Source organism: Triticum aestivum, chromosome 5D (assembly GCF_018294505.1).
Source record: "Triticum aestivum cultivar Chinese Spring chromosome 5D, IWGSC CS RefSeq v2.1, whole genome shotgun sequence".
Classification (NCBI taxonomy): domain Eukaryota; kingdom Viridiplantae; phylum Streptophyta; class Magnoliopsida; order Poales; family Poaceae; genus Triticum; species Triticum aestivum.
In genome coordinates, this window is record NC_057808.1 from 390,046,469 (window position 1) to 390,118,557 (window position 72,089).

At 47.1% G+C, this 72,089-nt stretch overlaps 2 protein-coding genes across 2 annotated transcripts; both read left to right on the forward strand.

The window, feature by feature from the left end:
* The first annotated feature begins 19,120 nt into the window (after nt 1–19,120).
* On the forward strand, nt 19,121–21,016 carry LOC123122034 (chloroplast envelope quinone oxidoreductase homolog). The gene is made up of 4 exons (XM_044542157.1): nt 19,121–19,290; nt 19,399–19,540; nt 19,951–20,039; nt 20,164–21,016. The coding sequence occupies exons 1-4, from the start codon at nt 19,222–19,224 to the stop codon at nt 20,872–20,874; spliced, it is 1,011 nt and encodes a 336-aa protein (XP_044398092.1). The 5' UTR covers nt 19,121–19,221; the 3' UTR covers nt 20,875–21,016.
* Nucleotides 21,017–65,252: 44,236 nt separating this feature from the next.
* On the forward strand, nt 65,253–68,776 carry LOC100037566 (fasciclin-like arabinogalactan protein 2). Its single transcript, XM_044542158.1, has 2 exons — nt 65,253–65,820; nt 67,599–68,776. Exons 1-2 carry the CDS (start codon nt 65,479–65,481, stop codon nt 68,505–68,507), a joined length of 1,251 nt encoding a protein of 416 aa, XP_044398093.1. The 5' UTR covers nt 65,253–65,478; the 3' UTR covers nt 68,508–68,776.
* Nucleotides 68,777–72,089: the final 3,313 nt, after the last annotated feature.

The window sequence follows — 72,089 nt, forward strand, 5'->3', positions numbered from 1 at the left end:
TGCAAATTCACATTGGTGATATATATGAGAGAGACATATTGATGACTTTCAAATAAACTAAGTTGTAGAACATCAGTGCAAATTCACAAATTCACAGTGGTGATAAATATGTTCTAAAGAGCATCCTAACTAATTTGAATTAAGGAGTTCTAGAACTATTTTTTCGGATGACAGTTTATTCTATGCACACTATAATTTGTACTCACGTAAGGTAATCTCCAAAGCTGGCCTGCAAATGTCTCTGGTATGTCCATTTTTATGTCCGGAAGTGGTCCGAGACATCATGCGGGAGGGGGCCGTCCAATAAGAATCACAAAGTATCTCGTTGGGAGGAGAAAAAGTAGGTGTGGGCCATGCATGTGGCAGGATATTTATGATTTAGTGTCCGGTTGAGAGGAGATAGAGGAGAGGGAGGCCACGCATGTGCGGTTGGGAGGAGAGACATAAGAGAGAGACCATGCATGTGATTAGTCAAGTGCATGTCCCGACTCCGGCAAAGCACCCACGTTTGTCTCTTGGATACCGTAATCCGTACGTACGAACTGCTAAGCGGACACATACATGTTCCCATTGGATGACAAAAGTGTTACTGACACTGTGGTCCGGACATATACTAGAGGTTTGAGGGGCCGCTTTGGAGATACCCTAATGGAGCATTTTATCCACCTCATAATGAGCGGGCGACTCCACCTAGTTCGTACAAAAATTTCCTCGCAAAAAAAGAAAAGACGAAGAAGAGTAAGAGCTGAGCATGATGTTGATATGAAGAGCAGAGTATGATGTTGATCTGGACTTTATTTGATGCATTCTAGAATCTGGACTTTATTTGATGCATGCTGGAATGATGAAATACTTGGTTGTTAGGAACAATTCTTCTTCCACCTACTGTACATGAACAACCGATTGCAGCTGACAAATGCGTTTGAGCGACTGGAAATCAATGCAAAATTGATGATAGCTGATGCAGGTGCGGGAGGCTCTCAGGGCTCACGCATATCGACGGATTACGCATGTCTACGATGCGTCAGAGGTCATCCTTGACGGCTTGCAGGCGTCGGCGATGAGCTGGCAAAGAGGGCCGATGACGAGGATGTGGGCATCGGCGCGGTCGGCGAGGCAGGTGGGGAGTGTGTTGGAGTGGCCTTAACCCTGCCGCCGACGAGGATGGAGAGGGTGCGAACACGATGGGCGAGCCGTCGCATGCTCTAGATCAGCGCCTGGTGGAACGACACGCCATGGAGGCGGGGGAGGTCGCATCATCGTAGTTTGTAACAGATGTCAGCGATGGTGCCGAGGTTGCATATGCGGTGGGGCCCTTTCACCACCTACCGATGATGCGGGGGGAATAGGCTGTAGCAAGCGTGTTGCAGTAGGTCGCCAGCGTGATGATGTGCGAGAGGGACTTGGCCCGGTGTAGGGAGAGGACACAGTGGCAACAGTCCGCCATGAGCAGGTCACGTGCGTGCCGCAGCGAGTGGATGACAACCAGCATCGTGTCGTGTGTGTTGTACTCTCGGTGAAGGAAGGTGCTCTATCTCTCTGCTCGCGTTGCTACTGGTGGCGGTAGGGTGGAGAAGAAGATCGCGGTTGGGAATGTTGGTGCTATCCAATGGGTTTTTATAGGAGAGAGATGGGGATGCTATTCGGCGCCGAGAAAGAACCAAAAAGCGTGTGCGGCGTGGCCCATAGTTGAGTTCAACTCATTTAGTGGCCCCACATGTCAGCATCACATATCTTTTTATACTAAGCTTTTACATTTGTTTAAAGTTATTTTTGTCATATTATAGCTTTAGTGAGCACACTTTTCTTATTTAGTTGGCATAATTATCCAACAATATTATTGCTATATAATAATTGTAGAGTTTCTAGTTGGATTATAGTGTTATCTGTTATAATGTTGTAATGTATATATTACTCATTTTTTTGTTTCCGCTAAATTTATTCTATTGTTGAAAGATCGTGGATGTCGCCTAGAGGGGGGGGTGAATAGGCGCTTTAAAATAATTACGGTTTAGGCTTGAACAAATGCGGAATAAACCTAGCGGTTAATTTGTCAAGCACAAAACCTACAACAACTAGGCTCACCTATGTGCACCAACAACTTATGCTAAGCAAGATAAACAACTAGGTGATAGCAAGATATATGACAGAAACAATATGGCTATCACAAAGTAAAGTGCATAAGTAAAGGGCTCGGGTAAGAGATAACCGAGGCACGCGGAGACGACGATGTATCCCGAAGTTCACACCCTTGCGGATGCTAATCTCCGTTTGGATCGGTGTGGAGGCACAATGCTCCCCAAGAAGCCACTAGGGCCACCGTAATCTCCTCACGCCCTCGCACAATGCAAGATGCCGTGATTCCACTAAGGGACCCTTGAGGGCAGTCACCGAACCCGTACAAATGGCAACTCTTGGGGGCGGTCACCGAACCCGCACACTTTGGCAACACTTGGGAGCGGTCACCGGAACCCGTCAAATTGCTCGGGGCGATCTCCACAACCTAATTGAAGACCCCGACGCTTGCCCGGAGCTTTACACCACAATGATTGAGCTCCGAACACCACCAACCGTCTAGGGCGCCCAAGCACCCAAGAGGAACAAGCTCAAGGGCACCAAGCACCCAAGAATAATAAGCTTCTCAACTTGTAACTTCCACGTATCACCGTGGAGAACTCAAACTGATGCACCAAATGCAATGGCAAGGGCACACGGAGTGCCCAAGTCCTTCTCTCTCAAATCCCACCGAAGCAACTAATGCTAGGGAGGAAAAAGAGAGGAAGAACAAGAAGGAGAACACCAAGAACTCCAAGATCTAGATCCAAGGGGTTCCCCTCACAAAGAGGAGAAAGTGATTGGTGGAAATGTGGATCTAGATCTCCTCTCTCTTTTCCCTCAAAAACTAGCAAGAATCCATGGAGGGATTGAGAGTTAGCAAGCTCGAAGAAGGTCAACAATGGGGGAAGAACACGAGCTCAAAAGATAAGGTTCATTGGGGAAGAAGACCTCCTTATATAGTGGGGGGAACAATCCAACCGTTACTTCCCACACCAGCCCCGCAGAGAGCGGTACTACCGCTTGGCCAGCGGTACTACCGCTCCCCCCCGCGGTACTGCCGCTGGGGCCAGAGCGGTACTACCGCCTACGAGCGGTACTACGGCCCCCACTGCCGCGGCTAGTACCGTAAAACCTGACACGAAAAAGACCCCTCGAATCGAGGCGGTACTAGCACGAGACCGCAACGGTACTACGGTTGGGGCCTACCAGCGGTACTACCGCTTGTAGCACCCAAGCGGTACTACCGCTCCGGCCCGCGGTACTACCGCTGGGACCAAAACTGCCATAACTTCTGCATATGAGCTCTGAATTGAGCAAACTCAAGCTTGTTGGATACAAGACGACGAGTAGCATCCAACCGAGAAGAACCGGCATAACCTTCCAACATCGAAAACATCATAGAAGATGCGAATGAACTCCGTTTTCGATGAACTCGAGCTTGTCATCAAGATGACCATAAGCTCCAAAACTCACAAAGAGAAGAACCAAACAAGAACCAATAAAGATGATGCAAGGATGCAATGGTTTGAGCTCTCTATGAACGATACGATCAAGCTACTCATCGAGAGCCCCCCTTGATAGTACGGCAATCGATCCTATAACCCGGTCTCCCAACTACCATCATGAGACCGGTAAAATAGAAAACCTATCAAGAGCAAACCTTTGCCTTGCACATGGTCCACTTGAGCTAGATGATGACGATCTTGACTCCCTCAAGTTGGACCACCTTTCTTGGTTGCGTTGGCTCGATGAAGACTAGTTGATTGCTCCCCCATGCTCCACTATGGGTGAGCCACTCTTCCGCACATCTTCACAAGTCCATTGTCACCACAATGGACGGAAAGCTTCAAGCATTTGATCTCTTCATGATGCTTCACTTGAACTTGCACACCGCAACATCTTCACAAGTCCATTGTCACCACAATGGACGGCAAGCTTCAAGCATTTGATCTCTTCATGATGCTTCACTTGAACTTGCACACCGCAACCTAACCCCACAAAGAACTCTCACGAAGATCATGGGTTAGTACACAAAGCGTAATTGACAATGCTTACCACACCATGGGATCGCTTGATCCCTCTCGGTACATGTTCTACGCTTTGTGAGTTGATCAAGTTGATTCACTCTTGACTTAGTCTTGATCAACCATGAATCTTTTCAACTCTCTTCATTTGGATGATGTCTTGAAGATATACATGAATGATCACACAATCTTCTTCTCCAAGACATGCTTGCAATAAGCTCAACTCTCACATGACCAATCTTTGGATAATTCCTTAATAACACCTTGGTCACCACTTAAACTCCTTGAAACCAACACATGGACTTCAAGAAATGCCTATGGACAAATCCTTCAAATATAACTCAAGGCAACCATTAGTCCATAGAGATTGTAATCAATTACCAAAACCAAACATGGGGGCACCGCATGTTCTTTCAATTGTGATATCTTTTTGTTTAGGTTGAATGTTGGCAATTGCATAAATTAGATAGTGTTCACAACATATTTGTGTTTATATACATGTGTCTCATATATTTGATTAAGATTAACTGCCATGGTGAAGATCTCTAAAGCGTAGCATTTTTTCAATATCTTAATAGTGGTTTCTATTGTATTATTTGGTATAATGTATCTAAAGAAAATTTTAGGGTACAAATTTCATCGTTGATAAATAGATCTTGCAAGTTGGGTTTAGTGATAAGTTCACAACATGTGCATCTCTTACTTGGAATTGAAAAGGCGTCTTGTAATAATCAACGACTAACATAAAATTAGTGCTAATTAACTTTTGCGTAGACACAATTTGATTATTGATATGCTCTATACAAGTGGTAAGTTCTCAGTTGCACCATGTGCCATATACTCTTTGCATACGTCTTGATATGATCAGTGCATAAATTGAGGCCGCGATCACATCACACCCATTGTTTTGGCGGTTCGAATGGGACGAAGGCTCTGTCTATTTGAGTTTTTGGACTAGATTCAACTTTGCCAAAGAAGCTAAATCTAGAATCTAGAACAAATATCTAATTCGTTTGAGACTTAGGTCCAAATTTAGCTTTGCTAATGAAGCCAAATCTATAAGCTGAAATAAACAACTGTATCAAATCAGTTTTGCTAGTGAAGTAGAATCTGAATTTGTGCCATTTTCAGGCCAAGTTTGTTTTAGCTATGAACTCAAAGTGTATGGCAAAGCACAATCTGCAAACCAGTTTTGCCAGCGAAGCGAATCCACATGTGTTTCGAATATAATCAAAGCTGAAATAAACAAGGCCACAGAATGAACTTTACTAGTAAATTGAATCCGCATGTGATTTCATTGCCAATAAGTTCATTGATCGTTCCTTATGGCATGTGAATAATACTTTAGTAATTTCTCTTTTAGAAAAAGTTGTAAGTGTTAGATGATTATTTAGTCAAATTACTTCAAAATCCTTCATCATGGAATTTCTCCATGCGGGTTTCTTCAATGCGACCAAATGTAGTGTCACACATATGTGGTATTCTTTTAGTCTTGCGATATGTAGTATCAGTGTTATGGATGTCAAATACTATCATCAAGATCCATAACATACATCTCATTCACAATGATGTATGGCCTTTACATCATTCATAACATCAAACAACAATTGTTCTTTTATGAGCAACCCCTTTACAAAAAACATGATGCAATAGGCTAGACTAGACTGTAGTATCAATTTACTAAATTTTCAAATAAATTATGAAGATAAATAAAGAGGTAATATGTTGATGGTTAGCATAGTAACTTTTACTTTGTTCCCAGCGCGTATCTATACCTCATTACTAGCTAGTCTTTTAGGCCGTAGTAGTTCTTGCATCAAGTTGCAAAAGTATGCAATCGAACTGGTGTCCTTGTGATCAACTTTTAGTCACAATATCAAAAAATAATAAAATACTATCAATTTAATCACATTTCCTAAGAATTACACATTTGACCAGCCGTCTATACATGTGTAACTTGTATGAACTTCATACCTGAAGTGGACCTACCGGTCTTCTTTCTTTTTGCCTTCATACTTCTTACAATTTTACTTTCAATATTTCTCATAATCATAGAAGAAGTACCCAATTTTATGAGTGGCGTTAGTCCCAAACTTCCTAGGTGTGTAAGTCTCACTAACACCCTCCGGATCCCGTTCTTCTCTAGGTTTTCGTTTTATTCACCATCATCATATGACTAGTGTTCTTGTGGATCCCACTCATATCAGTCTTAAGAATCGTGAACACTTTGGTTAAACTTGTAAGCAAACATTCCTTTGGATATCTCATATCTTTCAGCCTTTGTTTGTTCTTGAAAAAAAATCAGTTTCAAGAATATCACATAACTATCCAAATGTTTTGAAGTTCAGTTCTTATGAAAGAAAGCATATTGCACTTTGGCCATGACGGAATTCTAGCTTTTAGATCGAAGGATGTGGGTTTCATCATCCATAGCATCAGCGGGATAATATTGAAAGCATGCAGTAGGATGTAGTCCTTCTCGGTGCTCTTGAGGACAATCCTCACATTACAGTACCAATCGTAATGTTTTAAGCATATAATTTTAAATAGCTAATCAATTTCAATAGGGAAGGGAAGCCTTGGCGCAGTGGTAAAGCTGCTGCCTTGTGACCATGAGGTCACGGGTTCAAGTCCTGGAAACGACCTCTTGCAGAAATGTAGGGAAAGGCTGCGTACAATAGATCCAAAGTGGTCGGACCCTTCCCCGGACCCTGCGCAAGCGGGAGCTACATGCACCGGGCTGCCCTTAATCAATTTCAACAGGGAAGGTGAAAACACGATGAGAACGGGGTTGCAACGACCGAGTCCATGGAACGGGGTTGCAACGAACGGGATCCTGGCGGCTGCAACCCTAGCCACCGCCAGAAGGCCAATCTTCTAATGCCGCCCTCCGGCAGCTCCACTCCGCCGGCGACCTCGATCGTAGGTGGTGAGGGGGGTCGCCGGATCCATGCGTGTGGATCGTTTTACTCTCTCGTAGTCTAGGTTTTTAGGTTGTTCATCGTCTTGGCTTCGGCGGCGAGGATGACGGCGCTGAATTAAGATTCTTCGGATCCATCCCTGACGAGGCCTTCGGTCCTATGGTTGGGGTTGAATTTGGAAACCAGTCTGTTCAAGCAAGGATGGCATGGCGGCGGCGGCATCCTCATGGTGGACCAGTGTCCTCGGGCTCTGCCATTGCGACGGCATTTGCTCCAGCGCCGACGCGGAGCTTGGGAGGTAGTCCAGGAGCGGATGCAGATTGTGGTCTGCATCGATGACAAGACGAAACGTGTGCTGGGTTCGTGGTTCGTGGATGGCAGGTATGGTTTCCTCATTCGGCATCTTAGTCGTGGTGGGGTGCCAGATCTGGAGTTCGACGGCGTGTCCAGGGTGTTGCCCCGGTCTGATTCATTCAACGGCAATGGCTTCACTTTTGGTGAGCCACCTTGGAGGTCCGCAAAGCTGCATATCAGCGATGGAGCCGCGTCGAGCTCGGGTGAGGAGGTGATTCGTCATTCTTTTCTTCAGTGGCTGCTATGGTGGTGTCAGAGGCAGGTGACGGGCGTTGGTTTGAAGCTCAGAGATGTTCTGCTATCTTTTCAGTTTTGTCATGTCAGTTCTTACGTGACTTGTACTTTGATCTTTATAATATGAATGAGACATGTATTACCATGAAAAAAAGATGGTGAAGTGTTAAGCATGCACACAGGCAGGGGAAAACAACGAAAGAAAGGAAAAACACTGGCAAAACATGGGCAGCGTCACCACTAGGCCAAATTCACTGTTTTGACCATTTTCCGCACGTTTAGCTGCATCTGACCCCTCTTTGGAAAGTTTTTCGGATCTGACCCTTTTCCTACCGCCACCCGAGCTGGCGGTAGGCTAGAACACCCTACCACCACAGGCGCTGGCGGTAGGGACCGGGTCAACGTCGACGGCGCCGTCTGCCTGCTGACGTGGATAAGTGGCTACCGCCACTGACCATGGCGGTAGGGCTAGGCGGCCTACCGCCAGAGACAGTGGCGGTAGGGTGATGAATGCACAAAACCAATGGCTGGGGGTTTGGTGGGCCCCACAAGCCACCCATTCGCCCCCAAATCCTTTCTTCACCGAGCTGAGTCCCTCTCCCCCTCTCTCCCCCATCCTAGGGCTCCATCAAATTCATCTCCATTGCTTGAGTTTTCTCCGGTGGATTGAGGCCATTTTCATCACTCAAGGTACCTCACCCACTCTCTTCTTTTTGGTTGGTTGGAATCAACTTACTTGATGGCATTGATTCCTTTTATGCAAACCCTAGTTGTGCTACTTTTTGTGTGAAATCAATGGATATGATGGATGGTAGATCTAGATCTAGGGTTTTATATGTGTGATTGACCATGTGTAGTGTGCTAACTTTGTTGTTTGTAGCTAGATCTATGGTTATTGTTTTGGTTATTTCTAGGGTTAGGGTTAGTGTTAAGCAAAGTCATTTTTTAGTTGTTAGGGTTAAGCCATGATATTTTGTTCTTTAGTTGTTATTTGTTTTGTTGCTTAAATATATTGCATAGAACTTTTATCGATCCATGGGTTGCACAATGGATATTGTCCCATATTATGTTGCCGCCTATCGTTGACATTTTCTAAAATTTATTTAGATGGGTAGTCTCGTGAATCTCCATTATTTGGATAAGGAGACATTTATGAATGGCAATGACGATGAAGGGGAAGAACACATGGTATTTGAGTATACCCAACCTATGATGATGTAGTTGTGAAAGTTAGAAGTGTGTTACATTGGATGGACCCAAGTGATGAGGTTAAACTTATTGGAAGGTATGATGTTGGAGTGGGGGTGAAGTCTCGGTTGAAGAGTAGGCCTATCACCTCAGAATTGCATTGGAAGGTGTACAAGGGTAAAGTAGAGCAATCACAAGACAACTCACTTGAATTATTTGCCACCAAGGTTGATGCTTCTCTGCTACAAATTGACTTGAACCGGCATGCCTCCTCCCCAATACATGATGCTAGGGTCGAGGTGTATGTCCCCAATTCTTGTAGCCAACCACCAAGTAGTCAATCAAATGAAGCGGAGATGAATGATAGATCCATAGTAATTCAAGACCCGGAGATTCATGATATGGCTCATGTTGATGATGATGATGCTTATGCGGAAGAAGAAGAGATTCATTACAATCCAATAGGTAACTTGGATGTCATTGTCCATCAACAAGACATGAATCATAGCCTCCCTCATAACCGTATGTGTGGTTATGGCTCTAATGATGAGGGTCCTGAGGAAGATTTGGACGAAGATGGATTCACGGTGCAAGAAAATCAATTCTTCAAGGAGGTGCACGGCAAGGAAAGAGGACCCCCATTGTTTTGTGATCTTAGCCTTGCCGACCATGCCATTGTTGATGGTGGCATGAGACTGGTGTTGGTTGAACCAACACCGTGCCCGAGAGTCGGCGATCCAAGGCCGAAGGATGAGGACGAGAATGCTCATTTGAAAAAAGGCATCAAGTTTGGGTGCTTCCAAGATTTTAAGATGTGGTTGAGTGACTACGCCATTCGGAACCATAGGTCATTTGTTGTTGGTCATTCTAACCAAGAGGTGAGGTACACCGTGAAGTGTGACAAAGAAGGATGTAAATGGAAGGTTCGTGGAAGAAAAATTCATGAAACGGGGCAATGGGAGTTGAAAAGTTGTGTAGCTACTCACGAGTGCATACCTCCAGACAAAGCTGGCCGAAGCAAGGGCCACCGTCAACTCACGTCAGAGTTTCTCGGCTACAAATTATTGAATGAGATATCCCATGACCCAACCGTGAAGGTGAAGTTTCTGATGAGAATTGTTGAAAAAAATGTACGGATACAAGGTCAACTATGGGAAGGTATGGAAGGCCAAGTCAAATGCTATTAGGATGTTGCATGGTGATTATGCGGCCGCATACAGTATTCTTCCGAGGATGTTGGGAGCCATTGCACATAAGAACCCAGGCATGCGGCATGGGGTTAAGGACATTGACGGTGTGTTTCATCGTGCCTTCTGGAGTTTTGGGCAATGCATCGAGGCATTTAAGCATTATCGTCCGGTGTTGTCTATAGATGGCACTTTCTTGACCGGCAAATACAAGGGCACACTAATGGTGGCAATGGCTCATTCGTCCAATGATAACGTGTTGCCGGTGGCTTTTGCTTTAGTTCCTTCCGAGCATGACGACAATTGGGAGTGGTTCATGGGGAATGTGAGGACCAAGGTGATTGGGAAGAGGCAGGTATGCATTATATCGGACCGGCACCATGGCATTCTCAAAGCCATAGAAGTTGTCATTCCTGGGCTTCCAAAGCTTCATCACCGATGGTGCATGAGGCATTTCGTGGCGAACTTTTACCGGGCATGCAAGAGCAAGGAGTTTTGCAAAGACCTTACCCATGTTTGTGTGGCAATCACCATCAGTTCATTCAAAATCCGGTATGATAAACTCTTCAAGGCTTTGGCAAAGAACAAAGGTGGAAGAGCATTCTTGGAAAGGAATTATGGGGAGAAGCATAAGTGGTCACACGCTTACGATGACGGAGGTTGGAGATATGGTGACATGACGAGCAACATGGTTGAATGCTTCAACAATGTGCTTAAGGGCGTCCGTTCTTTGCCGGTGACTGCAATACTGAAATACACCTTCTTCAAGCTGAACGAGTATTTTCTTAGGCATTCCGAAACCACCGCCAAATGGATAGGTGAGAAAAAATAGTATCCCGACAAGGTTGATGATTGGTTGAGGTTTCAAGCAGGGAAGCCCTTGCATCAACAAATCATTAGATTCAACGAGAAAGAAATGATCTACCAAGTGGACGAGCCAGGTGGCACAACACGAGACGGTGTGGCTTACGGCGGTGTTGGGTATAAGGTGGACCTCAAGAACCGGTGGTGTTAGTGTGAGAGGCCTCATAAGTACCACTGGCCGTGCTTGCATTTGATGACGGCGGCCAAGGCGAGAAACTTGCATGTTTCTGATGGGAGGACCGTGTGGTTGTAGGAGTTCACATTGGAAGCCATGAGGTTGACATGGGCGCCTCGATTTCATCCTTTCCTTGACCAGTCACAGTGGCCTGAGTATGATGGCCCACATATCGTGCCTGACCCTGAACTCATGGTTCCTACAAAGGGAAGAAGAAGGAAGAAGAGGTCTAGGAGTGACATGGATGATCTAGCTGGTTACACCGGAATGAAACAGTTTGGTAGCGATCATTTCATGGAGCCACCGGACATCAACAACCGTGGACAATGTGACGATCCGGGACACAATGTTAGGACATGCACCAAAAAACCAAGGACCGATGCCAACACGAGCTCTAGCCAAATGGGTGTTCGTAGTGGAGGTTCCGGTGGCACACGAGGAGGTTGGACTGGTGGCCGTGGAGGACGGACTAGTCTTAGAGGTAGTGCACGAGGAGGGACTGCTATTGGTGGGTGTGGAGGACTGGCGAGTCTTAGAGGCGCCGGTGGAGGTGGTCGTGCTTCCGGTCCTACTAGGACGAGGAGGATCGATAGAGGAAGGCCTATTGACGTTTTGCTTAATCCGGATGGTTGAAATAATATGAATGGTACTTGTTGTTTTGTGTAATCACTCTTATTTCATTTTCCTCTATTCATTATGTTGATATCTTTTACTAACAACCACTCTTATTTTGTAGGCATGGCTTCATCCGGTTCCATGACGAGGCCGTCGTGTGCTGATCGTGAAGACATGCCGAACAAGTGGCAAAAGGCCAAGCTGGACGAGGTGAAGGAAAAAGATATGAAAACTCCATCATGTTGGTGTGGGGATGTTTGCAAGGTGAAGGTGTCCACCGACCGCAAGAAGTCATGGACGGAAGGGAGAAGATTCTTTGTGTGTCCCAACTATGCACATGATCGGGCGCTGCCAACAAACGCCTATGACGTACCACCGGTATGGTCAAAGAGTAATCTCAAATTTTGTCCAACTTCAACTCATAATCCTAACAACAAATTTGTTTATCCTATGCAGTCACCACCTCCTCTTTGCAAGTACTTCACATGGATAGATCAACATGTTCCAGAGGATGTCAAAAAGGACCAATATCGAGATTGTCTTAGGAGGCAACGGCTGTTCCAAGAAGCTTTTCAGAGAGGCTTGGATGAAGAGCGTCGTCAGAAGGAGAAGATGGAACAAAAGAAACGCGAGGAGGAGAGGGCACGCAAAGAGAAGGCTGCTCGTGAAGAAGAGAGGGCAGCTTGCAAGAGCTCGTGATGTTACAAGAGGAGGATGAGTCGCGTTACAAGAAGGGAAAAGGGCCCATGTTTCCGTAGTGATCTTTAGATGCATGTATTGAAGTTGTATGTCTATGACTGTTCGATGGTATTTCGTATGCCGGATATTTGATGATATTGCGATGCTTGAGACTATTTGTTCCACTATGTATGAACTATCTGTGATCTTTAGTGTTGAACTATTTGTTACTGAAATATTGTCAGCTATATATGATTGTTGTTTGTTTAGTTATCTACTTTGTCTAACATGTTGCCTATTTTTCATTTTGTAGAGAATTCAACCCTACCGACATAGTCTAAGGCGGTAGGGTGTGGAAGCCTACCACCGGGGGCAGTGGCGGTAGCCCCCCCAACTCACGCGCTGAGCCAGACACTTGTCTGGTGGGGGTGCAATAGAAAGGGACCCTACCGCCATAGCCTGTGGCGGTAGGTTGTGGTGTCCTACCGCCAGAGCATGTGGCGGTAGGCCAAGGTACTCGCACCCAGGTACTCGCGCGCAGAGCCAGACACTTGGTCTAGTCGGGGGCGCAGGACCCTACCGCAACAGGCTCTGGCGGTAGGGTGTGGTGGCCTACCGCCTGGGGCAGTGGCGGTAGGTATTGATCCCTGCAAAACAGCTACTAGTTAGAGATGGGAGTCGAAAAACAATGTGTACAATTCCGATATATAGTGAGATGCAAGACCCGATACATAGTTCAAATGACACATGTCATGTCCGATAATTCAAATAAGAAGCAACATCCGGTACATAGTTCAAATGACACATGTCATGTCCGATAATTCAAATAAGAAGCAACATCCGGTACATAGTTCAAATGACACATGTCATGTTCGATAGTTCAAATGACACACATCATGCCCGGTAGCATCCTAAGTACCCGTAAAGGAGCCCCTAATAAGTCGGAAGAGAGGCCCTAACCTGCTTAATACGTTCGATTAGTGCAGCACGCTTTGGATTAGGCTTTGGTTCATACTGTGCAGAACCCGCCCAATGGATCATGGAACCCTTTTCCTCGCGGGACCAGGCCCATCGTGCACGTCGGGTTGGTTTCTCCGACACTCCTTGTTTGATTGCCCATCCAATGATCAGTCCGGGCTTTGCCATGTCCACCTCCTCAAATTCGTCAATGCTTACGGAGAACGCTATCTCCATTGCCAAAGTCCATCTACACTCATCTTCCTTCTCCTGCAACTCATTAACTATCTTCCATTTTTCTCTCTCAAGCTCTTCAAGGAACTCACAGAACACATACTTGTTGAAATCACTCATAGCCGCGTTTTCCTCTTCACAACTGTTAATCCATTTTCGAAGCTCCCTCAGCATCCTACGGCATCGTTCTACTTCACACTTCTCATATGCTATCTGCACCTCCGGGGTCCTTTTTTCCATGCTACATTGAATTGAAAAAAACCAAAACTAGGGTCAAATGATACAAGACAAACACAAAGCATAACTTATTTATAATGACCTAAGACACAAAGTTCTTAGTGGTTCAAATGACATAAGGTACATAACATAAGATCGAATTCAAATGTATTGGCTTACATAACATAAGTAAAAATTCAAATGACATGGGTTACATAAATGATAAGGGTACATGTCATTATAGTCCAAATGACACTAGAAGATCATGTGTTTCAACCCACTCTATTCGTCCATCAATACGACATCTTTGTCGTACGGCCCCGGGTTGCAGCAAATGACATCATTTCTTTCACGGACCCAAGCCCAACGAGAAGCCCGACTAGCTATCAGGAAAGATGGTTGCCTGACTAGCCAATCAATGATCTGGCCGGGGTTTTTCAAGTCCATCTCATGCACTTCATCCCTTTTACCGCACAATGCGATTTGCCTTGCAAGAGCACGTCTATGAAATTTCGCTTCCTTCTTGAGCTTGCTTATGTTTTTCTGTTTAGCTTCATAGAACGCAACTTTGTCATCGTCACACTCGCTCACATAGTATTTTGAAAAGTCACTACAAGCCGCATTCAACGCATCAACGGCTTCGACCCACAGCTTCATCTTTTCCTCAATGACTTCGCGTTCACGCTTTGCCGCCGCCTCCGTGGAAGTCTCAAAGAAGATGATCGGTGCCATCCTACAAGTCGAGGGGTAACTATAACGGTCATCGTAAGCATAACCTTAAGCACTAACCCCCACCCCACATTTGGTCTTCTCACACCCTAAAACCAAATGCATCATAAGCATAACCCTAAGCACTAACCCTAACCACAACCCTAGTTGTACTATGAAGTGTCAGATCCACTAACTTGGCACCATAGTAAGCACATATATAACCTTACAAATCAACTTGATAGTTGATTTAACACAAGATGACACAAACTTAAGTCATTAGCATAACCCTAAGCACTAACCCTAACCACAACCCTAGTTTCTACTATGAAGTGTCAGATCCACTAACTTGGCACTATAGTAAGCACATATATAACCTTAGAAATGAACTTGATAGTTCATTTAACACAAAATGACTAAAACTAGGGTTTGCAACAAAGGTAACAATGCAACCAAATGATATGATTCCAACCAACAAAAGTGAGAGGGGTGATAGAGATACCTTCAAAGATGAAAATAGTCCGGATCCACCGGACAAATCTCAAAGAATGAAGATGGATTTGGGAGGGCTTTAATGGGGAGAGAGGTGAAAAATAGAAGACCAGCTCGGGGAGGAAAGATGCTGAATGGGTGGGTGTGTGTGTGGGGGGTGTACCTTATCCTTTTCTAGTGGCTGGTGTGAGGGCAGGACCCTACCGCCATAGTCTCCGGCGGTAGGACTGCGTACCCTACCGCCAGGGACTATGGTGGTAGGGTCCTGCCCTCACACCAGCAACAGAACATACATGCAAACATCAGTTTTTTCAGATCATATAACATCATATATGCACAGTTTTCACAGCAGTTCATCATATGTAATAGATATAGCACAAATAGTAGAAAACAAGACCAACAGAACACTAGAAATATAAGTCCTCAAGTCCAACATAATACTTGAAATAAAAGTCCTCAAGTCCAAAGCAAACTAAAAGCTCATGATAGTTCTACATGGCCAAACACTAGTTTAACATGCCCAAACACTAGTTCATCATCCCATTCTTCCTCTCTTAGAGCACCCCTCACTCACGGTCTTGTTGCGGCGAAGAGGAACCGGCTTTTGGAAAGGTGACGGGCTGAATGGATCATCATGAGGGTGAGAAACCCTTTTTGCTTGGGAGGCCGGTGGTGCATCCATCATTTGTGACATGTTCATCTCTTCCGGGGCTTCGTCGTCCTGCAAGTCCACCTCCTCTTCCTCCTCAGATTCACCGAAGTCGCTGCCACCACCGGCGTGGCTAGAAGAAGCACCGGCGTGGCTAGTATTAGCACCGTCGTGGCTAGAAGAAGCGGCGGCTCCACTAGCCTGCACCATCGATGTGCTCGGAGCATGCACATCTACGGCACCGGGGCTTGCGCATCCAAGAATGGTGACTAGCTTCCGGCAGCGTTTCATGAAACGCTGCAGCAACAACAACAACAAAGAGATAAAGATTTTTAATGCAACAGAGTAAGGACTTATGAAGTAAAAAGACTTGTGAAGTAAAACATTTTTAATGCAACAGAGTAAGGACCTCGAGTGCTTACTTTCACCGTTTCCCTCAAGGTAGCATCCGACTCGGAGTCCCGGGGTTATGGATTAGTGCATTCGAGCCTTCGATGATACTTCTATTGAGCTCAAAAGTCTGAAAATTGAACGTAAGGTCAAAAGTTTGCACAATCAAGATAATATGAATCCACTCTCCAAATAGGTTCGCAAGACTTACCACTCTATCAGTCAGGGGCGCATACTCTCTATGAGAACCTTGTGTACTTCTCACTATGGCGTCATACTCATCGTCTGATTCATTGTTTGGATCATGATCTGCGAGATCTGCGTCGGTCCACCTTGGCCTGAAACGCACCCGAAATCGCCTCCCATTGTCATACCATTTTAGATGAGCTTCTTTGTAATTCCTCATGTCCGCCAAAGTCATATCTGTCTCTCTAGAACCGAGCCTCTGCTCCCACATCTCGACATACCTAGCATGGTGTTGTCCCCACTCAGGCACATTCTGATTATTCTTTCGGTTCTGACTGCAAACAATGACAACAACAAAGCATGCATAAGAAACAATTTGAAACATTGTATTGTTGGTTAACATAGCCTCGGTTAGGTAACTCACTTGTGAAGCTCAAGTCCACCCGTGCTTGCTGGCTCCGGTGGGGTGCGTTGCCTCATACCAAATTGCATGGCCACTCGATGTGGTAGATGCCACTCGACAGCATAAATGCGTATGAGAGGGCACCTGATCCGCCAAAGATGGGAGTCCCTAGTGCACATCTGGTTCAATGTGAAACCCCTATTTTCCTCGTAAGGCCTCCAGTTAACCTGTCAAAGAGCTATTAGTTCGGCCAATGCATTTGATGAAAGCTTAGAGAAAATATTGAATCAGTATACCTGACGATATGTGAGGCTGTCCATCTCGTTGGTGAAATTCTTGTACAAGGACTTGTTCTTGCTTCCAAAAATTCTAACCCGGTCCTAAGAGAATGCCACGGTGGGGAGTCGAAAAACATCTTCTTCTTCATTAAGGCCTACCCACACGTGTGGTGAAGGATGCTTTTCAGGACGCCCAACCGGCAAACGCTCCCACATCCAGACCCAGAGGCCCTAAATACATCCACCCATGCATGGCCTCGAGGTGGTTTTCCTACATGTGACGTCGAGCTGCAACCCAAAAATCAAACTGGTTGAATGTACTAACATATGAGTTGAAGGAGTGCTCTTTGTAGGAATTCATGAACATACTACCATGCTTAATGGATATTTGCATAATTTGTTACCTGACGGTATAAGTAGGCTAGCCCAGCAGACCCCCAGTTGTACTTCTCGTCCCAGTCGGCCAAGAAGTCAAGAAACATCCAAGGAGCAACGTCTCCAGAGCAGTCTCCAAAGACCACCTGTGATAGGAGGTGCCACACGTACGCTCGAGCATACTGCTCCACGATCTCCTCATTGGCTTCTTCAGGGCATCCCGACCTATGATGCTGGAGCCAAGGGAATGGGACGCCGTTTGTCCTGTTGTCAGTCCTTCCTTGGGCACTAAGAGAGGGCGAGCAGTCACCGATGAGAGCGGTAACCCTCGCACGCCAGTTCTTGCCGTCCACTCATCCGGTGAGAGCCTTGCCGTCAATGGGAAGCCCGGTGATCATGGCAAAGTCCTCCAACGTCACCGTCAGCTCACCATAAGGGAGATGGAAGTTGTGTGTCTCCGGCCGCCAATGATCGACAAGGGCGGTGAGAGCTGAATGGCACATCGATGGCGGCACGCGCTTGAACTGAAGAACAAACAGGAGCAGCCCGGCACGCTCAAAGTACGGCTCGTAGCGCACGTCATATTGCATATGGTTTTCCGTCGTGTGGCTCCTAAAGCGCACGACATCAAGTTTCTGTAACAATTGAGAAAATATGTCAGAAGCTTCCTTCATTCAAAAAATAGCATGAAAATGACAAAAACAATTGTTTCTCAAAATTGTTACCTCTCCACGCTCGATAGCACGGGCACGATGGTCCTTGCCAAAAGCAAGGTCAAGCCCCGTATACAAACGCCCATTGTCCTCATCCTCGGCCATCCTAACAAATATATAATTTTTTTCACTTATTAGACAACATCGTCTATACATATGAATAAAAAAACTAAAACCAAACATCTTCAATTATAAACTGCAAAATATGAAAATACCATACAATTAGTATGCATTCTCCATCACAACAAAAAGCATCTATATGAAATACACACATTTTCACACTATGCATTAACCACCTACAAATTTTGCAAAAAAATCATCCTCACAATTTTACAATGCATTAACCATCTAAGAATTTTGCAATGCCTTCATCCTCACAATCTTGCATTCACCATACAGAAAAATTTCTCATACAATTCATATCTACATAACAAAAGAAAATTGACCAACATATATGCATTCACCAACATATCCTCACATATCTCGCAATGGTTTCACCCACACATCCTTTCATAAGCCTACTACTAAATCATATACTACTAAACAACTAAAACATCATTAAAAAAATCAACACCAAAACCTAGGTTGCACCTAGTGCCAAAAATAGCTTCAAAAATAAAAAAGCATTTCGAAAACTGATTGGAGGGAATGGACGAGCTTACCAGCCTCTTCAATTTGCCCCAAAGATCCGCGAAAATGGTGAAGGGAAGAGGGAGATTGAGGGAGGGGATCGGGAGGAGGAGAGAGGCGCCGCTCGCCTCTGTTCGACTCGAGGGGAGGAGGAAGAACGGGCTGGTGGGTGGGGTAGAGCCCGCCCGTAGCCACCAAGCACGAAAGGTACCTACCGCCGCCCGATCTGGCGGTAGGGAGCGACAACCTACCGCCACGGTCAGTGGCGGTAGCCACTTACCCACGTCAGCAGGCAGACGGCGCCGTCGACGTTGACCCGGTCCCTACCGCCAGCGCTTGTGACGGTAGGGTGTTCTAGCCTACCGCCCGCTCGGGTGACGGTTGGAAAATGGTCAGATTCGAAAACTTTTCAAAAAGGGGTCAGATGCGGCTAAACGTGCATAAAAGGGTCAAAACAGTGAATTTGGCCTCACCACTACGGCACACTCTGCGGCATCCGGACACGTTGGACAAAAAAAAAGGTTGTTGGTGATGGTTCAGGCAGGTACTGCGAGAACGGACACGTCTCGTCCACAAGGGCCAACCATATCAGCATCACCGCATTACACACCACACCACCCACCAGTCTCTCACTCGTCCTTCCTTCTCTCTCTCTCTCTCTCTCTCTCTCTCACGCGGGACACGGCGCTGCCATGGCAACCCCGAGGACGATGAGAGCCGTGCAGTACGACAAGTATGGCGGAGGAGCAGAAGGCCTCAAGGTACGATCTCTCTATGTGCCCAACTGAACTGAAAATCATCTCTTCTTCTTCTTCTTCGATGTGTTCACTGATGGAACTGACGAAGTCCGTGGTGGATTTCACTCGCAGCATGTGGAGGTGCCGGTGCCGTCGCCGAAGAAAGGCGAGGTGCTGCTGAAGATGGAGGCGGCCAGCATCAACCCCATCGACTGGAAGATCCAGAAGGGCATGCTCCGCCCCTTCCTCCCCGGCAAGTTCCCCTTCACGCCAGGTAATTGAACCACCACGTACGTTACGCGTAGCTTCAGACTGGGACATGGCTACCCAATTCAGACTTGGTTGCGGCAATATTCGCCAAAATAGAGATGAGAATCGCGTGATTCTGGCCGGCTTGATAGCTGATAAAATCTCGTCGATGTCATTTGGCTAGTGATTATGATCCCGCCCCCCGTCACAACTACCATGCTCTGCTTTCTACTGAACTTTTTTTATTCCACTGTTCGTTCTCTGCTGCTGGATCAGAAACGAAACAAGCTTCTAAAATCCGTGCCGATTCAAGCAGCTGTTGCAGATTCTAGACATAACGACTTGAACATAGACAGTTCGAGAGGGGAAAATGACTTGAATGCAGACTAAAACAGACTGACGGACCCTTTTACATGGGCACTACTCAAAATGCAGTGGGCGATCTGGCCGGCGAGGTGGTGGAGCTGGGCAGCGGCGTGACCAACTTCAAGCCGGGAGACAAGGTCATCTCAATCAGCTTCCCGGTAAGGAAGGACAACGCATTCACCGCCATGACGCCACGCTACCATTCCGTCTGTACTACCCAACAGTCAAAATCTAGTGTTCTGACTTCTGACACGCTCGAGACCCGTTGCCTGTGCTGTGCAGAGCGGCGGCGGGCTCGCCGAGTACGCGGTGGCGCCGGCGTCGCTCACGGTGGCGAGGCCGCCGGAGGTGTCCGCCGTCGAAGGCGCCTGCCTGCCGGCCGCCGGAGGCTCCGCGCTGCAGCTGCTCAAGCTCGCCGGGGTCAGCTTCGACGGGACCTCCGGCGCGACCGGCCCGAAGAACGCGCTGGTGACCGCTGCGTCCGGCGGCGTGGGCCATTACGCCGTGCAGCTGGCCAAGCTCGCGGGCCTGCACGTCACGGCCACCTGCGGCGCCCGCAACGTGGACTTCGTCCGGGGCCTGGGCGCCGACGAGGTGCTGGACTACGGGACGCCCGAGGGCGCGGCCCTTCGGAGCCCGTCTGGCAGGAGGTACGACGCGGTGGCGAACTGCGCGGCGGGGGTGCCGTGGCCGGCGCTCAAGGCGGTCCTGGCCGACGACGGCGGCACGGTGGCCGACGTCACGCCGGGGGTCGGCGCCGCGCTCACGTCGATCCTGCAGAAGGTGACCTTCGCCAAGAAGAGGCTGGCGCCGCTGATGCTGGCGCCCAGGAGGGAGGAGATGGAGTGGCTGGTGGGCTTGGCGAGGCAGGGGAAGCTCAGGACGACGGTGGACTCGAGGTACCCGCTGAGCAGAGCGCAGGAGGCCTGGGCTAAGAGCATGGAGGGGCATGCCACTGGCAAGATCGTTGTGGAAATGGGAGGCGCAGAATGAACATGAAACTGTTGATGTGTTTATGTATGTGTGGCAATTTGAGAAATTAAGAATTATGGAATCAAAATATGCTAGCTATATGCAGTGCATGTAAAAACTTATGTTAAGGCACTTAAAAAACCTTATGTTAAGGATTAGAGCACCTCCAATAGCAGCCTAAAATAGGCATAAAAAAGGGTTGGAGTTGATAACGCCCACACGTGTGGCACGAAGATATTCAGTCCGAACGCCCTTATTGCCGTTGGATCGGGCTAACCACCTCCTCCGCTAAGCATTCCCTCGCCGTCAACCCGATCCATTTGCTGTTCACCGCCGCCGCGGCCTTCGCCTGCCACCGCCTACCTCACCAGACGGAGTTAATTGCAAGGAGATACCACATTTCAGTACCATGTAACGAGTCAGTACCACACTTCGTGCATGTCACAATTTAGTACCACTATTCGGCTTAATCGTTACAAAAAATACTGACAGCCGTATAACCCCGTATTGACCATGTATCTGACCGTGCGGCCCCACCTGTCAGGCGACACACTGGCGAATCGGCGCGTGCCGGTGTGCTGACTAGGACGAGGTCTGCGCGGTCGGTCTTAGCGGGCTCGGTCGAACCGAGCCGGACCCCCCGACCCCCACAAACCCTAGCTTTCGTTCTCCCCTCTCCCTCTCCTCTCTCCCTGCGAATCTCAGGAGATGGATGCGGCGACCCCCGGCGGCGGCGACGGTGTCGTGGGCGGGTACGGCGACCTTCCTGGCCTCGGGAGCGATGACCACGTGGGTCTGGACGGCTCCAGTTCGCCCAACTCCACTGGCGACGAGGAAGGGGAGGAGGAGGCGCCCCTGTCCATGGAACAACCAGTCCGGCTCGCTGAGATGTGGTTGGCCAACCCAACCACAAGCCATCACTGGACCAGTGGAGCGGGTGGAGTGTTGTAAGTATCACCATTTTTTTGTTTTTGTTTGTTCAAATCAGAGGGCTAGGGTCAGTGTTCTGAAAGCACTGAAAAAAAATTACTTTTGCCGTGGCTTATAGGTTAGCTGATGATATATGGGATGTTAGGATTCACTTTGATGCTGGGCACAATTTGGATAGGAAGATTTGCAGCTCAGATGTCACATTTCTGAATATATATCCACTGATGCAAACAGTAGGATTTACATTCAGTGATGAACTGTACCACATGAAGAATATAGCTGCAGGAGTTGAGAGAGAGCATGCACTAGAACTGATTGAGACAAACATCAAGTTGCAAGAACTAAAGAAACAGTATGAGGATTCATTAGTTCTGAATTTGTTAGTGAGGGCAACAACACCTATCAGTCCAGGATTTGTTAGTGAGGGCAACATCAATCACAGAGTAGATGAATTAGCTACAGTCTTATATGAACCACCTGCTGTGTATGATCTCAGTGATCCTGGTGTTCTTGCTGTTGATGATCATGGTATAGTTTTTCACAGTCAGTGCAGCAGAAGTACTATGCAACCTACTCAACATACTGTGCACACAAGAGAGTAGAAATGTCAGTAAGGGGAAGCTGAAAGTTGTGCTGGAGGAAGATGAGCAGGAGGGATATAAGAGTAGTGATGAGGAGATTGCATATGATAGTGATAACAACACTTTTAGCCTGGAGAAGTACATCATTCCTGATGCAGAAGATGAAGATGAAGATGAAGCTTCAGATGAAGAATCAGAAGAGGAACACTTACATTATGAGGGTGACACAGAGGTTGAGGATTTGTTTGAGGAGGAGGAGGAGGAGGAGGAGGAGGAGGAAGAGGTGATTGTTATTGCAGCAGAAGAACCACCCATGCAACAACCTGCAAGGAAGAGACAGAAGCTACAAGTTAGGAGAGGTCCCACCACTAGGTCACATTCTAGTGTTCTAGAGGAGGTGAAACCTGATTTCATTCCTTCATAAGAAGAAGAAGATCATGGGCTGTTGTTTGACAGTGAGGATGATGGACATGAGGCACCAGCTTTTTTTGACTGGGAACTGTGAGGCAACATCCCCACAGTAATTTATTAATACTCAAGCAACAAAGAACAAAAAGGTTCTGGTAAGTAAAGTTAGACTACTTACCTATGGTCCTATGTACATAATTACATGCAGAGTTACATAATTACAAGGGGCCAACTAGGGCAAAGAATTAATCCAAAGCAACAACAAAGGTTTTAAACTAGGCTTGAATATGTGGGATAGCAGGGTAATATCATGGATGAAATTCCTCCTCCAAGCTGCAAAGGTATGCCTCTCATTTCTGAAGATCCGTCCATTCCTCAATAACCAAACATTCCAGGCAGCTAGGTAAACAACCTCTTTGAAGAAAGGTTGTCCAAAGCTTTTCCTGGTAGCAATAAGGCACTCTGAAGGAGACAAACCAGCTAGCCACTGAATCTGCAAGTAGTTCCAGACCCTTGAGCTGAATTGATAGGTAAAGAATAGATGGTCTCTGTCTTCATGTGCTTGAGCATGACATAAAGGGCAAGTGTTGTCCTCCTGAGGCGATCTCCAGTGCCTCCTAACCAGCAAATCTCTGGTGTTGAGCCTATCATTAAGCATTAACCACGCAAAAACCTTGATTTTCATTGTTGATCTGCTTTCCCAAATCCATTTGGCCGGCATATCAGTAGGTAGACGGGCATGCATCACTGTATAGTAGCTCTTGGCAGAAAATTTTCCTTTGCCTGGGATCCAAGACCAAGAATCATTGATGCTGTCATCAGTATTCATGTCAAGCAGGCGAGTCTGTACAATGATCAATTCATCCATTGCTTCTGGTGACAAAGGGAGATGGAAGAGCTCAGACATATCAGGGGTATTGAGAACATCTCTCACAGATACCTTATCGTCAACAAAGAGAAGAGCCTGGGAAACCTCTCCCTGAGAGGAACTGATGAGCCCAAGAAAATCCAAGCATCAAACCAGAAAAGAGCAGAATCTCCCATGTTTATGGTAACTTCACAGTGTAGCCTGAAAGCTTCATTAAGTTTGATGATACCCCTCCACCAAAAGGAACCACACAGCACTGTTCCATGGGGTACAACTCCATCATAATAAGTGTTCCAAATGAGAGACACCCAAGGAATATCAGCTTTGTTGTAGAACTTAGACATGTGTTTGGTAAGGAGGGCTCTGTTCTGGATGCTCAGGTTAATAATCCCCATGCCACCTTTATCTTTAGGCCTACAAACTAGAGGCCATGCTGCCAAGGATTGTCTGGGAGTGTCTGAGGCACCAGCTTTTGTCCTACAAAAATGCAGGAAGAGTAGGGCCAAGAAAATAAAACCTAGGATATGGTACAATGAAAAACTTGAGCAACCACATCAGCAGTTGTGTCTACACATTTGCTTCAAGAATCAACAACAATTCAGAGAAGCATTGTTGAGCTTGCACATTACACATGCAAGAAATTTCAGGTACCACAGAAACTCAGATAAAAGGATAATTGCATGTTGCAAACATGAGAAGTCACAGTTCTGCATAGTTGCTGCAGTTATCAAAGGGGAAAATACATTTGCTATTAAGAAGATGAGGCTGCAACACACATGCCCTAGCAGTACAAAGTCATCTAGGGTTAGTGCAAAGTGGCTTGCAAAGACCTATGAGTCATTGTTCAGATCTGATCCAAGCACTAGCATAGCCACTATGATTGACAACTGCCAGGAGAACTATGGTGTTGATGTGCCCAGGCACATGGCCTATAGGGCCAGGAACCTTGTTTTGGAAGTTGTATTAGGAGAGCACAAGCAGAGTATCCCAGGTTGAGGGACTATGCTCAAACCATCATCGATACAAACCCTCGAAGTAGAGTTGTTGTGGCAACAGTAACTCCAAAACCTACAACTAAAAGACCACATCCTGGACCAAGGTTTCATGCTATGTTCTTCTGCATAAATGGAGCAAGAGAGGGATTTCTCAATGGATGCAGGCCATTCATTGGTTAGTAACATGTTTATTTCCTTTCCATAGAATGCTTGTAGATCACACCTTCTGAATCATAGATGTTTACTTTAAATGTTGCTTTCTTGTTAAATTAGGTGTTGATGGGTGCTTTATTGAACTGAATATTGGTGCTCAAATCCTAGCTGCCATTGGGAGAGATGGAAATAACTACATATTTCCACTAGCATTTGCTATAGTTGGACAAGAGGACACGGCAAACTGGTGTTAGTTTCTACACCAGCTCAAGATATGTATAGGAGGTGAATATGGGAAATTTGGCCCTTACACAATCATGTCTGGTAGACAGAAGGTATGCATGCATCTCCATGTTTATATTTATGTTGTACTCCAGTAGCTCAGTGGCATCAATACTCCAGTAGCTTAGTATGTTATATTATGTGAACAGGGGCTACTAAATGCAGTAAATCAAGTATTTCCAAATTGCCATCAAAGATTTTTCCTTAGACACCTATATGCAAATTTCCAGAATGCTGGGTTTAGGGGGGGAGACCTTAAGAAATGTATGGATAATGCCAGCTATGCTTATAACCAACACAAATATAACATTGCAATGAATGATCTAAAAAATCAGAGTGAGGAAGCTTGGAAGTGGCTGAGTGGAATACCAAAACACACATGGGCCAGACATGCTTTTGACACTAACTGCAAGACAGATTTGGTTGTTAACAACCTGTCAGAGGTGTTCAACAAGTACATCTTAGATTCCAGGAAAAAACCTATTGGGACAATGGTTGATGGTATTAAGGACAAGCAAATGGTGAGGTGGCATAGGAATAGAGAGAGAGGAAAAGCAGCTATGTGGGAGATCACACCTCATTATGCTGAAAAGCTGGAGGTGGAAAAGGAAAGGGCCAGATTTTGCAAACCAATTCAAGTTGGTGTTAATATATGGCAAGTGACCAGTGGGCAGCAAACTCATCCAGTTAACCTGGAATAGTACACATGTGGTTGCAGAAAGTGGGACCTGTCTGGCATGCCATGCAACCATGCTATATCAGCAATTAATAAGGCAAAAAGGTTTCTAGAGGACTATGTTTCCAAATTCTTCAAAAAACCTACGTATCTGGCATCATATGAACCTATGATATATCTTGTTCCTGGTGAACATGATTGGACAAAGACTCCTGGACCAAACATAGATCCACCTGACTTCCATGTGAAGAGAGGAAGGAAGAAAGAAAAGAGAATAAAAGGCAGGTTTGAAGTTCCAAAGCCAAAGGACACTTCTAGAATGGCAACTATAACATGAAGTAATTGTGGGCTCCAAGGCCATAGGTACACCAACTGCAAGAAACCTTTGAAACCAGAGTTGGCTATGAGGAAGAATAAGCATGTGGTAATCCCCTTGCCACTCTAGTTTAAATTTTTTGTATTTTTTAGTAAATATCATGTTTGACTAACTACAAGTTTTTTTTGCAAGGCACCTGCAAGATCATAGCCCTCAGCAGGAAGATCACCTCCAGCTGCAAGATCACAGCCCCCAGCTGCAAGATCACTGCCCCCAGCTGTAAGAACTGCTAGGGGTGGAAGTTCTGCTACTGCAAGCTATCAAAGACCATTCTCTACCCCGAGAACTTCAACTTCTGGTGCTTCTACTTCTGGTGGCCCAAGAAACCATTCTGGATGGATGTCTTTTTTTACTGCCAGTGGAAACACATGAGTGGAATGAGTTATGTGAACATCTGGGTTATGTGATGTTTGTTCTGAGGTCTTGTTACTATGTGAACATCTCGAACTATGTATGCTTTTGAACCCTGTTACTATGTATGTTGTTGGCTACTGAGTTATTTGAACATCTATATTAAGTGATGTTTGTACTAAGGTTCAAATTGATGTGATGAGTAGTAAGTTTTCAAATTGTTGTGTGTTTACTATGGTTCAAATGCCAGCAGATGCTGCCATCAAATGGTTCAAATGCCAGCAGTTGCTGCTATCAAATGCCAGCATAATTCTCACAAATGGTTTCACAGCATAGCTCATTACCATAGAATCCATACAAAATAGATACTGCAAATTCCCTTGGAACTACACCTAGCACATTACAAACCCAGTTCCACATAACTTTATTGATCCATTACAAACCCTAGGACTACACCTAGCACATTAAAAACCAAGTTCCAGATCACTTTAATGATCAATTAACCCAGTTTCTAGCACTCAAACTGACACAAGTAAATGAACTTCAATACAGTAGCATTTTTCCTAAGACTACACCTAGCACAAAGACAACGAAAACCATCACCAAATCATATACTTGCCCTTCATTGCTTCTAGTTCTGCATTCTTCTCCCTTAACTGAACCTGCAGAGACATTACCCCATTCTCTAAAGCAGCTTCATTTCTAGAGACACGCCGATTCGGGTATTGATCTTCTGTACGAGCCACAAATCCTTGACCCTTCAGCCTCCCCACCTCATCTCTCAAATCTCCAATCAAGTCACTTAAAAACTTAGGCAAAGGATCATCATGCCATTCCAGAAAGCCACATCCACCATGCTATTCAACACAAATGTGGCAAGAAGTCAATCAAATAGTATGAGCAAAAACGGCCAGAAGAAAATTATATGAGCACAAGAAATGGGGCTCACCATTGCATCCACACAGGCGTAGTACCTCCGCCCGGGGTTTTGATGGCTCTAGGAGATCCATCGCGGTGCCTTCCGCGGCGGATCGCAGTGGCACATGTTCGGCGGCTCGTACGCCATTGGGCTCTGCCTGTAAGCAACATGAGACCTCGACTCCGTGTCCCTCCTTCCACTGGCGCGGCGGAAGCTGGTAGCAGAAGAGGCCGAAGACCCCATGACATCGCGCCGCCGCCGCCGCGCTCTGCGCCTTGTCATCCCTGCCGCCGCTAACCCTAGCTTCTCACCTCCAGGATTCCCCACTCCCCCCAATCCTTTTAACACGACAACACCAGTCAACAAAAGCACTAGCTGGCCCACAAGTCAGGTCAATCCCATGTAGACTACTGCCATGTCATCGTTTTTTGGCCTAAAACACGATCAGGGTTCAGTTTGGACATGGATTTGATAGTTGAGTGTGCTAATTTGGACATGGATTTTTTTTGCCTAAATCGATGTGCTTCTCTATAGATGAAAACCTCTGTACAAAAAAGCACCCAAATCTATAATACTAAATAGATTGAGTACTTTAATAGATTCTTATATACTTAATAGATTCTTACACATCATAGTAGAGTTCAACTAATTCTTACACATCATAGTAGATTCTTACATAGTAGATAGCTTAGTAGAGTTCAACTAAATCCAACTTAGTTCACAAGTACACAACCACTACTAGGGAAAAGCCTAGGAGTAGCGCGGGTTTTTGGCCTATCAGTAGCGCGGGGTGCCGCGCTACTGATATGGCGCTACAGCTAACGTTTGGCAATAGCGCGTCCTGACACGCGCTACTGCTATACCTACTTAGCAGTAGAGCTTTCCAAACCCACGCTATTGCTAAGTGCTTTAGCAGTAGCATTTTCCTGTTCAGCGCTAAAGAGCGCTACTACTATATTTTCTCATATCTTTTTTTGCTGCGTATTTGCGATATTTTTGTACAGGTTTTATACAGTATTCTAATCATATGATAAACATGCAATATGCTCATCATATCATACACACAATAGTCTAATCATATCATCCAACACAAATCATGTCGTCACATCATAATCACGATATAGCTATACAAGTTACATGACATGTCTCATCATACATAATGTAGTACTTCTTGAGGCGTCAGTTCATATCCCTCTCTCGCATTAGCGTGAACCTAAACTAACTACTGGCTGTCGCTCGGAAACCGGAAACCGGTACACCTGGGCCTGACACTCTGGCCACCCGTCGTATACTCCTGGCGTAGCACTTCTTCACCAACGATGATCTATGCACCTGCATCGTCACATGAGTCTATGAATGCAACATATATAGTTGAGCAATAGAAAGAGACAGACTTGGCAAAAATAGAAGCAACATGTCATAAGCATAAATAACAAAGTTCATCGTACCCAAAATGCCCTAACTAGAGTGATCTTCGCTAGTTGAGGAGGACGGTTTAATTACATCACAAATAAAGTTTTGTCGTGCATAACTCCAAGTTTCGTCATACATAAAGTATGGACTAAACGGACACATTGTCATATGTCGTCAATCACTCCAACATGTCGTGCCATCCATCCAAGTCAGGGAGATAGTCCCCAAGCTTAGTGAAAGGCTTCAGGTCGAGACGCTGAGTGGCTACCCGTGTTCGGACGTCTTCCAGCGACATTTGCCCTTCCTGGTAGAACATCCCTGTTTTATCGAGAACCTCCTTCATGATGATCTGGGCAATTTCACGCTGGATGTGATAGAACTCAGCTCGAAGTCGATGATCCAGGATATCTCCTAGGTTCTTTGCCCATTGCCGAATACGGGAATCGCCGGATGTAGGTGACATGCGAAGGTTCTGCTGATCCTCTCTGTACCCCAGCATTTGGTGTAGGACATAGAATCCATCACTAAGAGCACCACTCGGTTGCTGGATGCATCAGAAGTCGGTCTTATGGCTGAAGGCGGGCCTGTGGTTCCTTGTCTTCCTGGTCTTGATCTCTCCACCCCGTACGCCATAGAAAAAGATAGCACTGTCGAGAACAGACTTGATGTGGGTGTAATCCTTTTTGTTCATGTTCTTTGACGAGTCCAAGTAAAGAGCGTGGGAGAATCGGGGGTAAAGGATGATGAGGACGGCGCGCCCGTGGCTGCGCAAAATAAGTACACCTCAAATTAGCCTCCACCGTGCAAATGAATGATTGAAATCGAAGGAAGGATATCTGCGCGGATGACTTACATGGGATGATAAGGCACGAGAATCGTCTCCTTGTCCTTATTAGCGACCATGAAATCGGCGATGTAGTTCCTCGCGTATTCACGGTGCTATGGGCAGACTGCCAAGAAGCCCTCGTGCATCAAGTACGGGTTAGCGACACACATATAAGGTATCTGCTCAATCCCGATGATGTAGTTCATGTACAAGGCAAAAAGGCGGACAAACGTAAAATCCAGCTTCTTCAAGTGAAACATGTCGAAGATGTAATCGAATCGAAGGAAGAACTTCTTCGCGAGGAATGTGTCGACATACAACCTTTGTCGTGGCACGTTAACCACGTAGTGGGTATCCTGGATTTTCCAAGGCGATTAGGCTTTTCTCTCTCCATAACACATCGTCATGAAGTCTCCTTAGATTGCTGGCATCTACCGCTGCTTTAGGTAGGATTGGTTCATCGGGGATATGGTATTTCGCCACACCCATGATAGGTATACGGTCTTGAACCCGAGGCTGCGGAGGCGGCTGGACCATAGAAGTAGCTTTGTTGCCTTTCCTCGCTCTATTCCTATTCTTTTTTGGTACTGGAAGGTCGTCTATAATATGTTCAGCCTCCGGCGGTGGCAATTCAGGCACCGACTCATGACGCTCAAACCCTGAGTACTCATACTGCTAAGCCATCAATCCTCCATTGTCATAGGCGCCAATATTGAGAAACTGTAGAGTGTCATTGTCATCCTCATGCTCATCTATGGCATCGATATCATGCATTGCTTCTTCGACGGCGGCGACATCATCAGCGACTAATGGAGCCTCTTCCTCACCCCGTCCGCTATCACCCGACACGACATGCGATGCTAATTGGGTAGGTGGGGTGTTGATGTTCATACCTTGCTGAGGCCGCGTGGTCGTGGGTGTGCTCCCGGCCGCCTCCAGACGAAGCAGACTCTTTGGCCACAACAGGATCCACCTCTTGCAATCGCCAAGCCGCTGCGGGGTCTCGTCTTCATCTCCCCCTAGTACCGGAGGAGCCAAATTCTTGTGGCCCGGTTTGACACTAGCCACAGAAACCTTGAAGACGTCAGGGGGGATCGGCCGGCTGTGAAACAATTGTTCCTTCGGCTTCATTATCGTCGCCTTCCCCACGTCCACCTTCTGGCCGCTGATGGGGTACAATATGGTGCACGGGGTTACGTCGGCCTGCAAAGACATGTCTGCGACGTGAGACATCCGAAAGGCAACGGAAACGGGAGATTATACATTTATTGAAGAGGGCCGGTGTGATAGGTACTGTGAGGGCGTCGAGCTCAGCCAAAGACGAAGCATCGCCGAGAACGTCCGAGACGGAGGACGGGCTGCTATGAGCAGGTGCGGGAGCTGGTGCGGGAGCGGGTGCAGGAGCAGGTGCGGGAGCAGGTACTGGTGCAATGCTAGTCGAGCTGCTCCCTAAGAAGTCGGCAAGCGGAAAGTCCGCTGCATCTTTATTTGGATTTTGCCTGCTCCAACTGACGATAGCCAGAACCAAGACACCATACGAAGCTGCAATCTCCTGTTTTGCGGCAGCTAACGCTGCTTTGACTGTCTGAACTGATTTATTCTCAACCGCAATCCCAATCTTCTTGTCGATGTTTTCTTCATTTAACCTTCGTCTTTCCTTTCTCTCCTCCGTGGTCTCACGGTAGTACTTCTTCCACGTGGCGCTGTCTCCGACGCCGTGCACGCGTCCATACGACGGCCGAGTGTCCACCGGGAGTCGTTTCAATATGTTCAAGGCCCGGTTGAATGGGGTGCCCCACTTGGGCCTCGCCAATGCCTCAGACGGCGAGTCGCTTTCTGCCGCAATCATGCGTTGCTCTCTCTGCAAAAGGAACAAGGATCGTTTACAAATATGACTAAACGTACAGTCGAATTGATCATAAGCTAAAATTACCAGCAGTCTCATGAACTCCGTCGTGACCGCGTCCATCTCGAAAACCTTCTTCACTGGGTCCCAACGGTACCGGGCCCTGAGGACTTCACGCTCCTGCGGGACGGTGAACTCCGCCAAGGGGACTGGGATGCCCAGACTTTCACGTTTCACGTCCTCCTTGGCCCATATGGACCTCTTCCCAACGTAACTACGGCTTCCGAGGTGGTGGCACCCCATGTTCCTCTCTTGAAGCCCCTTCATGTCCTTCGAAATTTCTTTGGCAGCTTCGGCATCGCAAGCCGCCTTGAATATTTCAAACTGCTCTTCCATAATTGTCGGATTATCCTTTACAATCTCGGAGTAGGGTTCCTTTTTGTCGATGATCCTTTCTTTCACCCTTACTTTCCAAGCGGCCAACGCGTCGCTAAACTTGCTCATGGTGCGTTTGTTTATCTTCTTCATTGTCGGGTCTTTATCTGGATCACTATATTTCTTTTCATCCCGGCCTAGGAACAAGAATACCTGGTGCAGCTTGGTTAGGAGGGAGTGCTTCATATTTTCTATCTTCTTTAGTTTCTCATCGTTGATGGTGGCGGTTGTCCGTACGTTGCAGCCTATTTGATTGTCGTAGCATGCTCGCGCTTCCTCGGGCTCTTTTGGCTCAAAATTGCCGTTGTCCACCTCCATGACCACTAGTCTAGTAGTGATGAGCTGGTTTGGGCGTCGACGTCTCCTCTTCCGTTTCGGTTCTATACCGGCTTCGCCAGTCTCGGTGTCAGTCTCGGTGCCGGTCTGGGTCTCAATGCCAGTCTCGATGCCGGTCTCGGATGTGACAAGTGGGCCTAGCAACAACAACCATTGCTCGTCGACAAGGTTCAAATATTCGTCTGCCGCCAGGTAGACGCCGTCGCAATCACCAGAACCCTGTCCTTCATCGTTGCTAGCCATGTTTCCTACAATTAAATCTAGTCAATTAATTCTAGACCTAATAAAATGAAATGACATAAAAAGGCCTATGTTTTGCAGGAACGTTGATTCCTTCCCGGTGCGGCAAATCCCGGGCACTCGATATGTCCTAGTTTATAGCACAAGTCATGCCGAAATTCACGGAAAATTTCGGCATGACCTTTGCTAAAAAGTGGACAAATCGAGCACCTGAAATTTACCGGAACGGAACTGAATCAACATTCCGGCAAAACATAGGCCACTCGGCTTCATTCCCTGGAAACAACAAAAGGCCACTTGGGCACAATCGAACCACTTCAATGTTGCATATAACAGGGCTACTTAAGAACATGTACATGAGCAACTACAATAGTAGATAAACATGAGCAAACACTATTGAGGAATTTGCATATAACATGACCACTTCAAATTTGCATCTCCTAGTGTTTGACACTTCAAGAAAATCTACACAAATCTCATGCTCTCTAAAACTCAATTCAAAAACTCAAATTTTGTCCTAAATTTCAAATTATGAACCCTAGAACTCAATCCAAATTATGTCCTAAAATTCTGTCCTAATAAAATATCAGTACAAACTAAACACTGCCCTAATTAACATCTAGTTAACATCTAGTTAAACCCTACTGCCCTAAATTATGTCCTAACATCTAGTTAACATCTAATTAGATGAACCTTAGCTAGGTACTTAAGCATCTACAACTACTTACACTACAAAAAAAATACACTTCCGTGATGATACGTGTTTGTCACAGTAGGTCGCGTTTTTTGTCATGCATGTACATCCATGACAAAATTTATGACAGAATCAAGATAGTCATACCTGTGCTGTCGTAGAAGTGTTCCATGACATTACCAAAATTATCATCACGGAAGTGTCCACTTCCATGACGATAAATCGCGTGTCACAGAAGTGCTTTCGTCAAGGGTGACCGACACGTGGCATCCACCGTAACGGAACGCCGTTAAGCTATCGGGTCGGGTTTTGGATCCGATAACCCGTTAACAGCCCCGACCAATGGGGATTTTCCACGTGTAAAATCATCATTGGCTGGAGGAAACACGTGTCGGCTCATCGCTGGGACAGATGTCATCCACTCATTGGACAGAAGGCGCCTATGATACGTCGACATGTGGCACGGCCCAACAGAGGCCCATTCCTGTGAAAAGGCCGGCCCGTTTGACTTGGTCAAAAGGTGGCGGGCCGGCCCATGGAAAGCCTGTTAACGGCCTGTTCGCATATAGCCCATTTACAGCCCGCTAACCCAAGGCCCGTTACGCCCTATTCGAATTAGGCCCAGTAGCGTCATCTGGGCCATCCAATATGATTCCAGCCCGTTTTCACTTCCGGCCCATGTATGGCCCATGACGTCTTTTGGCCCATATGAGGCCCTGTGTAACTCTTGGCCTATTAACGACCCGTGGTGAAACTGGCCCGTAATGAACAGTGTATCACTTTACACCCATTAACGGCCCGTGGTGAAACTGGCCCGTAAAGAACAGTGTATCACTTTATACCCATTAATGGCCCATTATTCCGTTGGGCCGTTTCCAGCCCATGTTATCTTTCGTCCTTCTCAGAGCCCATTTATTCTTGGGCTATTTTCCAGCATTTGTTTACTTACGGCCCGTTACTGTCATTTTCTGCTTGTGGGCCAAATTCAGCCCGTGGTTACAGTCGGCCCGTTTGTGGTCCGTTAATACGTTGGGCCGTTTTCATAGCGTCATCAAATACGGCCTATTAACGATGGCCCGTTATGGTCGGCCCATGAACGGACGATTCCAACTCTAGCCCGTTTACGGCTAGAATGCGGTCTATTTGGCCCATGTTTGGCCGATCGATCATACGGCCCGTATAAGGCCCATTGATGATACGGCCCGTAGAAGGCCCATTGTTTCTACGGCCTGTAGAAGGCCCACTGTTTCTACGGCCCGTAGAAGGCCCACTGTTTCTACGGCCCGTAGGAGGCCCAGTGTCACTACAGTAAATATTAGCCCATGGTTATTGTGGCCTAGTTTTAAAAAATAGGTTATTGCAGCCACTAGCAAACCGCAGAAAAAGAACTGCACTGACTACAAGCAAACAAATAAACAAGACAACAAGGAAATAAATAAGCAAGCAACTTACACTAGGCTATCACGGCTATTACACATATTACATCCACTGGGCATCAAAGTTCGCCACCAGTGCAAATATAGGGAACACAGCAGCATATAAACGCCGCAGCAAAACAAGTCCAGAACTGAAACCACTTCAGAAGAGCTCAAGAAACAATATCCTGGGTACCCATAATGCTGGCAAGATGTTAGCAAGCTTATTAACTTTCTCTTGTTTGGCGCTTAAGTCCTCCAGCGCTTGCTGTTGCACCAGAAAGTATGCATCTGAATTCTGCAGGGACTTCCTCAGTCCTTCGGCTTCCTGTTGCATAACATCTGATCGATGTCTTTCAACTTGAAGTTGAGACTCAAGAAGCCGAACTGATTCAGGCAACGAGTTCGAAGAGCTGGTGCCAGCAGTGGTAGCCAGTAACTCGAACACACATCAAAACAGGACTTTGGGGTTGTCTCAGTGTCTTCAATATAGTTTTTATCAGCTTTCTTGGAGACCAACAGGGATGTCTCACTATCTTGAACCTTATCTGAATTACTTCCTTTACCATTGCATAACAGGGTACTCTTCTCCAATATTTTATCCACGTTCTAAAAGAGAAACAAACAAACACATCTCAGGTTTACAATGTAGTATATGAAACTCATTTTGGTAAACCAATTCAGTAGTAAGGTGGACAGGATAACAGCATGAAACAAACATATATCTATGTAGTATGGTCACTGTATGGTCTATATCATTCTAGTTTATGTTGCCAAATCAAGATAGATACAGTTCGAATCATATCTCTTTAAGACAAAGCAGCATAGACAGAATATAATTGTGGGAAACTACACAGCAATAACAACACTTGTAATGCGCATGGCATGAGAACATAACTGTTTATTCAATTGAAACTGAAATCAACATAGAGCAAGTTACAACAGCAAACAGCCAAACACGTTGAAGAAACAGGTTTAAAACATACCTATTGCGCCATTGGAGTTTCAATTGCATCCTTCAAATTGGAAATTAGTTGGTATCAGTAAATACAGTGATGCAAGAGCAAAGTAGTATGAACCATAGCTACGGAACCTGACCTGAGAACAATTCTTCTTCTGCTTTAAGCGTTGACTTCGGGTTCGGAGTGGTGGTCCTCGTGATTTGGGCACTGTAGTTGCCTTACTAACTGCTCGTGTTTGGGTGCTCTGTGGTGGAGACGGTGTTGTGTCAACGGGAACTGGGTGTCTATCTGCTGGGGTTGGGGTTAGAAGGGGTGTAGCTGGTTCTCTGTCCAACTGGGTAGGGGTACAATCTGCATGAGTGTGGGTTATGTGTGGTGGGGCTGGTTCTTGGGCAAGTACAACCATGGTTCTATCTGCATCGACAGGTAGCACGATCTTTTCTGAAGACCGTGTTTTTACTCCCACAGATACTGCCATCACTCCCTCCAATTGAAATGGCTGATAAACAAGAAAAGTAATTGAATGTACAGACATTGTAAGATAGACAGGTGCAATGGATAGTAGGGAAGAAAACAGGGCATGAAATAATTCACATTTATGTTGTCTGAGCAAACAGAATAGCAGGACATAATTTCACATATATGATGGCTAATTAAACAGGATAGCATGACACAATTTCACATGTATGATGGCTAACTAAACAGGATAGAATGACATACTTCAAAATATGATGACTATGTAAACAGGATGACATGATATAACTATACGATGTGTCTATTAAAGTGGTTGGCATGCCATAAATCACAAACATGCCGTCGATGGAAACACGATGGCATGATATAATTCACGGATAGAATGACACAATTTAAAATATGATGACTATGTAAACAGGATGAGATGATATAACTATATTATGTCTTTAGAAAATGGGTTGGCATGCCATAATTCAGATACATGCTGTCTATGTAAACATCATGGCATGACATAATTCAAATATATGATTTATATACTAAGGAAGTGAGCAGAGGGCAATCGCATATATGATGTGTCAACTAAGGAGATGGCATTCAATATTGTGTATATGATGTAAAAACTAAGCATTGCAATACAACATATGCATTATATGAGTAATATAACCCTGCCAAGTTTGAGCATACACCTCAGGGGGATAATAGGACTGGTCATCTGCCTCTGAATCCTCCTCTGAAGAGCTATCTGTAACCAGCAAGATATCTGCTTCAGCAGGTAGCATTGTCTGCTCTGAAGACCTTGTTTTCACTCCAGATTTCTCCATCACCAATTCAAATGGCTGATGCACAGGAAGATCAGTTGAATATACAAACATTGTCGACAAAAGCAATGAGAAATACAAAAAAAGGACGGCATGATATAATTCACATATATGACGCTTGCCTAAACAGCATGGCATTGCATAATTCACATACATAATGCCTTGCAACAAGATAACATTGCATAATTCACATATATAATGTCTTGCAACAAGATGTCATTGCATAATTCACATATATGGTAATTAGACACTAAACAGGTGGCATTCACACAAAGCATGTCTAAACTAAGCAAATGACATAGCAATGCAAGATACCGTACGCACGATATGAGCAACATAACCCTGCCAAGTTAGGGCATGCACCTCGGGGGGGGGGAATATGACTGGTCATCTGTCTCTGAATCCTCCTCTGAGGAGCTATCGGTAACCAGCAAGACATGCGCTTCGTCAGATAGCATTGTCTGCTCTGAAGACCTTGTTTCCACTCTAGATTTTTCCATGACCATGCCGAATGGCTGATGCACAGGAAGAGTAATTGAATGTACTAAAATTGTTGACAAATTTAACACGTAATAAAAAAATGATGGCATGATATAATTCACATATAAGATGACTGGCTAACCAGGGTGGCATTGCAAAATTCACATATATGATGCCTGGCTAGACAAGATGGCATTGCATGATTCACATATACGATAAAGAAACTAAATAGATGGCATTGACACAAAGCATGTCTAAACTAAGCAGATGACATCTTTAATGTATACAGTAAGCAATGCAAGGCACCATATGCATGATATTACCAACATTAGCATGCCAAGTTAGAGCGAAGACCTCATGGGGTAAATAGGAGTGGTCTTCTTCTTCTGAATCCCCCTCAGAACAGTTATCTTCCTCTTGATTACGATCCGAAATGGGTGGAGGGGGGCTGCCTTTGCGCCCACCATGGAACGACGTCTGCATGAAATTTTATTGCCACGCAAGGCTCGTCTCTTTTGCTCTACATGATCAGTTCCATTGTGTACAATAACTGGCATGCATAGGAATAAAACATAGTGAGATTATGTAAGGAGTGCATGCACAAATCCAGAGTGATGGTAGCAAACTGTGGATAGACCCAAAACCAATGACAGGCAGATAATAGCTTTAGTTAAAAAATACAGATAATGGCTCCTTTAATGTTTGTTTGCACCCAACATGAAACTCATAGTAGACACCGGAGATTAACCAGATAGTAGACAGATAGTACTGATTGCTGCCCCAATATGTACCCCACAACCATTTAAAAACTCAAGTTTCAGCATTAGTTTGGACCTGACTCGGAGTCTAATAGGTGAACACGACGATAATGTAGCATGTCATCATATTAAGCGATGCATAACGTAAGCAGACACGGAAGAGTGCGAACTCTCTTGCGGACCCGTGTAGTCCTCAGGGTCATCTGCTCAGTTGATGATGGTAATGCAGTTGCAGTGGCTGCGGGCGGCGGGGAAGAAGATCTGAGGCGGCGAAAGACAGTCTAGAGAGCGGATCCCTGCTGTGGTGAACCCTTCTGCCGTTGGAGCAGCTGAGCTAGGGTGGAACACAGCGCCGCAGGAGCAGGACAAACCACACAAGGTTTTCTTTGACACATATCTGTAACAGAAGTAATTGAGTAAGGGCTTGTTTGAATTTGAGGATTCTAACAATGCAGGGATAGGAAATAGACAGGAATAGGATAGGAATGCGGAGGAGGGGAAGAAGATCTTAGGCGTCTGGAGATGGAACCCGAGGTACTGCTCCGCTGTGATGGAGGGTTTCGTCGTTGGAGCAGCTCCGGTGAGTTGTACGACGCCGAGGCTGAAGCAGGACAAGAGAGACAACGAACAATGTTAACCTGAGTGGAATTCTAATAGCATCTCCAATACATGACGTAAAATACATAACCACAAAGTGCTAGATGTAAAATACATCAGCCGCTCATCTCTGAACTTAACTGTCGAAACTGAATTTAACTGTCGAAACTGAACTTAACTGTCCAAACTGAACTTAACTGTCGAAACTGAATTTTGCTGTCGAAACTGAATTTTGCTGTCGAAACTGAATTTTGCTGTCGAAACTGAACGCACTAGCAAGGTGAGGCTACACGTCGGTCGACTGACTTTTTCATCTCTGGTCAGTCGATTTTGCAGCCGTTGGATACGAAATCAAGGGCCTGCGGTTCATCTTCAACCTCCACCCCCCTGAGCCGCCAGCCACCATAGGCCAAACAGCAGCCCCCCAGCGCCCATGGCCGACGGTGCGCCGCCCCGCCCGCCCCGCAAACACTCCCCACCGCCGGTCCGCCGCCGCCCCGGCTATCCCTCTAGGCCCCCCCGTGCCGAGCTTTTTCTCCAGCGATCCCCACGTCACCGCCCCGCCAACGCCCCGCCACCGCCGGCGACCACCGCCCCCATCCTGAACCCTAAGATAGATAGTGGGGTACCTCTCCGGCAAGCCCCCCTCCCCGCTGCAGCTAGTTCTTCCATCACCCCAGAGAGCCCCCCCACCCCCTGAAAATCGACTGACCCAAAAGTCGATTCAGTCGACTGAAGTGTAGCTAAATCGGAGCAGCATCGCAAGCAAGAGCAAGAGCGAGAGCAGCAGCGCAAGCAAGAGCAGACCAGGCAGGGGACCGAGAGCAAGAGCAGAGCAGCAGCGCGAGTGAGAGCTAAAGCAGCAGCAGCTCCTACTGATGTGGACGTCACCGCCGAGGGAGCGACGCCGTGGAGGAAGTGGCCGACGACGCCGCCGTGGATGGAGCCGCGCCATGTCGGCTCAGGACCGAGCGCCGGCAGCACAGTGAGGTCGAATCAAGAAGAAAATGCGGTGATTAGTGTACAAGCTCTTTGGTGGCGCTGATTAGGCCGCAGCTTCATCCGAGGAAACGGTGATGATGATGCTCTTCCGATGGTGCAGGTGAAGACGGCGGTGTGGGAATGGAGGTGGCGCGAAAGATGAGGGGAACGTCGGGGCAGCTCCTTGGAGGTGGAGGACGGGGTGACTGAACCGGCGGGACGATGAGATCGACGACGGATCCTCATCCGGTACGGTGGATGAGGGACGTCGAGGTGTTGCTGTGGACGACGTCGTCGGGGAAGAGGCTCCGGCTGGGTGGCGGACGGAGCAGGGTGTGGGGTTTCGTCGCGGGTTTTCGTGGCCTCGGTGTACGAATGGGTGGGCGGATGGGATGGCAGTGGGGAACCATGGCTTAGAGACGCGCTTGTCCGAAATGTGGGGTAAGTTACGAAAGTACCCCCACCGATTTGAGGCGGTTCTTTCGGTTCAGGGGTACCACGGGCATTTCGCGTGTCGGGATTTCACAGGAGGTGGGAGTTTTCGTGCGCGTTGTAATTTCGGAATAGCAAGGCGCGGGTTGAGATGGAGGGAGTTGTCGGAGCACAACGAGACAAAGATATATCTTAAATATTTCGGGCTAACAAGGCGCGGGTTGAAGAGGCGGGAGTTTCGCAGCACGATAGACAGAGACGCTAGCTTGAATTTTCGGCATAACAAGGCGCGGCTTGAAATTTCGGAAGAACAAGCTTAACGTGTACCCCAAAAAAGACAATTTGCACCTCAACACGCACAACACACACACAAACACCATTTAGACTAGAGTAAGGTACACGTGCATTGCACGCATGAGATTTGGCAACCAAATTATGAATAAATACCACATTATAGCATGCAAGCTTTGAGTCATATATGCATGATGTAGATGTTCGTTTAATTCTTATAGTTCATTTCATTCAAAATCATCTAGTTTTTATAAGAAAGCTAATCTATTTTAAGATTCATGGAATTGTGCGTCGTAAGACATAAAGTAAAAACAAATAATGGCAAATCATGTAGAAAAACATTTGGGCAATTCTGATACGGAAGATTCTAGAACAAATAAGAAGTGCTTGTGTTTTGATGTTTGTGCATTATGCTTAAGTTCAACCATGGAGTCTTCTAGATTATACATGTGGCGAAATCTGGTGGAATCTAGATGATATCCAACGGCCAGTAGTGCTCAAATTTGCCATCTTTGGACCATCGGATTCGCCTCATCCAACGACCATCTTTCAAAGTTAAAGTTACCCGCACACAATATAAAAAATATAAAATATAATATATATATAGGGGTATAGATATAGATATGTGATGCGAAAGCCGCCCATCATCTCCAATTAGAATAGTGTGTCCATGCACGGATGCGACGTGGCCAAATGATGTCTGCCATCGGTATCTCAAATTCAAATCAGTCTGACCTTGTTCAATGTGTATACATTACAACATGCTCGTTTCCAAACCACACCGCGCAGATCTCCGTTATATTCATGCATGCATGGGTTTCAAACATCAGGATCTCTTATTCAAATATTTGAATTCAACTTTACATTGATTATGACCTCACCTATTCTTTTACACCCACACAGTAGTCTTCTCTTTATAATTGTACCACTAACTTTCTCTCGTGCATGCATGCACACACACTACCAGTCGGCATTATCCATCGCACGCATACAATCTTTTTCTTCAGGTCGGTCTCCCATGAAGGCACACACCCACACACATCCCCCTCTCCATCATATCGGGCATTCTTTATCTCTCACGCGTGCATGCGCAACGATCGATGTTCCTCTATGTATGTGTGTATATAGCTAGGTCTTTCATAGTTTTCCACACAAACCGATCAATCGATATATCCAGTGAGGTCTCACCCTCTTTCCCACGTCCACATCGATCAATCTATACCTCTCTATATAGGATTAACATATATAGCTAATACACCCACATTAATTATATATCCAACGTCCCCCTCTCATCATCCATGCCTTCCGCTTCATCTCTCAGACGCGTGCACAATGGCGAAGACAGGGGGCAGTAAGGGCCCTGCCCCCTCCCCCCTAACATCACTATATATCGAGGCTAATATGAATGTGATCATTAGACAATTGCTGCTAAAAATGGTTTAAGTTCATGAATTGACCCTCCTCGTAAAGGATTAGCAATGCTTGGCCCCCTAGCTCATTTATTTTTCATGGCTCCGCCACTGCGCGCAACAGCGCACGTGTTCGCCCCCTCTCTCTAAATATCGATCTCGCACTTGTGCATTCCTTCATAGTCTCCCTCCACTCGGCCCCTCGCACCATCTTCTAGCCCCCCACCGGATTTTGCCACATGTACAATCTAGCAGACTCCATGGTTGAACTTAAGCATAATGCACAAACCTCAAAACAACAGTGGTTCTCTTTTGTTCTAGAATCTTCCGTATCATAACTGCCCAAACTTTTTTTCTAGTTGAATTGCCATTATTTGTTTTTACTTTATGCTTTACAACGCACAATTCCATGAATCATAAAATAGATTAAGGGCTTCTTTGATTCAAAGGATTCTCAAAGGAATTTTGGAGGATTCTAATCATTAGGAATTTTTCCTATCTTGGTTGTTTGATTCGTAGGATTGTAAACCATAGGAATTTTTCCATATGATTCATTTGCACTAGATTTCATAGGAAACATCCCATCCACTCAAACCTCTTTGAAAGAATTCTGCGTTTTTTCTATGCACAATCAAACACTCGTACAATCCTGTAGGATTCAAGACGACATTCCACTATAATCCCATGTTTTTCCTATTCCCGCGTTCTTAGCTTTTTTATAAAAACTAATTGATTTTGAATGAGATGAACTATAAGAATTAAACGAAGGGCTACATCAGGCATATATGACTCAGAGCTTACATGCTATAGTGTGGTATTTATTCATAATTTGGTTGCAAAATCTGATGCGTGCAATGCACGTGTACCTTACTAGTACTTCGAGTATGTGCAAAACACGTAAATTAGAATACCAATGGCACGCTACACAGTGTCTCTCTTACAGTTCATGAAGCCACGTGGCACATGTGGAGGCGTTGTCGCGACCTCCTTGCGTGGATTGATCACAGTGACGTGCTGCTGGTTCCAGAAGAATGTACTCGTCCTCCCTGAGCCATACTGGCGGTACATGCACGAAGCGAAGATGTGCACGCACGCCACGCACGCACTCATTCCCTCGCACGCACACGCGGGTACACGGGCGGACGCAATTTTGTACCAAGATCCACCCCATGTGATAATTTGACGCGTGTAAAGTCGTTCACTTCATTGATGGTCAATTAATACAGCGCATGCAAATTGAGTGGACGTGAGGGCGGAAGAAAGACATTATTACTCCACTGCGCGCATGCGAGTAGTTAAATCGTGGGTTGCTAGTAGTACTTCCATTGGTCTCCTTCGTATTTTGTGCCAATTTTTGACAGTAACATAATATTTACGCATTTGAGCAGTGTAGTACTTGAAATTTATGTTCCGCTAAACTCATCGGGAGCCGTTTCGGGCCTCGAAACCAAAACCATCAATTAATCTTTACCTTGTTCCCATCACATTCGAAAGCCTGCTCACACCTACTAGTACGTACCAAACCTGAACGTGTTCCCACTATGCAGGTATTAGTACTAGTGCTAGTACTTAGGTTATAAAAAGGGGAACTACCTAACCGAAAATTACTCTACCTTTCCTCCTCATAAGTGCTTCTTCTTCGTCCGTCGTTGCCATGGCCGGTGAGCAGAGCTCTAGGTCGAGAACTACTCGTAACAAGGGAGCGGCAACCAAGGCTGCGGAAAAAAAGAGAGGGCTCGCCGCCACGCAGAGACCTCGAAAGATCTCTCACGGGCAGGCGATGGCTCCCAGGAGCGCCCTAGCCGCGGAGGCGAACATGCCGAGCCGGCGGAGCTGGAGTCGTTATCCCTCGACGGCATGCCCGATCAGCTCAATAAGCAGAAGGAGTTCATCCAAGGCTTGATGGAGTTGCTGAAGGAGAGCCTCGACGACATGCCCGCTGAGCTCAATCAGCAGGGGGAGTTGACCGCCGGCTTGGTGATGCTGCTGAAGAAGAGCATTGCCTCGGAGAAGAAGGCGACCGGCGAAATCCTGCGACTTCAGGAGGACAAGGCGAAGCTCTGCCACGAGATCGACCTGTTGAAGGAGAAGAACGCCGGCTGGAAGAAGCTGCATGAGAATAGTAGTTCCTCGATGAAGATGCTGCAGGCCCTCGTCATGGAACAGAAGGAGGAGTTGGCGAAGCTCCGCATCGAGCACCCGGCTGCTGTCAAGGTACGTAATGCGGCCGTGGAACAGATGATGAAGGCTCGCGTCGAGAAATCCCGCGTCATGGACAGAATGAAGAAGATGGCGGAGGAGACGCGCAAGGAGATGGAGGTCGTGGAGGCGATGAAGAAGCAGTTACGACTCCGCGGCGAATTAGATCATTTGGGGTGATAATCTTCCTTCTTCTTTTGCTCCTGTGTTTCATCTTTTGCTTCGGGTGTTTCGCCGCACGTGTCACGTTCTCTGCGAGGCATGAATAGAACAATGTTTTTTTGAGGGAATGAATAGAACAATGCTAACAATGAGATGACTAGCAAATTAGATCATTTTTTATCGCCATATGGCACTGGGCTGCCGTGTTTCGTGCTCCTCCGTCGCAGTACTACTCCAGTGGAAAACTTGAGTATACCGCACGGTTCTTTGCTCCTCCTCGATCAGGTCGTCGGCGCATTTATACGAGCAGTCAAATCACAAGGCCCCGCCTTCCAGCAGTAATGAGCCGTCAAATCACAAAGGCCCTCGCCTCTCGTGAAACCGACCAAGCTAGACTGCCCCGCCCTCTAGCCTTTTAAAAAATGTATACTTTTGTACAGCAGTAGTATCGATGGATTGCGCCATGGAGCAAAACTTGAAATTAAAAAAAGGTGGTACATATAGAGAGCGCTCGTCGCCAAATTATGCATATAGTACTATTAAAAAGGCTAGTCACAATAATGGTGTCCAGCACAACCCACCCCTCAAATAAAACTAAGAGGGTGCTTGGATACGTTTTAGTCCCATGACTAAAAGTAGTGGGACTAAAACATGCTAGCCTCACCCATGCTTGGATCCAAATACTAAAAAGGCTAAAATCAAGTTAATGAGCATTTATTATCCTCCAAACCCTCCAATCCAGAACTCGCCTGTGTTAAAGGAGAGGAGTTAAATGAGTAGAGAGAGGACTAATCCACATTTTAGTAGGGGTACCCCTGACTAAAAATTTTTAGTCTCAAGACTAGTTTTAGCCCCTCTTTAGTCAGGGGTGCTTGGAACTTTAGCCTCTTAAAGAGACTATTTTTAGTCAGACTAAAATAAGTCCCTTGGATCCAAGCACCCTCTAAGCATCCTGGAATTCTTTGACAAAACTAAGCACCCTGAAATTCTTTGACAACTAAACTGCTGGCTATATGATGTTGGCCATATATATTGTACGTATATAATGTGAAGAAACGAGTGGTAGTACTATACCAACTAAAAGATGAAATGTAAGAAATACTAGTATGTACGTACTGAAGAGTTAAAGTAACGAGAAGAAACATAACATAGTTCTGCTGGGGGCTCAGCACAACACACCCCTCAAATTAAATTAAGCACACCTGAAATTAAACTTTGCAACTATTCCGGTAGACACTGCATTAGAACCACCATGAGCAACGACACTGCCACCTTACTCGGAGTCCTCGTCCACGTCCTCGACTTCGTCCTTGTCCCTCTTCCTCTTGGCCGATACTTCTTTGCTTGAACCGCACACTTGGCTGTTGCTCTTCATCCAACCCTTGTAGATATTGAAGCAAAGGTAGCCATCCATTGCAGCGTAGTGGATGTGGTCTATATCTAGTACATTCCGCTGCCATGCATGACGATGAAACGTGTATGGAGGTTTCTCCAGTTTACCGTACGAAGGATGAACCATGGCTCCTGCCAGGGTCAGCATTGAAGGCTGACGAGAGGACACCAGCCGATTCTTCTGGAGGTCGAAGGTGTTGCCTACAACGAGGCCTATCCGACGCAGGACTTCTTTGTCGTTACCAAAGTCTACAGTAACGAATTTGACTAGGTTGCTCTCGAGGAAGTCCTTAAAATCCTGGCACTCAACGTCGGCATGGCATATGTGGTAGACCAAGCATAAGTCATGCACGCAAACCTGGATCACGGCGGGCTTCTTCCTCTCTTCGTCCTTTAGATCCTTCTCTCGTCCCAGGACTGTGGTGTACTCAACATCTAGCCCAGCGACCCACTCATCATCTGAGTCTTCGAACATGCGTCTGAAGCGAGAAAGGCATCCTTTCACCGTCGCGGAAGAACGGGTGTAGATGACGTCGAACTCATCGCCGGTGATGGTTCTAACCTTGTACTCACCGCCGATCGTGGAGATTTGGGACGCCATGGATTTGGGAGGAGGGTTAGGATTAGTGGAACTGCCGTAATGTGAATGGACGGGACGACTAGGAGCGAACCGCCGTAGTATTGAAGGACGTGCGGGGACGAGTAGGAGCGAACTGCCAGCGTGCGAACGGCAGGGTAGTGGCTTTCCATTCTCCCATGATACGGGCTTCCGAGAGCCCTTGGATCTGAGATCGAACGGTTGCATGGCGTGATTCTAGACCTATGGGTGAATATCCTATCCTGGAGGGTTATTCTGCAAATTTTCAGCAACTTAGCATGCGACCGTTTGATCTCAGATCCAAGGGCTGCCAGCAGCCCGTATCATGGTCGCGCCTACCACGACCGTCGCGTCGCTCGCGCGGTCGCGCCCTTGGAGATTTAACACGGTGCGTTAGGCTATCTGATGTTGGCATGTCATACATAGTCATCACTTAGTCACTCATACTACAACAAGGTTGGCTATAAGGTTGGCTATAAGTGTAATTTTTTTACTCCTCTCTATCTCTTTCTTCGTACTCCCTCCGTCCCATAATATAAGAACGTTTTTGACACTAGTGTAGTGCCAAAAACGTTCTTATATTATGGGACACAGGGAGTACTAGTATTTATTGCATTTGCCAAGGAGTGACCTCTTCCAATGAAATGGTGTTGCTAAGTTTGCTTCATTTAATTAGCTATAGACTCAAAATTGTCTTTTCACCTAGGTACACGCGCTTAGCACCGTTTCTTCCTTGGGTCACCAAACTAGTCTCTCTCTTCTTGATTAACTTGCCACATCAGACTTTATGCCTATGTGGCAAGCTTAAGCACCTGTAGGAGCAAGTAAAAGTAAGTACAATAGTGCGCTTTACATGGCATTTTTGCATATGTGGAGGAAAGAGAGGCAAGGAAAAAGTGGAGAAGTGGGCTCTCATGCAAGAGCCAGCCTCTACTACATGGTGGAGCATTGGGAGAGGCACCTGTATGGAGGTGGTCAGGAATCGGGAGACTCACGCCGGTCGTAGCGCCGCAGTTAAAATGATAATGGCAAGTCAAATCACGGGGCCCCACCTGTCCAGCAGTAACTCGCTGTCAAATCACACAGCCCTACGTTTGCAGCAGCCTACTCCCTCGTCTTCTCGCGTCTCTGTCGAACCGACTAGGCGGAACTGCCCCGCCTACCGCGCAGGAAAAGCCCCGCCCTCGACTTTTAAATAGTATACAGTATACTAATTTTGTATCCATGGATTGCGCCCGCGCCATGGAGCAAAGCGTCTAGAAAACGGCGGTACACATGTACGGAGTATACAGCACGCCCGTCGCGTTCGCGTCGCACCCCAGACGGTCGGTCGGTCTGGCACGCTGCTCTCCGAATGGAACGCGCGTCATATTGCGTTTGCACACACATGTGGGACGGCAATTGAGAACCGACCATAGGCACACTCCCCGGCCCCGCAAGTCGGGTGACTTAATAGAAGAGGGAGACGAGCGATAGTACTAGAGAAGTGTTGTACTACGTTGGTGCCTGGACGATCCCTGAAAGACACGGAAGATCAGTTCGTCCATGCATGTGACCAGACTCCAGCACACACGCCTGGATTGGCTATCGTCTACATATCGTGCAGGCTGTGTTGTACATGGCTGTAGTTGTGGTGAGAAATCTAAAAAAAGGTTTCTTGTCATCTCGCAAAATTAGGTGTCATGTGCTTCGGATCACTGCGAGGGTTAAACAGCGACAACTGAGTTGGGCTAGTCATTGGGGGCACATGCACGAACAGTGACGACTCGGCTGCCATCTAGGTCAAGCCGGCTATGTTAATTAGGACATCTATCGACGGACCCCTTCTCTACGAGTTTATCTTTAATTTGAGCTTTGTTCCTCGTCTAGTTTGTCCGTCGGGATTCATGTTGTCTCCTTTGGGCAGTGAGGTTATGATTTCTTGTCATGTGGCATTTTTCGTGTTATATGTTATAATCCGGCGCTTCAGATCAAAATGACGACAACTGCGCCTCCGGGCCACGTGCATGAAGACTTCTCGACAGTCATTGACGAGGTCAAGCCAGCTCCGGTAGACAAAAGAAAACTAGTACTACTCCACTATATAGGCAGGAGCCTCTGCGCTTGCTTGCTAGTGTTGCTCTCTTCACACTGTCTCAGCCTCTCCAGATCTAAACACGACAGCGGTGGCCACACACTCTCTCTCTCTGCTCACCGCTGGTCACAGATCCAGCCGGATCCTCTCCGCCGGGGAAGGTGAGAATACAGTACGTGGTCAAACTTTGACCCAAAATACGCAAAACAACAAAAAAATACTTCCAAGACCAGCGCCGCTCTTCCGCTCTTCTCCTCTTAAACCACCGCCGCTCCTCTCTTGTTCCAATCTAAATGCAGCACCGCTCCTCTCCTCTTCCATTTCAAAACCACCGCCCCTCCTCTCCTGTTCCAGTCCAAAACCAGCGTCGCTCCTCTCCCGTTCTAATCCAAAACCAGCAATGCTCCTCTCCTCTTCCATTCAAAAACCACCGACGGCGAGTAAAGGTGCTGTGGAGAAGTAGATCGACGGAGGAGTACAACCGATACGTGAGGATCGCATACGGCGACCCTGTGAAGCTAGCTAGGATGTTGGAGATACAGTCTTGGTTTGACAACAAGGACCAACTAGCGGCGACGGCGACATCCATGGCCAAATATCTGCAACAGAGCGAAAAGGCGGCGATACTCCCGGAGGGAGTCGCGCCGGAGTACATAGAGCTGCTCCTCTGGGCCATGGAGCAAACAGATTCACCGAATCCGATCGTGAGGGAGCGGTGGTGGGAGTATCGATCCCAGATGGAGCATCCACCAGAGATTGAAGGATCGAGCATCTACAGGGTGCCGTTTGTGAGGGTGTCCTGCCAGAGCGAGCCGGTGGAGTCTTCGTCGACCGAACCCAACTGCAAGAGGAGAAAAGCAGTTGGCCCGACGACGCTTCCCCGCCATCGTCTCCCTCGCCGTTCACATCGTCTCACGGGGCGGCTGTCTGCCGCCGAGGAATAGGAGGGGGCTGCCCCCCCCCCAGCCCAATAGTCGGGCAGGTTGTGAATTGTCAGGAGGAGCTTAGGGTTGTCAGTATTTGCAGGTTGTGAATTGTGTTTTGTGTTGTGTATTTTGAGAGTACTTTCAGATATGAATGTCTTTTGAATTTCAGATTTGCAGTATTGAGCATATGAAGTATTTTATGAATTCTAGAGATCTATTTTTAGCACTTAAAAAAATGTAGTTTCATAGGAGTATAAAAGTGCAGACAATGTGATTCTCAGAGAAGAAACTGCAAGTTTCAGTTTCAGATAAGAAACTGCAAGTTCAGTTTCAGATAAGAAACTGCAACTTTCAGAGGCAGAGCATTTATATTAACACGGCCTTTTCAAACAGGGTTAACATCATGTTGGAAGTTTTATTCATGGTCGAAAATGGAACTACCAGCCAGTTAACATCATGCTGATCAACATTCATGCATAGCACATCTTCATATGATGCACAGTCAAAATGCCCACACAATGTCGAGTGTGCGAAACACAGAGAAAACGAGGGACGAAGTTTTGGCAAGTGTTGGACGTGGTTTTGGGCTGCCCCGTCTAGGCCTGCTCCCTCCTCCCCGCGGCCGGCTCTGCTGCCGCGCAGGCCTCACCGCCCCACCGTACTCCCATCGCTGGCCTAGCCATCCCTCTACTCACCCACACCTGCTGTTATTCTCCGGCGACGGCAGACGAACCAGTAAACCCTCGTACAGTCGTACTCCCCTCCGCGTGGGAAACAACTGCCGAGTCTTCCCTGCCTCCGTGTCGTTCCCTTCCTAGGCCTCGCCGTCGTCCACCGCCCTGGTGCTCTCGGCGCGGCCTGGTCAACGTGGTCAACGACCGACATGCATCTGAAGTGGACTGTACGTGGAGAGGCCGACAGCTGGGTCCACGGCCGCACGCAAGGAAATGCCTCCTTATTACGCGCAAAATAATGATTCCTCCACCTGACATCAGGGACCCACCGAAAGGGCCTCTGTATTTCGCGAAAAAAACGTTACCGCCGCTGACAGCTCGGACCCACCAGCTATATCTTCGCACGCAAGGAAGTGCCTCCTTATTACGCACAAAAAAATGAATACTCCCCCTGCTAGCTGGGACCCACCATGGTGGGAGGCTGACTTGTGGGCCTACTAAGTTGACTGGGACGGGGGCCTTTGTCAACTTTAGTCAATATGAACGATTCTAGCTCCAGTGACCGTACGATGTCCATCCAACGGCCGTAGTGCTTCTTCAACCTTTGGTCTTCTTGCTCCAGCCGCCCAAAGCAGCGCCGGTCGTGCCGCATGCTCCTGCCTCCTGTGGCCGGCTGTGCTGCCGCGGAGGCCTCACCGCCCCTACTATTCCCACCGCTGGCCAGGCCCTGCGGCAACGGCAGCCTCACACCGCAGCCGAACCAGTGAACCCTCGTACTCCTCTCCGCGCGGGCTTCCACTGCCGCGTCTTCCCCGGCTCCGCGTCGTCCCCTTCCTAGGCCTCGCCGTCGTCCACCGCCGTGGTGCTCTCCGCGCGGCGTGGTCAACGTGGTCAAGGAACGACTTCCATCGAAAGAGTACTGTACGTGGAGAGGCTCACAACTGGGTCCACGGCCACAGCCCAGTTTTTTTGCGATTTGCCAAGTAAGTCATTTTGTCAGGCCTGTTGGGCTGCAAAATCTTTCAAGACGAGGAGAGCTTTCATTCGGCTGGCCGAGAAAATGGCCCATCAGTAATGAGAAATGGGTTGTACATTTTTAAAACACATCAAACCGGAAATTAGTTTCAAATATCTTTTTTTCATTTCGAGATTTTAAATTACATTAATTTTTATGCGTGGAGAATTTGTTGGATTATACATTTATTTTTAAAATCAGTTTGAATGTGAGTCGAAATTTCGGGATTAAAAACAGTTCTGACCGCACCGAAATATGCAAAATTTCGTATAATTTTTTAACCGTGGCCACAATATGGGCTGTAATGCTAACAAAAAGAATATGGGCTCCAAAAAAACCTTAATAATTAGCAAATGGGCTGTAAATTATTTGAAATAATGGCAGATGGGCTGTATGCAGTTTTCCACAGATTTGAGGCTTTCCTAAAAAAAAGGTTGACGCACAAGCAGTGACTGTTGGATGGCCATCCAACGGCCGTCATGCTTCTTCAATCTCTGCTCTTCCTGCTCCAGCCGCTCAAACAAGCGCCGGCGGCACTGCTTGCTCCCTCCTCCCCGCGGCCGGCTCTGCTGCCGCGCAGGCCTCACCGCCCCACCGTACTCCCATCACTGGCCTAGCCATCCCTCTACCCACCCACACCTGCTGTTATTCTCCGGCGACGGCAGACGAACCAGTAAACCCTCGTACAGTCGTACTCCCCTCCGCGTGGGAAACAACTGCCGAGTCTTCCCTGCCTCCGTGTCGTTCCCTTCCTAGGCCTCGCCGTCGTCCACCTCCCTGGTGCTCTCGGCGCGGCCTGGTCAACAACCGACATGCATCTAAAGTGGACTGTATGTGGAGAGGCCGACAGCTGGGTCCATGGCCGCACGCAAGGAAATGCCTCCTTATTACGCGCAAAATAATGATTCCTTCACCTGACATCAGGGACCTACCGAAAGGGCCTCTGTATTTCGCGAAAAAACCGTTACCGCCGCTGACAGCTCGGACCCACCAGCTATATCTTCGCACGCAAGGAAGTGCCTCCTTATTACACAAAAAAATGAATACTCCCCCTGCTAGCTGGGACCCACCATGGTGGGAGGCTGACTTGTGGGCCTACTAAGTTGACTAGGACGGGGGCCTTTGTCAACTTTAGTCAATATGAACGATTCTAGCTCCAGTGACCGTACGATGTCCATCCAACGGCCGTAGTGCTTCTTCAACCTCTGGTCTTCTTGCTCCAGCCGCCCAAAGCAGCGCCGGTCGTGCCGCATGCTCTTGCCTCCCGTGGCCGGCTGTGCTGCCGCGGAGGCCTCACCGCCCCCTACTATTCCCACCGCTGGCCAGGCCCTGCGGCGACGGCAGCCTCACACCGCAGTCGAACCAGTGAACCCTTGTACTCCTCTCCGCGCGGGCTTCCACTGCCGCGTCTTCCCCGGCTCCCCGTCATCCCCTTCCTAGGCCTCGCCGTCGTCCACCGCCCTGGTGCTCTCGGCGCGGCGTGGTCAACATGGTCAAGGAACGACTTTCATCGGACGTGGACTGTACGTGGAGAGGCTGACAGCTGGGTCCACGGCCGCAGCAAGGAAGTGCCTCCTTATTACGCGGAAAATAATGATTCCTCCACCTGACAGCTGGGACCCACCGGACGGGCCACTGTATTTCGGGAAAAAACGTTTCCCCCTGACTGCTGGGACCCACCAGCTACATCTTCGCACGCAAGGAAGTGCGTCCGGGCAAAAAAAATGATTCGCCCCCCTGACTGCTGGGACCCACGAGCTACATCTTTGCAGGCAAGGAAGTGCCTGACAGTCGAGACCCACCTGGTCGAAGCGTACGTAGCGTTGTCATTCTGGTCGCGAACGTGTACGTACATATATACTGGTGGATGTAGAGGCGCGCACGTGTCGTAGTAGAGGCGCGTACGTGTCGTAGTAGAGGCGCGCACGTAGCATGTACACGTACGTACAACGGCCAGGGTGCAAGAAAGAAAATACGGCCACGTATGTGTACATACGGGCGGGGTCTCGAACGCCTACTCGCGCATACGTACGGCCAGGGCCCGTGTACATGGCTGGGTCAGAACGGAGAAACAGCGTCGTCGTCGTGTTCATGGGGAGGCAACGGAATGCGTCGTGTTCATGGCGAGGCAACGGAATGCGTCGTGTTCATCGGGAGGCAACGGAACGCGTGGGAGCCGACCGGCTGGGTCGGAATGGAATGTGTGGTCGTGTTCATCGGGAGGGCTTGGACGGAACAGGCGATGGAAACGAGGCCTGGCGTACCGCACAATGGAGGAAACGGACCTCCTACGTTCGGAACGGGGTCCTGTTGATCGGGAGGGGTGTGGCGTACCGCAAAACGGAGGAAACGGACCTCCTACGGTCGAAACGGGGGTCCTATTGATCGGGAGGGGTGTGGCGTACCGCAAAACGGACGAAACGGACCTCCTACGGTCGAAACGGGGGTCCTGTTGATCGGGAGGGGTGTGGCGTACCGCAAAACGGATGAAACGGACCTCCTACGGTCGAAACGGGGGTCCTGTTCATCGGGAGGGGTGTGGCATACCGCAAAACGGGACTCCACGGGATACTGTTCATCTCCACCGTCGACCTCCTCCAGCCTCCACGGGCTATCGTCGACCTCCTCCAGCCTCCACAATCATGACAGAAAATAAATTGTGACGATAATTGTCGACCTCCTCCAGTCTATGATGATACCGGGTTTTGTCACAATTATCGTCATAGAAGTGTCATATGTATGACAGAAAATAAATTCGTTCGGCCCAAAATGTCACGGATGTGTCTTTTTTTTGTAGTGTTAAGCACCCATGGATGAACCCTAGGAATTTGTCCTAAAAACTACTTAAGCATCTACAACTACTGTCCTAATTAACATCTAGTTTACAATTATATTTAATTAACTATATTGGGTGCACAACAACTATATAACTACTTAAGCATCTACAAGTAATAGCTAATGTGATGAACCCTAAAATTTGATGAACCCTAGGAACCCTAACTAGGCAGAGGTAGGGGAGGAGGAGGAGGAGGAGGAGGTGTAGGCATGCTCACCTCGGGCGCCGACGGAGTTAGGGAGCAGGAGGAGGCAGAGCGGCCGGGGGAGGGGCACGCGGCGTTGAGGTCGGGGTCGGGGCTCCGGCACGTGGCGGAGGGCGGCGATGTAGAGCGACGACGGCGGCGGCCACCGAGGGCAGCAGAGGGCGTGCGGAGGGCAACGGGAGAGCGTGCGGCGGCCGACGGCGGCGACAGCAGATCGAGGGGGGATTTGGGGGAAGTGGCCGGGGGGAAGAAAAACTGCGCGGGGGGTTAAGTCAAAAATAGCTGTAGCGCTGGCCCAGAAAAGCGCTATAGCGGGAGCTCTCAAAACGCGCTACTGCTACATTAGCTATAGCTAACTTAGCTATACCGCTGGCTAACAAAACGCGCTACTGCTACATTAGGTATAGCGCTTGTCCTGAAAGCATGCTACTGCTACGCCTTTCTCCTTTATTTTTCTTTTTCTTTTATTTTCCTTCACATTTTCTTTGTTCCTTTCCCATTTTTCCATTTCTTTCATTTTCATTTACTTTTCTATATGTTTTTCAATTTATTTTATTTTCATTAGCAATAGCGCTTTCCTCATAAAACACGCTGCTACAACCATCTTAGTAGTAGCGCGCTTTGCACAAGCTCGCTACTACTATTCCTAGCCTGCCGAGAACAATGTGGGTATTGTAGTAGTAGCGCTTCTTTCTGCAGACGCGCTACTGCTATAACCTTAGCTGCAACGCATTTATTTGCCAGGCGCTAGTGGTAAATAGCAGTAGCGCTTCTTTTTGATCGGCGCTACTAGTAAGTTTCTGTGTATAAGGTTTCCCCTAGTAGCGAGCCATAGTCCACATTTACTACTTCTAAACAACAACATACATCACAAAAGGTCAGCTAAGCATGCTTCTCATGTCATGTTCATCTGGATCTTGCTCTTGCTCTACATCTTCTTCACTCTGCCAAGATGTCCTAGATCCCCTTCAACTTCTGCCTGTTCTTCTCATCTGACCTTAGCAAATCAGCAATGTGAAGCTTCAGTTCAGCCCTGCCTCTAGCGAGCTTCTCATGTCCCTTCTTCAAGTCACCCATGTGAAGCTTCAACTTTGAGTTCTCCTGTGTGAGCTTTTCCACAGACTTGTTGAGTTCATCAACCTGCAACTGCAAGTTCCTACTAGCTTCACTGAGCTGCTCCTTCTCTTTCAAATGGTTGAGCTTCAGGTTCTGGATGACAGTGCCTTGAGCTTGTGTCAGATTCATCAAGACTTTATACTTCTCATGCAGCTTGTAGATCTATGCATCTTTCTTATCCATGTCTACGTTCATATCAGACACAACTGACTTGGTAACCTCAGCACCCTTCATCTTAGCATTCAAATAGATGAAATCCATCATCCTATCCTCTTGGGCACCGAATAGTTCATGCACATCTTCAACCAATTTGTCATAGTTGCCCTCTAGTTTGTTTTTCTCCTCTGTAAAATGGTGAATAGTGAGTGAATTCTCATGGTTATCCTTCCTCCTACCACTCCTGTTGGCTGGGTACATCTCCCATAGCTTCCACAAAGCATTATGCTGTGTGGGAGGCCACTCTGGGTCAACCCATCGAACAAAACCACAGTTATCAGCTTCCTGCAATGTAAACATCACATTTATTGTAAAAAACCCTTCAAATAGCTGAACCCCAGCATGTGCAATGTAAACAACAAGTTTGATGTAAGCAACACTAGTATTGTAAACAACTGAACTATGAGCATCCCACAGAATGAATTATCTGATCTATGAGCATCCCACAGTTAAATATAACTGTACTTTGAGCAACTAACAATTAACAAGTAACCCAAAGTGAGCTGCCCAACTAACTATGAAAGTGATTTCAAACTCAAACAGGACAGCTATAAGGGACCCACTGTGTAAGATAAATCTACTTTGGCCAACTAACAATTAAAAAACAACTCAAACTTGAAGCATCTGAGACAATCAGTGAGATGCCCAATTAAAGAATGAGCATCTACACTGCAAACTAAGCTGTTGACATGCTATAAAATAAACATCTACTTCCCAAATTAAATATACATGGAAAGCATCAGCAACTGGCTAAACAAGTACACAATCAGATGTTGCCTACTTAAACAATCACACAATCTGCAACAGCACATGGGTAAACTAAGAAATGACCCTCAGATCGGCCAACATAAACTATGGACTGGGCCATGTGCTTACTATCATTCTTAATACAAAAAATAGAGCTATTGTGTAGCATCTGACCTTATTAGCACACACTAAGAACCTCCTGCCCGTGTCAAATCCTTCAAAGGCCACACACCTCTCAGCTGCCAGACCATGGTGCTCGCAAGGAACTAGCAGTGTTGGCTCAACGCCCATGTAGTCCTGGTCGTCAACCTAAAGGAGCAAAACCAAGAATCCCCCATATCAAATTAGCAATCCCCCAAGAACACAAACCCTAAACCTAACCCTAGTTTTGCAACTCACCTGGTACTGCATGCCGTCGTCCGAGGAGCTGATGTACAGGAGGCTGGAGTATTTGTTGCTGCTCTCGTCCTCATACACCATGGCGCGACGGACGGTGGCGGCGGTCCACGGAGAATCGGAGGGGGAGGGAAAGAGCTCGACGAGAAGGAGGACAAACTGGAGTGGTTGGGGGTCCGGCTCGGTTCGACCGAGCCCGCTAAGACCGACCGCGCCGGCCTCGTCCTAGTCAGCGCACCGGCACACGCCGATTCGCCAGCGTGTTGCCTGATAGGTGGGGCCGCGCAGTCAGATACATGGTCAATACGGCGTTATACGGTTGTCAGTCTTTTTGTAACGATTAGGCCGAATAGTGGTACTGAATTGTGTCATGCACGAACTGTGGTATCGACTCGTTGCATGGTGCTGAAATGTGGTATCTCCTTGCAATTAACTCTGTCTGGTGAGGTAGGCGGTGGCAGGCGGAGGTCGCGGCGGTGGTGAACAACAAATGGATCGGGCTGACGGCGAGGGAATGCTTGGCGGATGAGGTGGTTTGAGCTCCACCGCCACCAGACCGCCTCCATTTTTCATGCGCTCCTCAGTGACCACGAGCAGCTACTCGCCTGCGCCGATGCGGCTGGCATCAAGGCATCGATGCGTGGTCCTCGCGCGCCATAGCGAGTACCAGTACACCACACCAGGCCCCTTGCCGGCGTCGGCTCCCTCCTGGCCTCCCCTATAGGTAGTATTCCACCTCCCATTTCAAATTGACATGTGTCTAAGGTAGAGGAACAACAGATTTTCAGAGTGCTTCCATATTCATGTGATTGCCATTACAAACAGATATTTGGAAAGTGCTTGTGCAGCTAACATAGCAAATTATCAACAAATTTTTGAGATCAACACAATGTAGGTACCATCTCTTTTGTATAGTAAATAGTTGCCATGGCAATTTTGCAACGTATTTTTGCTATGAATTTCCTAGACCATGGCAGATTGTTGTTCAGTTTTTTTGTATGTTCTCTATGTTTGCCATATTTTTTCATGACAAATGATTTGTAATACATAACATTTTTCCTAGATTTTTAATCATGAATACACATCGTTTGACTTGATACCATAAGGAATTCACTATGAATTGAAGATTGTTTGCCATGTCAAATTATAATCAGTTGACATGGGAATTTCATCACCTTTTTGTATAGGTACCATTGCGAATCGGTCTCATGTCGAGCAGCAGGTCAAGGCGTCCCCCTCTCTTCTCTTTTTTTGGGACTAATTTTGTTCGATTTTTCATTCTTGGAGTTGGTGAAGCTCCATCTGTTGCTGCTGCAGAGAGAACATCTCACATCTGTTTGCTTTCTGAAGTGGTCAAGTTGGTGATGCTACTGCACTTTCTGTTGTCTCTGAGATGAAGGAGTATCATTTTTGCTGAGATGAAGCTAAAGTACAATCTGCATTCTAGAACCCCAACATAGGTGAAGGTGGTTCCATTTTTGGTCATATGTCCAGACCCTCAGTTTTGTTTCGCCGAGTTCGAGTTTTATGCATTTATTATCTATGCAAGCATGCTACATTCATTTTGGATTCAACCTCATGTGTCAAGCATGCATGAACTCTAGATTCAGCCTTACTCTTTCTAGGTTGTCCACATGGCAAGAAAAATTCGAAATACAAGATCTTTTGCCATGGCAAATTTACTGCACAGGCTATGGCTAATGTACTGTACAAGCCATGGCAACTTTATGTTACATACCATGTAATGTCAAATTTAATCGCTATGGATCTGATGCTTTTTTAATCGCTATGCATCAAATGATATGGTTTTGATTAACGGTTTTGTTTCATTTTCGGTTCATTCTTTTGTCAAATTACAATGTAATGCCCCAGCGAGATGCACAAACGATGATTTGCTATGACTAGTTGCCATGTCAACATTTTGAAGAAGTTGCCATGGCAAATGTCTATAGTAGTTGCCATGGGCATAATTTGCTATGAGTAGTTGCCATGGTAACACTTCTAGAGTAGTTGCCATGGCAATATTCTATAGTAGTTACATATATGCCATGCTTGGTCTGCATGCTTGTCTCTTTTATTTTAGGGACATTACAAATTTGACATATATGACATGACTCTTCGTAGGAATACAACAATTTTGGTAGATTTGCCATGTGTATAGTACTAATTATTCAATTTTTTGCCATGAAAACAATAACATTTTTTTGTATGAAACTATGATGTTTTTGCCATGGCAACTTAACATGTATTTGGCATGGTAAATTTTTGGGACCATCATCATATGCAAAGAAATTTTTTGCTCTTCACTAAAACATGGCAAATTATAAAACATGACAAATATTGGAAGTTTCTAAAACATGGCAAACTTGCCATCCTTCGGAAAAAAATTGCCACAATCTTCTTACATGGACCATGGTAAACTTTTTCTTATGGACCATGGTAAGTCTATTTTCAAGCACCATGGCTAAAGTTTCCATGCTAGCTACAACGTAGTTCAAGCCCCCATGGCAACTTAACTACAACATAGGTCACAAAATTACAATGTGTTTTTGCCATGGCAAATTTGACCTTTTAGCTGCCATGGCCAATTTACCTATATTGACATGGAAAATTTACCTATAATACCCTTGCACATCCTTTATGTCTTTTTTGCCAGACAAATTTTACTTTTAAATTTGCTATGGAAAATTTGAAATTTTTTTGCCATGCCAAAACTACCTACATTGCCATGTTTTTTTTTAACCTTTTACATACATGTCAATATAATCTCAAAGACATGCCATGGAAATTTATTTTAAAACCCCATGCCAATTTCAGTTTGAAGCTCATGGCAAATTAGCTTTACATCCATGGCATTTTTTAAGAAGTGACATGGAAAATTTTGGCGAGACCACATGGCAAATTTCTTGGTATTGAACACGGTAAATTTTCGTTTCAACCATGGCATATTTCCTGCTTTTGATCACGACAAATATATTTGATTTTGAGAATGTAAAAAAATCATTTTATTGATCATGGCAATTTTATTTGTATTGGCATTGCCATTTTTTTACTTATTACTATCATGGCAAACTCTTCTTTTTTGCGTTGGCAATCGTGTGTTTCATGTGTGTCTCACATCTTATATAATGACAATTATTCAAGGAAATTGCCATGACATTTGATAAAAATCTTGGCTCAAAGGCCAAGGTTAGTTCCTATAGTGTTTGCCATGGAAAATTTACCTTCAAGTTTGCCCTGGCAAATTTAATTGCCATCGCAAATTAAAATTTTCTAATTGCCATGGCAAATGTAACTTAATACACATAACATTTTTACTTTCGCTCATGGCAAATTCACTTTTTGTTTGCCATGGCAATTTTTAGTAAATAACTTATGCATTCTTCTTTTACCAAATAGTTGCCACGGTCGAAAATGTTTTGTGTAGTTGCCTTGGTAAATTCTACAATATTCTCCACAACAGTTTTTACTTTCAAATACATGGCTACTTTTGTACCATGGCAAATTTACTTTTTTTCCTTGGCAAATGTTTTGCTCCACATTTTTTCATGGCAAAAAATGTCTTATTCTTTGCCATGCCAATTTTTACTTTCAATGACAGTAGCATATTTTTACTTATGTTGCCATTGCAAACGTTACTATATTCTCAACGGCAAATGTATTTTCACATACATAGCAAATTCATTTCTTAAAGTTTCCCATGGCAAATTCATCCTTTGATTATCATGACAAATGTACTATGAATCTGCCATGGTTAATTTTTACTACGAATCTGCCATGGGCATTTTTAGTTTTCTTATGTTGTGTTTCTTCTGCTTTTTAAAGATGATGACATTTTTTCCTAGCATAACACAACTGGGCTTTATTTGTGAAAGCAAAATAAAATCTGGGCTGGCCTGTGGGGGGAGATGGATAGTGCGCTCAGGTCATGGGGGTCTCCTGCCACATGTGTGGGTAGTTTTAATGTGCGCCCATACAGTGTCGTGTGAGCTGTCTCCTGGGTACGACCACACGACTCGTGTGGTCGGGTGTCTATTGTGCCACACGTGTGGCAGTTATCGGCCTGGCACAAAAACTTTTTCTTCTTTTGCATAAAAATGTGTCGTCTCCAACAGTTGCCCTGTAGGCATCCGCACTTTCCATCCCAGATAACATACATATTGCATACAAATAATACCAAACGCAACTTAAATATGTCAAAACAAACACAACAATAATTTTATCAATCCATACCATCAAATTATTACATAGGTCATCAAATCCACAACATCAAATAAACACAAATTATTCATGAAACTCAAAAACAAAGTTTTTTAAGAACACAAATACAACAAACATAGAGATACAAATAGGACTGTTATTTCCCATGTTATGTCCATCATTCCTCCATGAGATATTTTTGAAGATCGTCATGTGTATCTGCATCTCTAATGTAATGGTACACATCAAGAAAGCATTTGATTTGGTCTTGCCTTCTAACCGGCCGCACAGTGTAATCCAAATTTTGACCACGGGAATAAGAGTGTGCGGCAAGATTTGGATTACACCTTGTATGACCTCTCGAAAGACTTGATCATTCGAAAGTACCTCACTGGATAGCGAGGATTCGGCCCAAAAATAGTTGCACATCAATCGGTCATGCTCCTCTTTCCATTCTCCATAAAAACTCACGGACAAAAATGGAACCGCCATGCTTCGGGCTCTTGTTCTTGTGCATTGTCAAGATCAACGCAATATCTTCCTCCTCCGTGTCATACTCCTCATCCAACGAGGAACCATCACAAAAATTGGAGTCACATGAACTCTTCTATACTAGAAACTCTCTATCAAGCTCAATCTTCGGTGCATATGCAAAGAAAAGAACACCATTTTTTTAACCTTGTAGGAATTTCGTCGAACACCTTGTGTGTTACGTCGAGCAAACCGGCTGACAGCTAGATGGTAGCTGGGCAGAGGTGATTGACGGTAGGAATGGCCTCCTTGAGACACGGGAGAGTTGATGTGGCTGGAGGGAAGGTGATGCCGCGTCGTGGACCGCTGGTTCAAACTTAGTGGGAACGGCTCCATCAGGATGATCGAGCGGCTAGCAGCGGTGCACCGACGGCCGCTAGTCAACCTCCATATGGCGCGGCGGTGTTGCGACAGCCATACAGGTAGCGGTTGACTGAAAACGGTCGGAATCTATGAGGCGGTGCATTACAAATCGACGCGACGGAGGGGGCTCCTGCGGCCGTCCGAGGCGACGGGGCAAAGGGGTGGGGTCGGGGTGAGCGGCGGTGCGGCGACGACTGCATTTGGGGCTGCAAATCGGGCGCTGTCGTTCGCCGGTGGGAGGCCCGGTTGGGAGCGAGAATGAAACCTACCGATAGGTGGGTCGCGCGCAACTCGGTTTCAATTTATGGTAGTGGCCCAACTATTTTTTATTTGCAACACTTGGTGCCATCTTTTTGGACTGCCCACAAAAATTTTGTCCAGTTTTTTTTTTTATGATATGGCAATTGTTAGAGGTTGTTTTTTTGCCCCCAACAGCCCAAAAAACTGCCAATGCCATATTTTAGGGCTACTATTAGAGATGCTCTTAGCTAGAAATTGTGTTCCTAAACGCTAATAGCTGGCCGTCGTCAGTAAATTGAGGGATTCCAATGAACTATTCGATAGCTGGGGGGAGGATCGATCGAGCGAAGCGAACCAATAGCCTTGCAGACCCCAAAGGCCCAAATCATCATTCCTTTTAAAAATTGCTATTGGATAAGAAATATAAAATAAAACCAGGCTCTGAAAAAATAAATCGGCCAATGAAAATTATTTCTATACAAATAACATATCACACAAAAAAGTTTTCCCCGAGATTTAAAAAAACAAAAGATCCATAAAAAATTTCATGTCAAATTACAAAAAATATATTAGAAAAATGACACTACTTTGACGGCAAAAAAATATAAATAATAAAATTTCCATGGCCGTTATTGATGAAACCACCCATGGTCTAAATAATGAAATTGCCATGTTGCTTATGATAAAAGTGCCATGGTCTAAAAAATAAAATCGCAATGGCCTAACTTATAAAAAAATGCCATGCTACTTACTCCCTCCGTCCCATAATATAAGAACCTTCAATTTTTTTCTTATATTATGGGACGGAGGAAGTATGATAAACTACCATGGCCTAGTTAAAACTAGCATGCTCTACAAAAACATATAAAATGCCATGTCGGAAGTAATTAAAATACCATGGCACATACAGCGAAACTACCAGGGCCAAATTAATGAAAATGTCATGGAGTAAAAATAATAAAATTTTGCCATGGGCTAAATTATAAAATGGCTAGGCTACCTAAAATAAAACCAATGTGTTCTAATTAATAAAGGTGCCATGCTACCCGCAAAATAAAACTATGAGGGCCTAATCTATAGAAAAAATAGGTTCTCATGACGTACAAATTGTACCCTCATCCTGTTCTAATTGAATGATTTTTTTTTCTTTCTGTGTTTTTCATTCGCGATCATATGGAAAAACTGTTTATTATTATCACCCTCGACTACTTGCCGCACTTTAGCTCTAGGTGTTCATTTCATCTCTTCTTCTTTGACGAGGTTTCATAATTTCTCCTCGGCATCTGTTTTAGTAGTCGGATCACTCGTGTCTAGTAAGCTGGATTCAGTCTTTAAATCTAAATCATTGATAAGTTAGAGAAGCCTTTCGTTTTTCACTTTATATAAGCTTCATTCATGAATTGAGAAAGGAAAATGGGGAACAAGCACGCATAGCGGCCCAATGGGACCAGAGCACACACCTCCTAGGCCACCGATCTCCGGAGACCTGTGCACTTCCTAATCCCAATTGCCACTACATTTTCATCTACTCGGCAATCAGGTAATGAATGGCATAAAGAGGAGAACCGGCGGTCACCATGGCATCATCGTCTAAGGCCAACTTCAACGCGCGACCCCAAACGAACGTCCGTTTCATCCGTCTTTTGTCCGTTTGGAGGTGGCAATGGGGCCGTGTAAGCCCGGATTCGTGGATGCGGCGGCCGTGCGCCCAACGATGGGCCGCATTTCGGCCGCATCTTGTTCGCATACAATTTTTTTCGCAAACACATATCTTTTATTTTCATCATTGATTTTTGATACATGAAAGTACATCATAAAATTTTGACTAGAATAGCAAGACCAAAGAACACAACAACCACAAGAAGATATTTTAGAAGATAACCAACTTCCATAACTGCTCTCATAAGTTGGATTAGTGCCTTCTCGGTGCATTCATTGTTGTCTGCGAAGGCTCGATCTTGCGTGCTTCTTTCGTTTTCGAGTCTAAAGAAGTAGACGTTGCTTCCTCGCATTTAGTCTCATCTCTAACCTCTATTCTAGCAACAAGTGCACTAGTCTCATCTCTAGCATCTATTCTAACTAAAAGTGCACGAACATCTACTAAATTGCGCTCTATCAATGTATCGATATATTCTTCTTTCCAATACCAATTTTAAGTTAGTACAACTAGTCAAATCCGAGAGCACAACCGAAGCTAAAATAGCACATACCCGATCGTATGAGCACTTGATGAACACCCATCCGGGATGTTTCGGCGTTGTAGACACGCGGTGGACCTTCCTTGGGCAGTGGTCGCACTTAATGGGTGCAACGGTGCGCCGACGAGTCTTTGGGGCAGCACCGAGCCCGACCTCCGGCCGTTCGTGTATCTGCCGGCGAACCGCCGACAGTGTAGATCCGAGTGGCTAGAGGAGGAGTCAGTACCTGCATGCGGCCTTGCAGCCTTGCCGGGGGCTTCTGGCCCGGGGCCCGACCAGTCCATGGCACGACGCGGCCTCCCGCAGCCGGGCGGAGCTCAAGTCCGGCCGGATCCGCTCCAAATCCGACCGCCGGGAGCGCAAATCAGGTGGTCGTGACTGGGTAGCTCGGGCGGTCGAGGGAATGGTGGCTATGACAAGGGTTGGGGCTAGTGCGCAACCGAGCTGCACAGCAGCAATGGAGGCGGCGGCGAGGGAGGAGAGTGGCGAGGGTGCGGCTGGAGGGGGGTGGGGTGGGGGTAGAAATAGGGCGGTTTGTCTCCCCGACTCGCGGGCCAGGGGAGGACATGGGCAGGCGCCGTTCGACCATAAACTTGGCCCAAACTTGGGTCGGGAATGGGTCGAAAGCGGGCAGAAAACGGATGACGGTCCGTTTGACGCCGCGCGTTGGGAGGCCTGCTTTATCCGTTTACCCCCAAACGGATACGGGCGGACAGGATGGGGTCGCGCGTTGGAGTTGGCCTAAAAAACACTTGCTATGACATCGCAGTTTCAAACTTGTTCTTTTATTTAAAGGTAGAAATACAAATTACATAGTCTCGCTAAACATGCTCTAGGTCTTTTTGTTGGACGTCATCTTTGGCTCCTGCGACCTCCGGACCTACATTATTGTATCCATATGAACACTAATCCTCGATCAATAAAGTTGGCATGTTTGAGTATTAAGAAAGACCTACTCGGCGGAGCTCGATCGGCTTCATCCCGTTCGGTCGTCGGCGACGGCATCAGGCAATGTAGGAGAAGGAGTACGACCACAAACACGACACGCGATTCGAGATGCGCCACCATTTACTCCCACGCGATGCACAGAGAGAGAGCAGTAGCAGGGCGAGGACAACCAGTGCAATGTCTAGCCGGTCGAGAGCCTCATCAAATAATCCATCCAAACCCCAGCAAGCCAGCCAGGTCACGGCCACGTGTTGGAGGCCCCCTCTCGGCCTTTCTCTTCTTTTCCAGCCCCAAATTGTCCCTTTCCAACCTCACACGCCTCCCAGATTCGCGAGCGCCGGGTGCGCCTAGCAGAACCGGCACCCCGCGAGGGCATCCCCGTAATTACCCCGCAGCTCCAGGGGCACTCGCGCCACCGACTCCCGTCCCTGCCTGCCAGACCCCGCTGCCGCTACGTGCACACAGTACTCCTACTACATAGCCCAGCCAGCACTGGGCCATCATTACACCATCACTCAGTGGTGCTCCGCTCAGCTCAGTGCTCTCCACCAGTCCACCCCACTCCATCCCGAGCTGAGCTAGCGCTAGCGGCCAAGCTCCGGACGCCGACGCGGCAGCGGCAACGACCGAGGAGGAGAGGATAATGGAGGCGCGGCGGCGGGCGTTGCTGGTGGCGCTGGCGGTGCTGGCCCTGGCGGCGGCGGCGGAGGGGTACAACATCACCAAGATCCTGGCGGCGTACCCGGAGTACTCGCAGTTCAACAAGCTGCTGACGCAGACGCGGCTGGCGCAGGACATCAACAAGCGCCGCACCATCACCGTGCTCGTCGTGGCCAACGGCGACATGGGCAGCCTCGCCGGCGGGGGCCGCACGCTGCAGACCATCCGCCACATGCTCCAGATTCACGTCCTCGTCGACTACTACGGCGGCAAGAAGCTCCACCAGCTCGCGCACGGCGTCACCGCATGCTCCTCCATGTTCCAGGTACCGTACCGCACCGTGCCAAGTTATCACCAAGCGGCCACCCTCTTCCTCGCTCACCGCCGGCCAGCTAGCTATCACGCCGCTGCTAGTCACTGCTCTTACTAGAAGAGTCGCCGGTAGATAGACCCAGGCCTCGCCTGGCTGCTAGTCTCAGCTCCGAGACGGAGACTCTGACATGCGGGGACACGCTATCCTCCTGTCGGTGAGGCTGAAATTAGGGGAGTAATTTTGTCGGCACCGCCCATTAGACAGTTTTTGTAGCTTTGAACCTTAACTTAAAGTCACTGTATTAGCATCATTGGACTCTGGACAGTTTTAGCTTTGAGCTTTTGAAGCTGCACTTAGGTCTAACTAACTGATCGCATCTCCTCCTACAAAACATTTTCTTTTGTACTAGAAAGAAAAGAGAAACGTCTATTCTTAAAACAGCAGTAGTCATCGTATGCTGTTTTTTCCTTAACAGAAACACATCTTGAATCCATTTCCGGGCCATTTTCCCAGCTGCTCCTTTGCCGCTCGCAGAAAAGCCGCACCATCGCTCAGCTGTAGCGCGGCTTCATTATTGTTCTTCCTTCTTCGTGATGCAGTGGTAGTTGGTGACTGGTGGATGGGGTTCCGGATAGAATAGGGAAAGCTCCCATCCATGGTGCTGGATGCCCTGCCCTGCTAGCTGCCCAAGCCACTAATCAAAGTTTAAAGCTAGAGATACAGTACTCTACCAAGCAAATATGGGCCACCCAAATGTGGAATTAATGGTGTCTTTGCACTGCTATCAACAGATGATAATGTCGCTTGGCTGAAAAATACGACCCACTAACTAATTTTGGTTCGATACTGACATGACACACGTCGCTTTCGAAGCTAGGCCGGGCCGGCAATGGTTTTATGCACTGATGCGGGCGCACATGCACATGCCGGCCAGTCTCTAAATTATTGGCCTGCGTGATTATGAAGCTGTCGAGTGAGTGTAGTGTAGCCTAGTGCACAACGGTCGCCGTGAGTCGATCAAGTGGCCTTTCTTTCTGCCGATTTTATGGTCAATCATCGACCCATCGAATCCCTCGGCTAGCGGGTCATTTGAAAATGATGGGAATTGGACCTCCCCAGGCTGGATCTCGCCCTTTTTAATCTAGTTTAAACCTTGGAGTGATAGATAAGATTGCCTCTTTGTAACCAAGTGGAGAGCGTGCATGTTGCCGACTTGCTGTCGAGTCAACAACCCACTGGTCGCTTCATTGTTGTCTTTCTGATTGAGGCCAAAACAGTGTACTCCACGTTTGTAATAAATTTGTGATTACTGCACATTTGCCATGAAGATGGCCTACTAAGGGGGTGTTTGGTTCCAGGGACTTTTTTGTATTGAGACTAGAAAAAGTCCCTAGCAAACCAAACATGGTGGGACTTTTTTAGGACTTTTTGCTACAAGTCCTTAGAAGCACCTCCTTGAGAGTCTTTTTCAAAAAGTCCCAGAGACTAGAAAAAGTCCTAGAACTAGAGAACCCAACACCACCTAATTGGGGTACTAGCTACTACAAAATTAAGCGCCGAATTGAAGGGATCACCATCAACATGGACAATCCTTTCCTACTGTTTCTCTGTCCGAAAACATGGGCATGAAGTAGGTGAGCTTAATAATTTGGTTCGTGCAGCATCAGCTAGCTTCTGTACATGAATTCCCATCAATTCAGCTGCAAATGCTTAATTATGATCTTCTTGCTAGTACGAAACCTTTCTAGTTCGCTGCAATTAGCTGAAATGGGTTAACGGTCGTCGTGCAGGAGTCCGGCGCGGCCCCCGGCATGTCCGGGTACGTGAACATCACGCAGCACCGGGGCGGCAAGGTGACGTTCACGGCGGAGGACGCGGAGGACAGCGCGCCCTCCTCCGCCTTCGTCAAGTCCGTCAAGGAGATCCCCTACGACCTGGCGGTGCTCCAGATCAGCAAGGTGCTGGCCTCGCCGGAGGCCGAGGCGCCCGTGGCGGCGCCGGCGCCCGTCAACATCACCGAGCTGCTCTCCAAGAAGTACTGCAAGAGCTTCGCCGGCCTGCTGGCCGCCGACGCCGACGCCTACAGCACCATCAACGCCACCAAGGACAACGGGCTCACCCTCTTCTGCCCCGTCGACTCCGCCGTCGCCTCCTTCATGCCCAAGTACAAGAACCTGACGGCCAAGGGCCGGACGGCCATCCTGCTCTACCACGCCGTGCCGGACTACTACTCGCTGCAGCTGCTCACCTCCAACAGCGGCAAGGTCAGCACGCTCGCCACCTCCAACGTCGCCAAGAAGGACTACAGCTTCGACGTGGAGAAGGACGGCGAGACCGCGGAGCTCGACACCAAGGTGAACTCCGCGTCGGTCACCTACACCATCAAGGACGACGACCCGCTCGCCGTCTACGCCATCTCCAAGTTCCTGCAGCCCAAGGAGCTGTACAAGATCGCCAAGGACATCGCCCCCGCGCCGGCGCCTGAGGGCCCCAAGAAGAAGAAGACCACCAAGAAGAAGCCCTCCGCGGCCGCCTCGCCCTCGGACGACGACGACGACGATGACTCCGCCGCAGACTCGCCCGACGACTCCTCGTCCGATGACGCCACCGCAGACAAGGACGGCGCCGCGCCGTCCGCGGTCGCCGGGTGGGTGACCGCCGCCGTGGCCGTGGCCTCGGCGCTGGCATTGGCAGCTTGATAAAGGTGTGTGAACTAGTGTGTTTTTGTGCTGAGTTCTCCGAAAATTCGTGGTCCTTGTTATTTATCGCGAAAAATAAGAAGGGCCATTTCATTCATATTTATTACCACGTGTCCTGAAGAAAAAGAAGGAAAAAGACAGGAATTTCCGGGTTTTTGTTGTGATGATCATTTTGTAATGATAGTGGTCAATGGTACTGGAATGTGTGTTTGTGTTTATAATACTACTCCTATATATGAAAGACATCCTGGAGTTAGAGTGCTGTACAATTTTTTAGTTCTACCACTCTACTTTTGCCTTTTTTTAAGCTGTTCATGGCGAACTTTCCCTAGCGACTCGTCAACTTTCATGGAGAAGTGGAGCTTGCCATGTGATCGGTTGATTAACTTTGCTTGTTCAGCTTGTAAAGGGCACGATGCTGTACCCCTTTACTTGTACAAGGGAACCCTTAGGGTTTCTGGCGCCTCAAGCTGGCACCGCGGCCGGTCTAGCTCATCTCCTTATGGTCTTAGGGCCATGCCACGGAGACGTGGGCGGGCTTCAGTTTTTAGGTGATTTTTTAAGTTTTATTAGGGTTTGTGGCTTGCTTAAAGAGGTAGGGTGATGGTGGTTCTGAAGATGAAATAAGGTTCTCCTCGTCTATTCCAGTGGTGCTTCTAGCGTCATCAGGGGGTCTGCGGAGGTTTGTCTTCGGCTAATCTTGTGGGAATCGGTCAGTGTTTGTCTTTCGTGGATCCGATCTTCATTTGTCTTTATCTGTGTGTCTACAGATTGGACACATCTGATCTACGTGTCTCTTCATCGGCGATGGTTGTTGTTATGGTGCATTGATCCTATATGGTCTTAGCACGATGACTTCCCTACTATCTACTACAATAAAGTTTGTGCGACTCCGTGAGGGAGGAGGGACAATGATAGCGGCATGTTTTCGACTTGCTCCAATTCTTGTAGTCATCGCTAGGCAGTCTACGGACATTGGAGAAAGCCTCCTCTTTTTAGCAATGACTACAAGTGTTGGAGCTCCTTGAAAATTAGCGCAAGGTCTACCTCCTTTTGTTTGACCTCCACTTTCTTGGCCCTTGACCGGTCATTGGCATCATCGAGCTCGAGCTTCTTCTTTTGTATTTCAAAGAAGTTCTTCGTCGCCTCCTCTTTCCGCGCTTCCTCTCTTCTCTCTCTTTCCTCTTCTACTTGACACCTCCTTTTGAGTTATGAACCCCTTTAATATTTCTTGCAGGACGAGTGTTGAATCATCATGCTTTGAATCTATCTTGGAGTTGGTCTTCCCCCTCGGTCTCCTCTCACTTGGGTCGATGACCGATGACGCATATTGGTCTTTCCGCTTTCCACAATCTTCGTTTGTCATCCAACAATGAGTCAAGATAAATTGCTTGCCCCATGTTCGGCCTTGAAGGTAAAAAGCTTTGATGTGTTCATTTTTTTGATAGCTTACCACATATTCCATGTGGTAAGATATCCAAAGCATGAAACACCTACATATATAGATGAAACCAACAAGGTACATTCATACGTATGGAAGGATGATATATACTCATATGAACAAGGAAACAAAAAATATACCAAGTCCCTGATGCCAATGCCACTCACGGGATGGGCAACGACATGACCATAGGAGCCACAAAATTTGTTGCACTCCGCTTGGGTAAAGCTCCGCCTCTTCTGAAGCGAGGCACTCTCAAATTTGTAGGGCTCAAACTTCCTATGTTCATGGAAGAATTGCTGGCCCTTGTTCGAAAATGTTCCACCTTTTTTGCTTGGTGCCAGTTTTGGGATCCTGTCCAATTTTCATCCAAGGCTCGCAAAGCAACTTGTCCTCATCCTCCGTGTATGCTCCGGTTCTGTGACGCCCCCGATTTGACCATACACTAATCATGCACGCAAATGTGTACGATCAAGATCAGGGACTCACGGGAAGATATCACAACACAACTCTAAAACATAAATAAGTCATACAAGCATCATAATACAAGCCAGGGGCCTCGAGGGCTCGAATACAAGTGCTCGATCATAGACGAGTCAGCGGAAGCAACAATATCTAAGTACAGACATAAGTTAAACAAGTTTGCCTTAAGAAGGCTAGCACAAAAGTAGCAACGATCGAAGAGGCCAGGCCTCCTGCCTGGGACCTCCTAACTACTCCTCGAAGCCGAACTCCACGTAGAATCATCCTCGGGATCTCTAGCTCCTGGACTCCAGCATCTGGTTGCGACAATCAGGTATAGAAAGGGGAAAAGAGGGAGAAAAGCAACCGTGAGTACTCATCCAAAGTACTCGCAAGCAAGGAGCTACACTACATATGCATGGGTATATGTGTAAAGGGTCATATCGGTGGACTGAACTGCAGAATGCCAGAATAAGAGGGGGAAAGCTAATCCTGTCGAAGACTACGCTTCTGGCAGCCTCCATCTTGCAGCATGTAGAAGAGAGTAGATTGAAGTCCTCCAAGTAGCATCGTATAGCATAATCCTACCCGGCGATCCCCTCCTCGTCGCCCTGTTAGAGAGCGATCACCGGGTTGTATCTGGCACTTGGAAGGGTGTATTTTATTAAGTATCCGGTTATAGTTGTCATAAGGTCAAGGTACAACTCCGGGTCGTCCTTTTACCGAGGGACACGGCTATTCGAATAGATAAACTTCCCTGCAGGGGTGCACCACATAACCCAACACGCTCGATCCCATTTGGCCGGACACACTTTTCTGGGTCATGCCCGGCCTCGGAAGATCAACACGTCGCAGCCCCACCTAGGCTCAACAGAGAGGTCAACACGCCGGTCTAAATCCTATGCGCGCAGGGGTCTGGGCCCATCGCCCATTGCACACCTGCACGTTGCGAGGGCGGCCGGAAGCAGACCTAGCCTAGTGGCGTTCCAGTCCAATCCGGCGCGCGCCGCTCCGTCGCTGACGTCAAAAAGAGCTTCGGCTGATACCACGACGTCGAGTGCCCATAACTGTTCCCGCGTAGCTGGTTAGTGCGTATAGACCAAATGGCCAGACTCAGATCAAATACCAAGAACTCGTTAAGCGTGTTATGTTGAAGTAACCGCGGACGCCGTCCAGGGCCAGGCCCACCTCTCGCCTAGGTGGTCTCAACCTGCCCTGTCGCTCCGCCACAAAGATCCACTTGCGGGTACTCCTACGAGCCGACCCGACTTTAGTCACCACATGTGTCATGTATATAGTATATAAGTATATACCCGTGATCACCGCCCAAGTGATCACGGCCCGATAGTATAGCATAGCAGACGGACAAGAATGTAGGGCCACTGATGGAAAACTAGCATCCTATACTAAGCATGTAGGATTGCAGGTAAAGGTAGCAACAGTAGAAGCAAGGGCAGGCTATGCATCAGTATAGGATTAACGGAAAGCAGTAACATGCTACACTACTCTAATGCAAGCAGTATAGAGAAGAATAGGCGATATCTGGTGATCAAGGGGGGGGCTTGCCTGGTTGCTCTGGCAAGTAGGAGGGGTCGTCAACTCCGTAGTCGAACTGGGCAGCAGCAGCGTCGGTCTCGTAGTCTACCGGAGAGAAGAGGGGGAAGAAACAGTAAATACAA

Bases quoted from the DNA above. Each gene is read 5' to 3' on its own strand.
- LOC123122034 (XM_044542157.1), top strand. From the start codon at position 19,222: ATGGCAACCCCGAGGACGATGAGAGCCGTGCAGTACGACAAGTATGGC. The intron at 19,541-19,950 runs GTAATTGAACCA...CTCAAAATGCAG, and splicing joins CAAGTTCCCCTTCACGCCAG to TGGGCGATCTGGCCGGCGAG. The intron at 20,040-20,163 runs GTAAGGAAGGAC...TGTGCTGTGCAG, and splicing joins TCATCTCAATCAGCTTCCCG to AGCGGCGGCGGGCTCGCCGA.
- LOC100037566 (XM_044542158.1), top strand. From the start codon at position 65,479: ATGGAGGCGCGGCGGCGGGCGTTGCTGGTGGCGCTGGCGGTGCTGGCC. The intron at 65,821-67,598 runs GTACCGTACCGC...GTCGTCGTGCAG, and splicing joins CATGCTCCTCCATGTTCCAG to GAGTCCGGCGCGGCCCCCGG.